At 42.0% G+C, this 60,948-nt stretch overlaps 4 protein-coding genes across 8 annotated transcripts; all 4 read left to right on the top strand.

Moving 5' to 3' along the window:
* Positions 1-6,978: 6,978 nt before the first annotated feature.
* On the top strand, positions 6,979-9,662 carry LOC110522335 (adenosine 5'-monophosphoramidase HINT3). 4 transcript variants are annotated; one of them, XM_090232956.1, is made up of 4 exons: positions 6,979-7,101; positions 8,968-9,037; positions 9,179-9,305; positions 9,420-9,662. In XM_090232956.1, coding segments are annotated over exons 1-4 (246 nt in total). In that variant the 5' UTR covers positions 6,979-7,100; the 3' UTR covers positions 9,468-9,662. The 4 variants fall into 4 exon arrangements, with proteins under 4 accessions (XP_090089082.1, XP_090089084.1, XP_090089083.1 ...); XM_090232958.1 differs by having other exon boundaries at positions 6,987-7,417; XM_090232957.1 differs by lacking the exon at positions 6,979-7,101 and adding an exon at positions 7,695-7,828.
* Positions 9,663-21,770: 12,108 nt separating this feature from the next.
* On the top strand, positions 21,771-26,245 carry LOC149984132 (centromere protein W-like). Its single transcript, XM_090232952.1, has 3 exons — positions 21,771-21,979; positions 22,182-22,295; positions 24,917-26,245. Exons 1-3 carry the CDS (start codon positions 21,893-21,895, stop codon positions 24,941-24,943), a joined length of 228 nt encoding a protein of 75 aa, XP_090089078.1. The 5' UTR covers positions 21,771-21,892; the 3' UTR covers positions 24,944-26,245.
* A 1,318-nt stretch (positions 26,246-27,563) lies between these two features.
* On the top strand, positions 27,564-30,243 carry LOC110522332 (R-spondin-3). The gene is made up of 6 exons (XM_090232953.1): positions 27,564-27,781; positions 28,312-28,503; positions 28,627-28,767; positions 28,993-29,139; positions 29,291-29,470; positions 29,549-30,243. The coding sequence occupies exons 1-6, from the start codon at positions 27,691-27,693 to the stop codon at positions 29,587-29,589; spliced, it is 792 nt and encodes a 263-aa protein (XP_090089079.1). The 5' UTR covers positions 27,564-27,690; the 3' UTR covers positions 29,590-30,243.
* A 926-nt stretch (positions 30,244-31,169) lies between these two features.
* Positions 31,170-34,065, top strand: LOC110522331 (E3 ubiquitin-protein ligase rnf146). Of its 2 annotated transcripts, none has more exons than XM_021600652.3 (3): positions 31,170-31,448; positions 31,779-31,841; positions 32,068-34,065. In XM_021600652.3, exon 3 carries the CDS (start codon positions 32,069-32,071, stop codon positions 33,203-33,205), a length of 1,137 nt encoding a protein of 378 aa, XP_021456327.2. In that variant the 5' UTR covers positions 31,170-31,448; positions 31,779-31,841; position 32,068; the 3' UTR covers positions 33,206-34,065. The 2 variants fall into 2 exon arrangements, with proteins under 2 accessions (XP_021456327.2, XP_036831810.1); XM_036975915.2 differs by having other exon boundaries at positions 31,264-31,448; positions 31,742-31,841.
* The last annotated feature ends 26,883 nt before the right edge of the window (positions 34,066-60,948 follow it).

Below are 60,948 nucleotides of genomic sequence, written 5' to 3'. Positions count from 1 at the left end.
AGGATACAGAATCAATAGACTATTTATTTTGGTATTGCCCACAGGTAGCCTGTTTCTGGTCTCAGGTTCAGGAAGGGCTGAAAATGCATAGCATTGATCTAAAATTGACCCTAGAAATAGTACTGTTAGGATATCTGGAGAGACCGGGTCCATCAATTGCTAATAGACTAATACTCTTAGTAAAAGTATTTTTCTTCAACTCGCAATCTGTGGATTATATTCTATTAGATAGTTAACATACAATTTCAATCTATCACAGCATAGTTGAAAGAAACAGTGGGGCAAAAAAGTATTTAGTCAGCCACCAATTGTGCAGGTTCTCCCACTTAAAAAGATGAGAGGCCTGTAATTTTCATCATAGGTACACTTCAACTATGACTGACAAAATGAGGAAAAAAAATCCAGAAAATCACATTGTAGGATTTTTAATGAATTTATTTGCAAATTGTGGTGGAAAATATTATAACTAACCTGGTGAAAGCTAGCTAGCTGGAGCGATAGTCAGGTAAGTAAGTTAGAGCCTTCAGTAAGCGAAATGTAAATGCCTTCCTTCAGTGCTTGGTAGCTTTACTGACAGACAAGACGGGGAGCTTACATTAAAACCCACAAAGCATCGAGCTCAAGCTAGAGAGCTATCATATCAAACAAGTGTCTGTGTGTGCGTCTGTGTGTACACTGTCCAATAATCATTCAAGTCTAGCCAGCTCCAGCTAACACGGCTTGACATACCAAGTTTTGACCATCACCCTCTCTCTGCCATCAGGTGAGTATGAATTAATTATCAGCAATTGTCTATATGGTTTAGGTAGCTAGATATAGCTGGTCTCTCTGCCATCAGGTGAGTATGAATTAATTATCAGCAATTGTCTATATGGTGAAGGTAGCTAGAAATAGCTGGTCCTTCCCTCCACTTAATAATGGCAGAGATGAAAGGAATTCAAATGGATTGTTCACTTATTCAATTATGCTCATTGGTAATTAGTGAGTAAATGTGAGTATACTCTATATCTGTAGAGCAGTAGGTGGACATATGCATGGCCATCACTACACCTGCGATTGAAGCTGGCGGTGTTGACAGTGACACTACACATATAGCCAGGCATGTGTGTGAGGTAAGGAGGTGTGTGTCTGTGTGTGAGGTAAGGAGGTGTGTGTCTGTGTGTGAGGTAAAGGAGGTGTGTGTCTTTGCGTGAGGTAATGGGGGCAGAGTGTGTGTTTCCCGATGTGCTCTGTTAGAGGGTATGTATCTGAAAGCACTAACCTGTGTGCGTGGACGTGTTTAACTATACTATAATATACTATAATAGTAAATGAACAACAATTTGACCTTTTTGTTAGGACTCTTTGTTAGTCCCCGCAAGGTCAAATGCTATTTCTACTGGGTTTAGGGTTAAGGTTAGAGCTAGGGTTAAGATTTGGTTTTGGGGTTAAGGTTAGGGTAAGGTTTAGTTAGGGAAAATTGGATTTTGAATGGGACTGAATTTTGTGTCACCACAAGATTTTGTGAGATTTTCTGCTTAGACAGTTACTAGAAGCCTCTTTTCAAAAAGTTGCTTCCACCATGTCTCTGTCCCCGGGCCACAGTATCCTCCCATCTCCCTCCCTATAGCCTCGTTTATACCTGCCGCTAACACCTGTCCTTTGTCCTGATCTTGTCCACATTGTGATTGTGCCCACATTTTCCTGATTGTGCCCACACTTCCTGTAGCAAATTATTTGACAGCTATTCTTTCAAAATAATATTTATTTTATGGATGCCCTAAGTCAATGGTGCCACCTGTCAATGATTTCAGAAGGCATGATAGATCCATCCATCCACACAATGTGTGCCTGACTACCTCCGAAGGTGGTCAGGAAGATCACAATCAGACCATAATGCGTCTTTTAAATCGTCCACACATGTCTGGTGGGCACAATCAGAATGTGGACAAATTGTCTCCTTGGGCGTTCTGGGCCACCCTGACCTTCTACCCCACCAAAACAAACTTCTCTGGACTTCTCTGGATTTTGCTCTGGGGAAGCAATGCATCTTTTAAAACGGGAAGAAAAAAACAAAGCAACTTCATACAGCATTGGCACCAACTGATTGTTGAATATGTACACATGGAACAAATCACAATTTCAAAAACCCATCAAACAGCTGCATTCATTAAGGTCTGGAATACATTACTAGCCCATATGAATCTCATCTCCAACTGATTGTTACATTCCCCAGTTTCTGTGTTATAGCTTGTGTATTGGAGTGTGTGTTTCAGGAGATGGCTTCCTGAATTCTCCCCAAGCAGCTGATTGGTCAACTCCATGGCTAATTGGAGAGCTGACCCCGCCCCCTTGTCAAGACGCAGCTGTCTCCAATTACCCATTCCTTCTGAAGCTATATAAAAGCCAGTGTTCTGTTCAGAAGAGAGATCATTGCTGAGAGTGGATTGCAGAAAGATCATTGCTGAGAGTGGAGGCTGATGGCGATATACTGTGTTGGTTGTTCTCAGAGGGAGATGATTAGTGTGTCCTGTATTGGTTGAGTGAGAGAGCTGATTGGTTATGTCTGTGTGTCAATAGGACACAGTGTTTTGGTTATTGAAATTGTTTGTGTTATTCTGTTTCATTTGTTCCCAGGGGGGAAGGCACCTAGGGAGTGCTTAGGCAAGAGGCCCGCGGTCATACATATACCCGTAGTATATTCACTGTCTAGGCACACACTGCTCATCCGGGATCATTAAACCCACTGGACCCTGCTGCTCTGAGCTCTCTGTGGTTAGTAATCGAGGTGTGATGGTAGGTTGTAAGTTTGGATGACTTGTTTAGTTTATGTGTGTCCAGTAGATTGCTGTGTACAAGATGGCTGCCTCAGCCATCCAAGTTTTTTGAAGTGCCCTCTATTGATTGTTTGGTGAGGTTTCGTAAAGTAGACCTTATAGCTGACCATTATGGATTTGTTATCCCTGAGAAAGCCCTAAAGGCTGAGCTTTTGGTGCTAGTCAGGGAGGGTTTAGTGAGATAACGAATTCGCTCATTGCAAGGAGAGGAGACGGGTAGACCTTCCGACGCCAAGTCGGACAGGGCGGAGGAAGGGGTTGCTCGTACCCCCTTTACCTTGCCCAGATTTGACCCTTTATCTTCTGCTTCAGGTCGTTCAGACGGGACCGCTAGGCTGAAGGTGAGGCTGGCGCGTTTAGAAATGGAGCAAAAAGATAGACGGATGAATTTTGAAATTAGGAAAATAGAAGCTAAGGAGGTGAGGAAGGAAGGAGGTGAGGATGCGACAACTAGAGCTAGATGCTGGCTCCAGTTCGACTCCACAAACTGCTTATCATCAAGTCCACTTTGATGTAAGTAGAAATATTGCTTTAGTCCCTCCATTTCGAGAGTCGGAAGTTGATGCCTATTTCTCTGCGTTTGAGCATGTGGCCGCTGCGCTGCATTGGCCACTCAAGGTTTGGCCGCTCCTGTTACAATGTAACTTGTCTGGGAAAGCCCAGGAAGTAGTAGCTGCTCTCTCCCTGGAAGACGGTTTACACTACGATACAGTTAAACTACCGTGTTGCGGGCTTATGAGTTGGTGCCTGAAGCTTATAGGCAGCGCTTCAGGAACCACAAGAAAACATCTCACCGGACGTTTGTTGAGTTTACTAGAGACAAAGAGTCTCTGTTTAATCGCTGGTGTTCAGCCAGCAAAGCTAACACCTTTGCTGATAATTGTGAGTTAATGCTGTCGGAAGACAGGCTTCTCTTTCTCAGAAGTGTACCTATTTGCGTGGCATCTTGTTTGGATGACCCCTCTCCCCCACTGTTGCTTGTGGTTAATGTCATATTAATTGTAGATATTGGTTCTGTAAACTGTCTAAAATGTTATCTTTTCAATGTGTGTAAAAAATAAATAATAAATAAAGATACTGCTGAGCAAAGTGCTGCTCTGTCCTCTTCAGATGAGAAGGGATCAGTCCCAAAGATAGATACCCTAGTCAATAGATAAGTCAGTTAAGAACAAATTCTTATTTTCAGTGACAGCCTAGGAACAGTGGGTAACTGCCTTGTTCAGGGGCAGAACAACAGATTTTTACCTTGTCAGCTTGGGGATTTGATCTTGCAACCTTTCGGTTACTAGTCCAACACTCTAACCACTAGGCTACCTGCTGCTACTGTGGCTCAAGACACCAAGTCCTCCCCAGTCTTTTTTTAGGCATCCATCCTTTACCAGGTTTGTTGGGAATGGTGTGGAAGAACTTGACTGGCCTGCACAGAGCCCTGACCTCAACCCCATTGAACACCTTTGGGATGAATTGGAACGCTGACTGCCTAATCGCCCAAAATCAGTGCTCGACCTCAATAATGCTCGTGGCTGAACGGAAGCAAGTACCCACAGCAATGGTCCAACATCTAGTGGAAAGCCTTCCCAGAAGAGTGGAGGCATTTTGTAAAGCGATGTTTGACGAGCAGGTGTCCACATACTTTTGGTTATGTAGTGTATGTTGTTTGACGGTAGAGCACTTTAACTATGAGGTGATCACTTTCGTTGTTATCACTTACAGCTGATGATGCTGGTAGGTATTGAATTCCATAACTGGCGGCTGATCATCTGTCGCTGGGTCCTTGAATAGGCCTTGTATCAGACTCTCTGTGCCTTCCTGAACAGACACTCTTTTGGTGCTGCTGGCTTCCGGGTTGGATGCGCGCTGTGGTAAGAAGCAGTGCGGCTTGGTTGGGTTGTGTTTCGGAGGACGCATGGCTTTCAACCTTCGTCTCTCCCGAGCCCGTACGGGAGTTGTAGAGACAAGATAGTAACTACTAACAATTGGATATCATGAACTTGGGGAGAAAAGGGGGTCAAATTTAATTTAAAAAAGACATCCAAATCTTTCCACAACATTGGCACTTCTTTTATATTTGAGTAGGAGATTGCAACAGGAGCCACATACTGCTTTTGAAAACTCATCAAACAGTGTGACAGGTCCCGTTATCTCTTCTAAAGTCAGTGTATAGTCCGGTCGCAATAAAGACGATTTACCTTTCAAAAGGTTATGTTTGTTCCTCTTACAGTCGTACGGCAAACATCAACATAATATTAAATCGGTAATTTCAGGGCCATCGTCACGCACTGTTGCACCTACGACACTAATCTAGTGAACACTAGTGATTACTCTTTTTGAACTGTTCTAGCTATCTGGCCGGAAGGCAGGACATACCTATCGGGCCGGTCCACCAGACGGACTTTCTGTTCTATGTTCGCTATTTCTTTGACGTTTTTGCGTCTAACTTTTGGTTTTGTACACCAGCTTCAAACAGCTGAAAATACAATATTTTTGCTTATGGAAAATATATATTGCAGTGGTATAGATGGTACAATGACACTATACTTGCTTGTTTTGTCACATGAACTGAAATTTGGCAAACTATTTTAATTTTTGCAACCGGGAAATGGCAGAGCAATTTATATATAGTGCATGTTGAACCACACTGCTAACCTTATGCCCAACCTTAAACTACTCAAAGAGAAAATGTTTGTAGCCAATTTTGACTTTGAGGCTGTGGAATATGACTTTGTGGCTGTGTTTTCTAGTGCAAACCCAAGGTCTGTGTGTACTGTACACCACACCCACTGAAATTACATACACTTGTTGAAAATACACCAGCAAATTCTTCTGACTGTATTCGGCTTCGCCAGAGATACTTTTAGGAGATGGGAAACTCTTCGCCATAGATACAATCGCATTAACGCCCACTGTATCCGTCCATTGTCGATGTGCCGCGCTGTGCATTCTGGTTACACTCACAAGGCGCTCTCTCCTTCAATGAGTCTATGGGAGTCAATTGGGCGCGAACACAAAAGGCCAACATTAGCATGAATTACGTAAACAAGAAGCTCAACATTACAAATATTTTCCAGGATTTGAGATAACGAACTTGTCCTCTGTTATATCGTATAGATTTCAAATCGTGACAGTGCGTACTTTCAAGGAGAATAGGCAGGTTTCTCGACTCATACCCTGATTTACAAAATTGATTTCGTTACGAATAGCTAAGCAACCACATTACGCAGCATGATAACGTGAACGCGATTGGTCGACAGTCGACAGGGCGAAGCGTTAAATTCTCTATACATTTCGTGCTGGGACTCTTTTTTCAAACATTATTTTATTTTTTTGTAAAGCTTTTTTTATTTAGGAAAATACAACCATGAAGATTCAGAATGCTTAAACAAAAAAAAATCTAATACAAAACCAATCTGATGCTATGACGAGAACAGTTGTTAAATCACTCCATTTGTACCCTCATAAAAAGTAGGTTTGTTGAAAACAGCTCATAAGTAGTAGTTACCTTTAAGAACTAGCCCGCTTCACATTAATTCACCGCTGTGTACTCAACTGTCATATGACAGTTCCTTATTCAAAATGTGCAGCTAATAAAATAAAAAAACATTCTCAGTAGAAACCAAAATAAATTAGACAAGATAGGTAGGTCAGTCAAACAACAGATCAGTGATCCAGAAAACAATTGAGTAGGCCCTCTTCATTTACCAGAACCCACAGCGATCCTAAAAAGCCCAGTGGACTAGAGAACATTTAGAGAACGTCTCCACCATCCCTCCCTCTGTCAGGTAGAACAGTGGAAACATGATGGTGGTGATGGAAGGTTTCAGACCTTTGTGTACATTTCCCTCATTCAGACTCATCACCATTAATGGGTGGCAAAGCAGTCACAATCAAATCAACCAAAATAAGTGCAAGCATTTTCGTACTTTTGTTACAGAGCAGAGCTTTGAAACTACAACTGCATTACCATTCTCTATCCAAGATACATTCCCTGTCTTTCAGGTTGTGCACAGCCCAAAGTGAGGCAAAGGCCTACAGCACATGAGCCTTGCTCTTTCGAGCTCCCCACAAAAACTGTAAATGTAAAATTTTGTTCATTTTCAATAACAAATAAGGAGGATCAGAAAGTAAAAAACAAAAAAAACTTGGAACAGACAGGTGGTGGGTGGCTCGGAGTGCCCGTTTAAATACATTTTTACCTGGATAAATTATTCACCTACAAAAATGAATTTTCTTTAAACACACTGCAAAAATGAGCGTGGACCAGAATGACAGCTTTCTTGTTTCTGCAGTGAGTATTCACCCTCTTTAGACAATTATTTTGTAACGTATCTGCAGGTAATTATTGTCTTGAGACAAAAAAACAACAACAGTGTACTTGTATGTAAATCAGGGAGCCTAATGAATGGCTCTTTCACTCATGCGATTCGGTTCATAAAAAAAAAAGAGCAGCTAGGTCGCGAACGACCCATCACAGTGAAATGGCAACTTATGAAAGCACTAATGAAGCAAAGGACACCACATCTCCAAACAAGAATGACAAAACTTGCTGTTTCTGTAATATTGCCAAGGAACAGTCGGGATCGGACACAGAAATGCAGCTTTTTGTAAGTTTCGTCATTTGACAGAATCGAACAAAATAGCTAGCCAATGAGGTGAAAGTCTAATGCTGCGTTCAAGTACTAGCTGGAACTTGGAAACTCAAATGTCCAATTTACTAACTTGTGGGTATACACGTGCCGCGTTCAACCGGTTAGCCAGTCGAACATTTCAGTGTTTCCTAGTTTCAACTAGTACGCAAACGCAGCATAAAACGTGCTAGATAGTAGGCTACTACTACTAGCTACTGATATTGTGTGTCTTACATCATGCCAACATAAAAAGCCAAATGTTTATTATTGTCAAATGCGTAAGGATGATGAACTAGTCTGCTTTCGTGACCTGAACCCCGGGGCACGGCATCATTACCTGGTTGTACCTAGGACACACTCCGGAAGGAGCACATACCTTTGGGTAAGGTAAAGTATTTACTTCTGGGGTGCTGACCTGTTGCACCCTCTACAACCACTTTTTTATTACTACTACTTGACCCTGTTGGTCATCTATGAACGCTTGAACATCTTGGCCATGTACTGTTATCTCAACCCGGTATAGCCAGAAGAGGACTGGCCACCCTTCAGAGCCTGGTTCCTCTAGGTTTTCCCTTGCCCCTGTGCTACTACATCAAATCAAATGTATTTATATATCCCTTTGTACATCAGCTGATATCTCAAAGTGCTGTACAGAAACACAGCCTAAAACCCCAAACAGCAAGCAATGCAGGTGTAGAAGCACGGTGGCTAGGAAAAACTCCCTAGAAAGGCCAAAACCTAGGAAGAAACCTAGAGAGGAACCAGGCTATGTGGTGGCCAGTTGTCTTCTGGCTGTGCCGGGTGGAGATTATAACAGAACATGGCCAAGATGTTCAAATGTTCATAAATGACCAGCATGGTCCAATAATAATAAGGCAGAACAGTTGAAACTGGAGCAGCAGCACGTCCATGTGGACTGGGGACAGCAAGGAGTCATCATGTCAGGTAGTCCTGAGGCATGGTCTTAGGGCTCAGGTCCTCTGAGAGAGAGAAAGAAAGAGAGAATTAGAGAGAGCACACTTAAATTCACACAGGACACCGAATAGGACAGGAGAAGTACTCCAGATATATCAAACTGACCCTAGCCCCCCGACACAAACTACTGCAGCATAAATAGTGGAGGCTGAGAGATCTGCATTGCTTGCTGTTTGGGGTTGTAAGGCTGGGTTTCTGTATAGCACTTTGTGACATCGGCTGATGTAAAAAGGGCTTTGTAAATACATTTGATTGTATGTATAAGGAGTCGTGCTGTCTGTCAAATTGTAGCTTCCTGTGTTAGACCAATAAGTAAGCTGGTCTTGGACACTTTCATTAGTTTTATATTTGTATTGAAAATGTTTTCTACTTATTATATTGTTGTCATTTTTGTATTTTTAAAAATTGACAAATGTATAAAATACAAATAGAGCAGCACAAATTAATTGGAAATAGACAGGCCTAGCCCATATATTATCCTCTGAAATGTTGTGTACATAATCACATGGTGTCTGAATGGAGAGTATTGATAGGCTCTTTAATTTCTGCAGTGGAGAAGATGGAGGAGATGGGAAGGAGTGTACTGCAGAAGAAAAAGGTGACTGACCTGGATGACATAAGGTAAAGGTCTACATTATGATTAGCCATGTCATTGAGACAGATCACATTGACCTCAGCCTTAATACTACATTAGAGTACAGGCCCATCTGTGTTGCAATTTCTGAGGATCCTAACTTGTTCCCTTGTTTTTGTCTTCCATAGGATGGGGTTCCACATGCCCCCTTTCTCCTCTGTCCCTCACCTCCATCTCCACGTCATTGCTCCTGCCAGTCAGATGAGCATCAGGTCACTCAGGAACTATGGGCCACAATCCTATTGGTTCATCACTGTGAGTGGAGCAGCAACCTATACCATTTCACTATGGGTGGTCCTTCATGTTTGTGTCATGTTTACAATATTCAGATCTCTGTGTGTGAAATAATTTGTCTGTGCTCTATTGTAGGTAGACAAAGTGCTCCAGCAGTTAAGGACCCAGAACCAGGTCAAATAAGAACACACCTGGTTTAGCAGGAAACAACAGCACTGGTCAACAACTCTTACATGGTTGACTGCATTCCCTCCCTATACTTAACATCCACTAACGTGAAGGACTGGCCTGCAAAAATATTTGTTTTGTTTTTGGTTAAAAAACACAGTAAAATCACCAGGAATTCTGCAAAAAATAAAAGATGTGACCGTGTCTCAATGTAATTCAAGGTATGAAATTATTGCTTAGAGATAAATGGGAGGCTATTCTCAACAAGTGTTCTTTTGACCTAATGCTACTTCTAATAGAAGAATCTAAAGAGGACAGACAAGTAGTCCAAACAGAAATTGAAGAAGTAAAAAGGAAAATCAGAGCACAGTGACAATTCTCACAAAGCACAATGTGGTGAGATCTTGAAAGAGAAAGTAGACACATTCACTCTGATATTGAAACAAGACAAGCTAAGAAGATTTAGAAGAGATGAAGTAGACCATATAGATGGCAAGGTCTTTGCCTGGAGAAAATCAACACGCAATAGTTCAGAATCACTGCTGCAGAGAAGGAAGCCTAGATCTGTTTCTTTCAACTTTACAAGCAGTGACGACGAGGATCACCCCAGACGCTCAGAGGCCAGCTCCTCCCAAGATTTTTTAGATCAGGTAGAGTCGTCACACAGGTTCCACAACAGGAGAGGACGCGGAAGAGGCCAACATGGAGGGGGAGGAAGAAATCGAGACTATCCAACCACACGGAGCAGGACCAGAACAAGGCTGTGATCAACATTTCTGGAGAACCCCTTTCCAATGATTGCATAAGGGTATTGTCTAAAGGACTGTCCTTTGCCCCCACATATTCAACTAATGAATTTAATACAAAGATTGACCTATTTAGTTTCTACAGGAATCTACATCTGAAGGCCTGGTACAAGCAAAACATCTCTACAACTACAGATGCCAGTGTCTCAGGTCAGGCAGTTTCTGTTCCCTCTAAATCACCTTTTAAGCCCAAGTCCACTTTTTGTCCCATCGTCCAGAATGCCACACTAAATACATTTGCTAAGAAAGTTAATTTTGATGTGGAGAATCTGTTTAAGGGTCAAATTGACTCCAACCAAACACAACATAATATTTCTAAGACAGAGCAGGATGCAGTTGAATCATTGTCCAAAAATGAACAGATTGTGGTTAAAAAAGCAGACAAAGGTGGTGCTACAGTAGTGTGGAGTAAAGACATATGTGACAGAAGCCTACCGTCAATTAGACAATGATGAATTCTACCAATCTCTTACCTTCAACCCTACTGAGGACCTAAAAACTGAATTGAAAGGGATCCTCACAGAAGCTAAGGAGAATGGCTACATTTCAGACAATGAGTTCAAATGCCTTTTCAATGGCAGTATGGCTTCTTTTAACCTTCTTCCAAAGATCCACAAAAATCTTTAAAATCCCCCGGCAGACCAGTCATTAGTGGTAATGAAGTCTGACAGAACCCATCTCTAAGTACATTGATTACTTTATTAAGCCTGTTCTGACATCACTCCCAGCCTATCTTCAAGATACCACAGACGTGTTGAACAACATGAAGGAATTGAACAATATAGGTACAGCTTCCTTTTTAGTCCCCATGGATGTGGAGTCTCTATACACCACCATTGAGCATGAACAAGGTTTGGCAGCTATGCACCATTTCTTGAGTACCAGACCTGAAACTGAGGTGCCTCCTACAGAATTCATTGTCTCACTGACTGAATGGACTCTTAATCATAACATCTTTATCTTTCAGGACCGTATCTTTAAACAGGTTAAAGGATGTGCCATGGGAGCTACAGCCCTTCCTACGCTGGTTTGTACTTGGGTAAATGGGTAAATGACTTCATTTTGGATCCTTCTAATAACCATTTCTTTGACCGGATTATATGGTGGGGACGCTATATTGATGATGCTTGTCTGTTTTGGTCCGGCTCAGAAGATGAACTTATTTCCTTCCACCAATACCTTAATCCTTACATCAAACTAACTATGGAGTACGGATATCATTCATTTTTTTGGACCTCGACATTAGTAAAAATGACAAAGGTTGTTTGCACACATCAATCTTTAGGAAGCCTACAGATGGGAATACCATTCTGAGGGCAGACAGCCTTCACTCCAAAAGGCTGAAAGAAAACATTCAATATGGCCAATTCCAAAGAGTCCGCAGAATTTGCGATCAGGAAACAGACTACAGTGTCAAATCTGCTGAATTGGAGAATCGCTTCTTGAATCGGGGCTACAGCGTTCAGGTCCTGAAAGATTCCGGTATAAGGGCTGGATTACTTGACAGAGAGAACTTGTTGCGAAGGGGAGAGCCTCGTGATACATCGGAGAGAGTATATTTTGTCACAAAATACAGCACTGAAGCAGAGAGCATTAAAAGAACCATTAAAAATAATTGGGGAATCATCCAAAGTGATACGCTACTACGCCAAGTCTTTCCTGAGCCACCAGTCATAAGCTTTAAGAAATGTCCTACCCTAAATGACAAATTAGTCCACAGTTATCTTCCGGGTGACTCTCAAAACATTTGGCTTGACCACAAACCCAAGGGCTCTTTTAAATGTAACTATTGCAGAAATATTGCACATAAGAAGTATTTTGTTGACACAGCTTCCAAAATGGAGTATTACGTCAAGCATTTCATTAACTATAAAACCACTCATGTCATCTATAGATTGGAATGTCCACAGTGCAAGGTGTTCTACATTGGACGGACAAAGAGACGCCTTCAAGACCGCTTAGCGGAACACAAGTATGCCATACGGATAGGTAATGACGACTACCCCATGGCTAAGCACTACAAGTCCCTACACCATGGCAACCCTGCCTCTCTACAAGCAATGGGTATTGATCATATTCCGGCCTCTATTAGAAAAGGAGACCGTCTTAAACAGTTAAACCAAAGGGAAAGTTTTTGGATTTACAAACTACAGGCCACTAAATACCCTGGTTTAAATGAAGATATGGATTTCTCACCCTTCCTGTAGGGTCGTGATGGGTCCATTTGCTGTCATCTAGTGGACATTTTGCTCTATTGCCCTCAGCTATGGTTAGACTGTTGTTCATGTTTGCTGTGTTCTAGTGTACTATGGAATATATAGCTTTCTTATTCTTGACACCTCTCCCAGTCATATTTAAGGTTAGAACTACCTTTTAGTGTTCTGATACTTCTAGTTTGGAGTTGTATTTTTATGATAACATTGCTACAGTATTTCACCTTTTAATGTGTATAGTATTGCTTACTAGGTGTGTCCAATCAATTGTGTAACCACTCCTTCTTTCCAATTAGGGCTAATTGTAAAGCTGTTAAAAAGGGGACCTTGTATTCTTTTTTTTGTACTCCCTGACGAAGGCCATGCAGCTGAAACGTGTCAGTTTAAAAATAAAAAAACGTTTGTATTGAACATGCCATACTAATAAAGGCATTTTAATCAATTATATGAAGAGTGCCTTGGTCCTCCTTTCTTTTTGATGACATGATTGCTATTTCAAAATGCACTGGTCCTGGGTCCTGGACTGGCATGGCTACATGTGGTCTGCAGTTGTGAGGCCGGTTGGATGTACTGCCAAATTCTCTAAAACAACGGAAGCGGCTTATGGTAAAGAAATGAACATTCAATTCTCAGGCAACAGCTTTGGTGGACATTAGTGCAGACAGCATGCCAATTGCACGCTCCCTCAAAACTAGAGACATCTATGGCATTGGGTTGTGTGACAAAACGGCACATTTTAGTGGCCTTTTATTGTCCCCAGTACAAGGTGCACCTGTGTAAGGATCATGTTTAATCAGCTTCTTGATATTTCACGCCTTTCAGGTGGATGGATTATCTTGGCAAAGGAGAAATGCTCACTACAGGGAAGTAAACAAATTTGTGCACCAAATTGAAGAGAAATGTGTGTGGCCCACTGACACAAACTCACTCTTTAATGTGGAACAGCACTGTTTCTCTCTTCTCAGAGAGCAACAAAGGAAATAACATTAAAGGGCCTTTTGTGCTCAGATTTGATCGTTTTTCTAGGTGGAGAAAACTTCTTGTTGCCTATCCCTGCACTAGTAGGGTATATTACTTTGGGGTTATTTCTATGCCTTGTTACATATTATTACCAATGTGTGTATCATTGCAGACAGACAGTCTAATGATGAACAATAGTTTTGATGATAATCCTCGGCATTTTGTTCTTACTTTTTTTTCATTATCATGTACACTGTAAGTAAGCCAGTGTCTGCCGTCCTTGTGCGTTGACTCCAATTATTTTGGCCACATGGGGGCGTCATAGCCCTATGATTACCAAAGAATGGCCTTGTAGATGTCAGAACATTGGAAATGCATAATACATTGTGCCGCATCAAGAAGTCAATATGGCATTGATTATGCCAAAGATATTCATAACTAACCCAAGATTGTAAACGACAGAGATTAACTGTGGGAGCAAATTAAGCAGAGTGGGCAGAACAAGCAACGAGGTAGGAAAGCCAAGTACGACCTAAGCAGATCCAATAGCATGTATTTGCATATTTCCGTTAGGAACCCCTCTGAAGTGCGCGTGTGCACAAACTCAATTTGGTCTTGCACTTCTTAAAAACCACTTAAGAAAAAGTCAAGTTTATACAACTTAATACACTGTTCGCAACAGATTCTAGTTTTGGGAACAGAAATGTATTGAGATCAGATGTTTCATCGATTTAGAAAATGAGCAGGATGTCGGCCCAGTTTCACCGAGTTCCATCCTTTTCCAATACCCACGACAGGACTTCATCTCACTACCATATATGGTGGTGAGCAAACGTTCTAAACGGATGCTTCAGTTTTATAGCCCCTGTGACGTGTCTGGATTACACCTTTGTCTGATTATGCTACTGTAAAATGGACACAATGGGCTTGTTTGACTGCTATATCTGAACCAACCGACTAAAGGCGAAAGTCGAGGAGTGAAGTCGGGGGAGGTGGATCTGCTACAGCCAAAAGTCGGACACTGATGTGGTTTTCCGAATGCATGGCTCAGTGCAATATTTATTTAATTTTAATGTTTTTATTTTAAATTTTTACCAGGTAAATTGACTGAGAACACATTCTCATTTACAGCAAAGACCTGGGGAAGATTTGTTTTTATTAACCCCTCCACCATCCCTCTTCAGAGGACAAATATCTTTTGGGTTTTTTTTTTACAGCTTTTTTGCTACACATACATACACGTTACATATATGTTACATACATGGTACTTTTATATAAAGCAATCACATAACAATACATTACCAAACAAACTCTTTAAACCCAACCCTCAGCCACTCTCAGCCAATCCCACCTATCACCATAGGTCACCCTGGTTTGGTTTTCATGTGCCATGTATTTTTTAAATTGTGCTGTTTTACAAAATGTTTGAACCTTTCTAATCTTATTTTATCCACAGATTGTGAGTTAAGATAACCTTTCCTATGAGTATTATGTATTGACTGACCAATGCTTTCCAAATAGCCCAACACTGTTACTTGTAAGGTTAATTTGAATTGCAGGTTGTGATTTTTGAACCATTCCTGAACCTGTGACCAGAAACAAGCTACATCGGGGCAATGCCAGAATAAATTATCTATTGATTCTGTCTCTTCACAGCAAAATCTACAGAGCTGAGATTGTTGTGTGTGTATATATATATATATATATATATATATATATATATATATATATATATATATATATATATATATAGCATTCTGTTGTTGGCAAGAATTGTATATAATTTAAATTGAAAAACTCTAAGTGTTGAATCAAGTGCAGTTTTTTTGTACCAGTTCATAAACCATATGCCATGGAATTGGTACATCAAAAATCTCCTCCCATTTATTTTGCACCTTGTATGGCACAGCTGTCAACATTTTGTCCTCAGATGAAACTGGTATATTTTTCTATTTATACCAGTTCCTTTCAGCCAATTTGTATCTTTAATATCGGGCTGGCAAACAAGTTCTCTACCTCCTCCCTTTTCCACTTGCCCCCTCCATTTTTGTGGTAGTGCCGCAATCAGTTGGTTGTAAATTTGGATTGAGCAGATATTCCCAAATATATTCGATAACTACTCCGTTTCTATTCATAATATCAGTAACAAATATAATAAATGTTTTTTTATTAATCAGTATACTTGAATTTAACCATAACATTTGTTCTATCTTTTCTGGAGGATAAAGCTGAAATTGTAACCAGCTTTGTTTGGCTTGTTTAAGAAAGGGCGATACTTGAAACAAAATGTAATTTCCAATTAGTCAGAAATGAGAAGTTGTAATATGTATTAAGGCAAAAAGGCAATTTTTGAACAAAGAATGAGCCTTTCTTAAGAATCTACTAGAGAACCATTTTGGGGTTAAGTATACTTTATGTATGAGGGAAGCTTTTAATGAGAGGTTTATAGCTTCAATATTGAATAATTTAAGAACCCCAAACTCATTATATAAATAGGTATGTTTAGTTGTCTGGCTTACTATTTCAAATTAAATATTTTTTGCTCATATGATTTAAAAAGTCATCTGGAGTAGGCAGTGCCATTAGTAAGTAAGTAAACTGTGATAGGACCAAAGAGTGTGATTTTTTTCCATAAATAGACAAGTATTTACCTCATGGTTGCAGAATCTTATCTATTTTTGCTAACTTTCTATTGAAATTAATTACGTTTTTTGAGATGTAAATACCAAGTATGTCTACTTCACCATCCGCCCATTTTATCGGTAAACTACACGGTAATGTAAACACTGTATTTGTTAACGATCCAATACGTAATATGGTACACTTGTCATAATTAGGTTTTAATCCAGAGGCTAGAAAAGTGACCAAGATCTTCAATGAGACAGGGATCCAGACTGCAGATTTAAGAAAAAACTAGAATCATCGGCATACAATGACACTTTTGTTTTTATCCCCTGGATTTCTAACCCCTTGATGTTCTTGTTCGATCTAATATTAATAGCTAGCAATAATAAATAGATATGGAGACAACGGACAGCCTTGTTTGACTCCTCTTAATCTCAATACTTTCTGAGAAGTAACCATTATTTATTATTTTACATTTGGGGTTGCTGTACATAACTTTAACCCATTGTATAAGAGATTCACCAAAATGTAAGTAATCCAGGCATTTATATCAATTAAAGTCATACTTCATCAAACGCCTTTTCAAAATCTGCTATGAAGACCAGGCCTGGTATCTTTGTTTCATAATATTCAATTGTTTCAATTAATTCTCATATCTCCAATATGTCGTTCATGTAAAAAAACCTGTCTGATCAGGATGAACAACATCTGGTAAAAACCTTTTTTATTCTATGTGCTATGCATTTCACCAGCATTTTCACATTGCAACATTGAAGTGTTAGAGGCCTCTAGTTTTTTAATGGACTGGATCTTTATACTTACCACCTGGGTCCTGTTTTAGTAGTAATGAAATCAGACCATTTTTATTAGAGTAATTAAAACATGCTAATAATGGATATTTGAGTACATCAAAAAAAGGTCTGATATACCGTCAAGCCCTGGTGTTTTTTCACACGGATAGTACTTTATTGCCTCAAAAAGATCCTCTGCTGTAAATTGGCCTTCACGCAGATCTTTCTGTAAATCTGTTAATTTTACATTATTATTAGGAAAGAAATCCTTACAGTTAACATCATTCAGTGGAAATGGAGGAGACAAAAAAAAACATATGCTTAAAATATTTTGCTTCCTCGTTCAAAATATAATTTGATAATTTGATGCATCATTTGTAATGAGTTTCTGTAAATTATTAGAATTTCTGTTGAAGATTCAAGATTTTTTGTTGCATTTTACACAATTTTCTGTCAATTCGTATTATTTTGGTAATAAATTACACCTGATCATTCTTGAATAAGTACCTCCAATTCTTTTTGTTTTCCTCTAACCTATGTTGTGCCTCTATAGTACAGTTTCCATTACTACCTGCGCTGTTGCTTCCTCTATTTCCTTTATTAGTGTAATCTCTTTTGACCTAAACTGCTTTAGTTTTAATGATGATTATTGTATTGAATGGCCTCAAAGAACATTTGAAAGTGTCCCATACAATAAGAAGATTGGCTGTACTTATGTTGTACAAAAAAAGTTAATTATTAATTATTTTGTCTTTGTTAAGAACAAATTGTCATCCATTGTCATGCCAGCAAGAACGAGACTAGGAAGTAGTCTCCTATGTAGATATCACGAGGTCATGGTTTTTCAACCTCCGTTTATCCAGTAGTTCTAATGTATCCATGACCTTTGATCTCCTTAAGTGCTTGAGGGTGATAGAGGGATTTCCTTTATGATCCATTGAGGTAATTAAAACTGTATTATAATCTCCAACCATAATGATAGATTTTCATTGCTTGTGAGCTCAATATATATATATATATATATATATATATATATATATATATATATATATATATATATATATATATATATATACACGCACACAGTTGAAGTCAGAAGTTTACATACACTTAGGTTTAAGTCATTAAAACTAGTTTTCCAACCACTCCACAAATTTCTTGTTAACAAACTATAGTTTTGGCAAGTCAGTTAGGACATCTACTTTGTGCATGACACAAGTAATTTTTCCAACAATTGTTTACAGACAGATTCTTTCACTTATAATTCACTTTATGACAATTCCAGTGGGTCAGAAGTTTAAATACACTAAGTTGACTGTGCCTTTCTCAGCTTGGAAAATTCCAGAAAATGATGTCATGGCTTTAGAAGCTTCTGATAGGCTAATTGACATCATTTGAGTCAATTGGAGATGAACCTGTGGATGTATTTCAACCTGTTTGTAGGTGACCAAGTACTTATTTTCCACCATCATTTGCAAATAAATTCATTCAAAATCATACAATGTGATTTTCTGGATTTTTAAAAAATGTTGTCTGTCATAGTTGAAGTGTACCTATGATGAAAATTACAGGCCTCTCTCATCTTTTAAGTGGGAGAACTTGCACAATTGGTGGCTGACTAAATACTTTTTTGCCCCACTGTGTGTGTGTGTGTGTATATATATATATATATATATATATATATATATATATATATATTCAAAAAAGTGTGGATCATCATTATTTGGCCCATATAGATTTAATAGGCCAAATCTGTTTTTGGTCCAATAGCATATTTGAAATGTTCCATCTTCCTTGCAGATCTGTTTGCACAATCGGATCAAAATTTGTATTAATTAGTATAATCACCCCTTTTGAGTTTCTTTGCCCATGACAAAAAATATATTTCTCCTTCCCAGTCCTTTTTCCACCCAACCTCATCTATATTTGTAGAAAGAGTTTCCTGTAAACAATAGATATTATATTCTTTCTCTTTTAGTTGTGTAAAAATGTATCGTCTTTTTTTATGATCTGCTAAGCCATTACAATTATAACTTGCTATACTTATTTCCACACTTACCAAGTTTCAGTTATACTTACCACAACCAATGTTTGTAAACTTACCATTAAAAAGCACCATGATGGTTAAGTGTCCATATAAACTCAGCAAAAAAGAAACATCCCTTTTTCAGGACCTTGTCTTTCAAAGATAATTAGTTAAAATTCAAATAACTTCACAGATCTTCATTGTAAAGGGTCTGTTTCGGGGCCTCCCGGGTGGCGCAGTGGCCACCAGAGACTCTGGGTTTGCGCCCAGGCTCTGTTGCAGCCGGCTGCGCCCGGGAGGTCCGTGGGGCGACGCACAATTGGCCAAGCGTCGTCCGGGTTAGGGAGGGTTTGGCCGGTAGGGATATCCTTGTCTCATCGCGCCGACTCCTGTGGCGGGCCGGGCGCAGTGCACACTAACCAAGGTCGCCAGGTGCACGGTGTTTCCTCTGACACATTGGTGCGGCTGGCTTCCGGGTTGGATGCGCGCTGTTTTAAGAAGCAGTGTGGCTTGGTTGGGTTGTGTTTCGGAGGACGCATGGCACTAGAGACAACAAACCTGTTGACAATACCTAATAAATACCTTATCCATGTCAACAGGTTTGCTGTCTCTAGTGTGTGGCGGGCTGGCTAACACTGGGGATAAAGGGATTCAAGTTAACGGTAGAATTAACACCATCCCAACCGTGAAGCATGGAGGTGGAAACATCATTCTTTGGGGATGTTTTTCTGCAAAGGGGACAGGACGACTGCACCGTATTGAGGGGAGGATGGATGGGGCCATGTATCGCGAGATCTTGGCCAACAACCTCCTTCCCTCAGTGAGAGCATTGAAGATGGGTCGTGGCTGGGTCATCCAGCATGACAACGACCCAAAACACACAGCCAGGGCAACTAAGGATTGGCTCCGTAAGAAGCATCTCAAGGTCCTGGAGTGGCCTAGCCAGTCTCCAGACCTGAACCCAATAGAAAATCTTTGGAGGAATTGAAAGTCCGTATTGCCCAGCGACAGCCCGAAACCTGAAGGATCTGGAGAAGGTCTGTATGGAGGAGTGGGCCAAAATCCCTGCTGCAGTGTGTGCAAACCTGGTCAAGAACTACAGGAAACGTATGATCTCTGTAATTGCAAACAAAGGTTTCTGTACCAAATATTAAGTTCTGCTTTTCTGATGTATCAAATACTTATGTCATGCAATAAAATGCAACTTAAATACTTAAAAATCATACAATGTGATTTTCTGGATCTTTGTTTTAGATTCCGTCTCTCACAGATGAAGTGTACCTATGATAAAAAAAATTACAGACCTCTACATGCTTTGTAAGTAAGGAAACCTGCAAAATCGGCAGTGTATCAAATACTTGTTCTCCCCACTGTATATCCAATTTTTTTTTTATCTGCTCGCTCATGCTTGTAAAAAAAGCTCTGTCTTCTGGAGACATAGTCATAAAAACGTTCCACTCCAATGTTAAATTCGTAATTTTAGACGGTGGCTTTCCTCCTGTTTCGCTCGCAGAACTCGAGGAAAGGTATTCTCTTGTTTGCTTCGATGTATCAGTTTCTTTTCCGAACATATCAAAATGCTGATCAATAAATTGGTAGAGATTCTCTTTATTTTCCACAATGTTTGTTTGTTTCATTATCAGCTAATCCTAAATTTTTGTGATTAATTAATGGGACAAGCTGTGCCTGCCACGCTATCACCCTCTTTCCATGTGTTTTTAAGGATATATTCCTGGGGAATAGTTACAGGGGAGAGGAGGGGGGATGAATGAGCCAATTGTGAACTGGGGATGATTAGGTGGCCATGATGGTATGAAAGCCAGATTGGGAATTTAGCCAGGACACCAGGGTTAACACCCCTACTCTCACAAGTGCCATGGGATCTTTAGTGACCACAGAGTCAGTCCCATCCAAAAGACAGCACCCTACACAGGGCAATGTCCCCAATCACTGCCCTGGGGCAATGGGATATTTTTTTAGAACAGAGGAAAGGATGCCTTCTACTTGCCCTCCAACACCAATTCCAGCAGCATCTGGTCTCCCATCCAGGGACTGACCAGGACCAACACTGCTTAACTTCAGAAGCAAGCCAGCAGTGGGATGCAGGGTGGTATGCTGCTGGCAAAACATGGTAATGTTGCCATTGTTTATGAAAGTTTTTCGAAATAAACATGTCTCCAAGTCCCATATCACACACTCAAACTTTAAATATGTGTGTACATTGTCCTATCAATCTGGGAGGAGCGCCTCATATCACATTAATTTGTACATGTCCACCATATACAAGTAAATCGCGGCAAAGTTCTTCTTTGTGGGTTTCATGGCAGACTACAAGCCAAAAAGGTGTATTACCTCCACTAACTGGACAGTGGTGAAAAAAACAAGGTAAAAATCAAATCCATATGTGACAGGGAAACTAACTCAATCCACCCAAAATAAACCAATAAAAAAAACAAATTGACAAAACCAAGCCCCCAAAACAACCACTTCTACCCAGTGGTGGAAAAAGTACCCAATTGTCATACTTGAGTAAAAGTAAAGATACCTTAATAGAAAATTACAAGTACAAATGGTCAAAGGCACTGCATCTCAGTGCTTGAGGCGTCACCCTGGTTCGATTCCAGGCTGTATTACATCAGGCCGTGACTGTGCACCACCCTATGGGACTCCCAATGGGCCCAGCGTCGTCCGGGTTTGGACGGGGTAGGCGGTCATTGTAAACAATATTGTTTTCTTAACTGACTTGCCAAGTTAAATAAAAAACATCAGAACACAGAAAAGATAACAAAAGCCCTTCGATGGTCATCAACTCAACGCAATAAATATGAATCATTTTCTAAATCGAGAGAAACAATGAGTGTTGAAATATATTTTACTATAAAGCAAACATGGAAAACACTGACGTCACATTATGCGCACGTAGTGAGCGACGCGGGGGGATTGAAAAACGTAAACAACCACCGATTTGTTTGTTCTGTGAAACAAATGTCGCTGTTTTGAGGATAAGTAATTTAGCAATATGTTGAAAAGGGTACCCAAGACAACATTAAAGTCTCTAATGAAGAAGAAAGCCCACATTCGTGTAGGCACAGCCGCAGATGTAATGGTATGTTTGAAAATGCCATCGTAGCTAACTGTCGTTACTAACAATTCTAGCCAGCGAGGCTAACGTTAAAATATTGTTTTCAAACGAATAGTGTTAAGGTACATGCAAACATAGCTAACGTTAGTTTTGTAACTTAGCTTAACCAGCTACTGTAGTAGGATAGTTAACCATCGGTGTCTGAAACGGAATGTTCCTCTCCTAGGTCGAGCTGAACGTTCTGCTGTTTCTGCATAGCCTCGCAGAAGAGGCGAGGACCAAAGCTTTTGAGGAGAAATCTGCGACTATCAAAGCACACCACGTCAAAGCAGTATCCAAGGTATTGGTTACTGAACAACATTGGGTGGTAGGACACACAGGGTGCATTTCAATGGTCTAAAGCACAGGTGTCAAACTCATTCCATGGAGTAGTGCCTGCGGGTAGTCAGTCCTCCCTTGCACTTGTTTGATCAATAAGGTCATTGATTAGTTAGGAACTCCCCTCATGTGGTTGTTTAGGTCTTAATTAGACACACATTGAAAGTAACAAAAACCAGCAGACCAGCCCTCCATGGAATGAGTTTGACAACCCTGTTGTAAAGCGCCTCCTCTCCTTCATTAACACTGATCTGAAATAGCCTGGACAGCCCAATATTAGACCTCTGATTTAATTAAGGTGGGAGTGGTTGCTGAGTTTGAATTAAGCAGCGCGTCGAGTAAATTTGGTCTAGAGGAATGTTCTGAATGGACAACAGTAGTATTGAAAACTGGAACAAAAGGAAACTGGAGTAGGGGACACGTGTGTAAAATATAATGAATCGTGTTCGTTGAGGTAGGATGCGTATGTGGGAAACCCGATTGAGGTGTCAAAGGGTAGGTCTGTCAGAGTGACCAGGAGTGGTGTAATTTTGATGAATTGTATTTCTGAAGAACAGAGGAAGACTGCAGTGGGCCTCAGAAGAATCCGAACAACAGAAGTTTTGAACCTTGGAGTAGAGCACCCGTCAAAGGAGTCATCTCAAGGGTGACGTCGGATGTTCAGGTTAAATACCTGAAGAGAATTCCTGGTGTGGTTGGTGCCCAGCGTCTGACCCACTGGGTGAATGGAGAAAGATAGTCTGTTGGTCCTGTTTTTTGATAAAGAGCAAATACCTATGCATGTGAAGCTTGGTTATGTAAGGTATGCTGTAAGAGCTTTTGTATTGTAGTGTAAGAATTGTAAAGGATTGGGCCATGTTTCAAGTGTGTGCAGACAGAGTATAGTGAAGAAAGGTGTGTAAAAGGATGATGGTGTTGCAATTGTGGTGGGATCCTGAGTGCCCTGTAAGGGTGAAGAAATTGAGGTGGCAAAAGTTAGCGGTCAATCGAAACTCCTATGTGGCAGCGATTTTTAAAAGAATTGAGAAAACAAGTGGTGCTAGTGAAGAGATGGTATTGGATACAACACAGCCTGTAGTCAATGTTTACTGCCAGACGAAAGGTGGATTTTGTTGCATTCATTGCCACAGAAGTTGAAGAAACTAGACATTGTGGCTGCAGCAGGAAAGATTTTGAGACAAAGATTTTACATCGAAAGACTTGCAAGGGGTACTGGCGCCGGAAGACACGCCCTCCCAGGTTCCCCTTGAGCCTATGTAGGGATCTGTTTGATTTATTTTTAACAAAGTTGGCTGATGTATTTATTATTTGGTAGTTCAGTTTTTTGGTGGAATCCTGTTTCCATCCTGCATAGTAGGTGGCGGGATCCACATACAATTGTGTGATCGCCAATATACCAATAAGAATGAGGTCTAAGGGCTTTCCATAGTGACTGTTGCCAGGTTTAGTTAAAATGTCTAGCCCAATGACAACTGAACTAGGCCCAAAATATGTTGCTCCAGCAAGAGTTGCCACATGTATCCAATATGTGGCTCCATATTAGCTAGCTAGTACTGTCTTTCTTACTTGCCATGATGTGTGCGCGTGCTGCTCTCCTCTCACTTGTGACTCAGCTGCATGCTGCAGCCCTCTCTCCAAGCACACAGACCCCCCCCCCCCCACCTCAGAAAGAGATATGCCATGGTCTAATTTAAAAGTAGCAAAATAAAAAAAACTGTGACCAAAACATTTTCATAACATCGTTTTCAAAATAGCCCAATTGCGGAAAACTGTGGACATGGCAACCCTGGTCAGATAACTTATGGTCCAATGACTACCTGCTAGCAGTATATGTCCCGCGTTTGAAGCTACATCCATAATCGGTAGACGGTTCTGATTGTAGAATCGCAGTTTGCATTGCCGAGCAGTGTACAAGAAAGTATTAAATCCAGCTTTTAGGATGCTACCCCCTCCCCAAATCAAAATGTAATATGGATGCCAATGTCTAGCTTTGCGTGCACGCATTTCCTTTATTTCTCATGTGGGGCAGCACCTGCCTGTTTTGCCGGACTTATTAGATAACAGACCGGTGTGCGCAAAGCGAAAAACTAACATTAGCATCCATATTAGATTTTGGAGCGTAGCATCTAAAAACTGAATTTAATAGAACCGTCTACCGATTATGGAATCTAGCTTTGGACCGGGGACACATGCTGCTAGCAGGTACGGTCATTGGACCATGAGTTATGTCGAATGCAGTCGCTATGGAATGCCCTTAGACCTAGTCTCATTAAATAATGAAATCATTAATCAAACATCTAATATTGGGCTACCTAGGGTTTTCATATCAGAACGATGTAAATGAGGTTATTGAAATGTTGCCTTTTTCTTGAATCCTTTATAGACAGAGGGGTAAATTCCTGTGGTTGCTGTATAGACATGACAGATATCATCATAGTGAGTCATGTAGGATATCCTACATTTGTAGATGTCCTATTCCTTAAGTTAATTTGTCAGTTATGTTTCATGACTTTGAATGTGAAAAATAGCATCTTATCATGCTACTTTTAAAATGTCAATGATGTTTTGATCGTCTTTCCTTAGAAACTTCTAAAACGAGCCAGAGGGTGAAGTGGAGACACCTTTCTACAACATGATTCAACAACCCGATTTACAAGGCTTTTTTAAAGTCAAATTTGTCTGAGTTATAAATTTAACCTGTATTTTGTTTTATTTTCTTTAGTTTGAATCTTTAGTCTTTACTTTCAGACTGTTCACTAAGCATTGGCCTGCCGCCAAGACTTCTCCCAAATTCCTCACCTCTTCACGCTACATACATTATCTGCGTGTCGAGATGTTATCTCACTCATCTTTTATCACAGGGTTTTCTGAAGCCATGGCATTTGACATGTGTGGTATGTGTTCACTTTCCTATCAAATTGCTCAAGAAGACACTTATCTGGTAGTAATCTTATAGAGCCCTGTAGGTGGTCTGCTGTAGGGATGTTAAGTTTCTACATTGTTATAATCAGGTTTATTATGAGAATAACATTGAGGAAAAAATGCGCTGTAATTATACTAATGGACAGATGCCTCAAGTTTCTGTTTTTAGTGCTCTGCCTGCGCTCATCCTCATGCATAATCATATTTTGGTGGTTGTTAAACCAACAACCTAAGCCAGTGCAGAAAACCAACAATCTAAGCCCCCCCCCCCCTGCTTATCTCTCTTGCTTTTCCCCCCAGAGATGAAAGGATGGGTGACATCTCACTCATTTGTTCTAGTCAATGAACTAAGTAGACCAGACCCGGCGGCTATCATGTTGGTGTCTTTGGGAGAGCCACCCCTTAAGTAGACCGGAACTGACAATTGTTTTCAATGGTTAACTGCCTGTGTAAGACATCTTCATTTATCCAGGACCCCCCCCCCCCCCCCCACACAGCTGGGTTGATTTGCCGCCTCCTCTAGCGATTTGTTTTCCTCTGAATCTGATCTGGCGTTCCAGTGATGTAGGGGGGTTTCTGGGTGTGGAACCCCACCCCTCTGACCCCGACAGTCCCATTGTCTGCCCGTGACAGCCCACCCACCCGCGTGCTACCTAGCCTTACTGTCACTGACCCACAGATTCACATGGCTCCCCTTACTGTCATCAGCTCCTGCATGCTGCTCCAGTAAGACACTTACAGCAGAGCAGCTCATGTTCAGGGTCCAGATGCAGATGTAGGGTAAAAAAACAAAACAGATGTGATGTTCAGTGGGAACTGGAAAGGCAAAAACATGATTTTCCCAACACTGCATGAAAGCATATTTATACAGCTAGAAGAGGGTTCTGTTTGGTCTTAATATCAGTGTTATCTTGTCTTTGAGGGAACAACGTGAACATTTCTGTAATTTCACTGGGGAAATAAAGTAGTAATTTTCTTTTAATGTAAAAATGTGTGTGTGTGTGTATAGGAGAACCTGTTTTCAATTTGGTCTTCGACTCATCCAGCTCCAGTCTAGCAGCGTCTTTGGCTTTTGTCTCAACAGATAAATCCGCTGCAACGTCAACCCCATGAATGCTCCCTCTGATACCATTTTTTTACATTTTTTCCAGAAACCAGAAGTAGAACTTTAGATGAGATGTTATTAATCTCCATCCTCCCCTGCTGAAAAGCACATTCAAAAAAAGCACTATGGTGTCCATCTAGCTACCAACAGACAATAAATACATTGTGTTGTTCAGATGAGCTCTAGGTGAAGTAAACAGGATATTAGCTGATAGTCATAAAAAAATTAAGAGTTTCTGAGAGAGAGAGAGAGAGAGAACACTTCTTCTATGTAAAAGACACAAAGGCAAGTCTGTCGGGTGGTTTTTGCATCGGTTTGTGGTTCCCAGGCCATAATGTAAACTGGGATTCCAAACAATTATCCCTTTGGAAGTGTGTGTGGCTTTTGCCTGTTACCTATAGCGAACAGAAGTGGCAATGGTTGATGCTTTCTGACACCTTCCTGTCTATCTTTGTTTTGTTTTCTTGTCGGACGTTAGAAAGTCGCTCTGTATTTGAGAGTTTGGTTTTAGTTTTCTGGTAACATTCACTTCTGAGTTAATCTGAAACACAGTCTCAGCATAGTTTTGGGGCATAAACTTCAGGGAAAAGTCGTCAAGCTTTCAGTCAGCAATGTATTGTCGGAAATGTAGATACAAGGGGAATCCGGCTTCTTTTTGAAGTTTATATTTTTTCACTCAATCCAAGCTGCCAGGGTGACATTGACAGAGTGCCCGGTGTAAAATCTGTGAGGTGACTCACAAGTGCACTTATGCTCCTCTGTTTTAAATGAAACCAAATGCACTGACATATTTCTTACACATAGTCACCCAGTCATCCTCTTTTCATTAGAATGGGGGAAGACATGTGGCTGTGGAATGATGAAGGTATCTATGCAGATGAGGAGAATCCCAAGTAGGTGAAGCAGACTCAACAGGACAATACAAGTTAATAGGTCTACTTGAAGTGCTTACTTTAATGACAACTTTTGCATTGAGAACAGGTGTATGTGTGTGAGAAAATGAGTTTGTGAGTGAGACAGAGAGGGGGAGAAAGCAAACTCGCTGCTAACCCAAAACCTTGCATTAGGTTTGAGGTGCGACTATCATGATGTTCTGAGATGTTTTCATTCCTTATGGATTCTGACGGCATGGGTGATTTCATGGAATTTTTCTTGGATTTTTCTTCTGGAAAACAGATTTGTTCTCTAGCGTGCATACTGGGGTTGGGACCATTGTGGATGATGTTCTTTTAACACAATTCTGGGGGGAAAATATTTTTCAGTTATTTTATTTACATCAAAAGGTGACTTAGCTGTTGGACAAAGAACCTTAATTCCAAAGAGGGTAAAAATGCTAATTTGGGTACCATTTCTGATTTGGATTCTGCACTTCATGGATCTTATTAACGGACAATATTTCTCAAGACATCCACGACACAGACGTAAGTAGTCAACCGACACATTTTGATGTGACCGGATTGAAATGCGGACACCTGTTCTGCGTAATTATACGCACATTCAACTCCTCTTCATACATGTGTAAAAGCATGGACATTACTATGTGGGTGCAGTAAATTATACTTTCGGGGAACAATGCGGTCATATATTTTCATGGTTTATACGCGTTGGCTTACTATGTGAACCATACAACACATTGTAAAGTTTGGCTGAGGGTTTGATAAACCTCCTGTTTCTATTCTTGGAACATTAATGTGCCAGGGATAGTAAGTCACTACTCAGGTTTATGAGATTGGCTGTATACATTGAGTAGAGAGCATAATGATTTGTGATAATGTAGTTCTTCCAAAAAAGACTGAAGTTGTATGGGATTCAAGTTTGACCAAATTTCACATGCACGTGCTCAAGACATGTAACTGAATCCTCTCTTATCAAGGAACACATACACACGTGTGTGAGTGAAAGAACGAGAGAGACAGACACACACAGCCATAACACCAGCTCTTCTCTCCAGGTAGCTTAGTGGTGAGCAGGTTGTGTCATGCTGGCTGCCTGACATGCTCAGCGTTAAACGGCTGCCTGTCCTGTAAGCCCCGCCTCTTCTTCCATTTGAAGCATGATGGGATGCGGGAGAGGGGGACCTGTCTGCTATCCTGCCCCAGAGGTCACTATGGGACACGCTCCCCACATGTCAACACCTGCACCAGTGAGTCATGTGATGGATGAACAACACCGACACTCTTATGGAGTGTTGTGATAATAATGTCATACACAGTGTAATGCCCTGATCATGTATCCACTCTAACCATGGTCCCTGTCTGTGTCTCAGAGTGCAGGGAGGACTGTGTTTCCTGCTTCAACAGGAACTTCTGCACTCACTGTCACCAGGGCCACTACCTGTACAGAGGGAGGTGTGAGAACAGCTGCCCCGAGGGCCTGACCCCAAACACTGCACTAAGAGAGTGCAATGGTAAGTCTATAACACTACAGCTGAACTGTGATCTTCCTTCATAGTCATAATGTGTTCAAAGTCTGGCTAAAACTAATAAGATCCAGTATTGGTCGGCCAAGAATCTGGGCTTGGATGCATCAAAATCACACATTGTGGAAGAAGACATATAAAGTACATATTTACAGTAGGGAGAGAGATCTATATAGAAATGCGTCTCTTAACGTCTATGTCCCTCCGTCCCAGATTGTCTAGTGGGCTGTGAGGTGTGTGTGACAAGGAACACCTGCACCAGCTGTAGAGCAGGACTGTACCTCCTGCATGGCCAGTGCCATCATACCTGCCCAGGGGGGTTTGAGCCTGATGGACAGCTCATGGAGTGCATTTCTCAAGGTTAGTGACTCTTTGTGTTCCCCCATCTCTGTACATGCCATTCCAGCCATCCCAATAGATCATTGATCGATCACTCTACAATACAAATTTGAGTGTACATTTTGTGTATCTATCTACCCTACAATGTCATGCCCCCATCTCTCTCTCTCAGTACACTGTAAGGTGGGAGAATGGGGAGACTGGAGCCTCTGCTTTCGGAGAGGGAGGGACTACAGGAATTTTGTGGAGGTACGAAGACGAGAGGTCCTACGGCACCCCACCCTGTACGGCGACCCCTGCCCCAAAGTCAAAGAGTGGAGGAAATGTGTCATCAAAAGGAGACTGAGTCCAGGTATACTGGTGATCAAAGTGAAATGTTTGACTTATTTCAGTTTTCACACATCTTGCATTGTCCTCTCCCTTTCCACAGGAAGATCAAATGGCAAAGGCATTAGGCCAACAGAACATTGATGCAAGATCATTGGTGGGAGCAAAATAATAGCAAGTGGCAGATGTGATCCAAAACAGGATGGAAGGACAGGAGGACTGGATTAACTGGTTTGAAAGAGAGACCTCCATTGCCTGAACCTCAGTCGTTTCTGTAGTCAGGAACAGTGTGCAACAATTTATTCCTCTATGTTTGTGACCAGCTGTTGACCTGCCTTGGTTGAGAGACCTTGGAGAAGATAACATTATCATCTGCTCTAGAATTTTGTGTTCAATTTTTTTTTTGCTCATTACGACATGTCACCCACACGATCCATTCCAGGAAAAGGTAATTAACTTGATATGGACTGAATTGAGCAGTGTTCAAAAAGCAAAGTGTGTTATTCTAATTCGTTTTTTTTGTTTCTATTATGATGGTGGCTAGCCCACTTGTTCTACATGTGTAGCATTTCTCTGTATAGCAAGTCAAATTGAAACTATTGATTCCTTTTCATGATTGCAATCATTGTTATAGACCTACATAAAATGTTTGTGTAGGAGATTTTATAGTAAATTACAGTATATTGTCTTCACAAACATGAAAAATGAAAATGAATGAAAAATGAACCAAAAAACGTTATTAGGTGGAAAGCCTACTCCAAAGATGTCTATAGCTAGCTAAATAAAACACATTCTATACAATATGTTCTATACATGTTCTCCTACATTAAGACGGCAGGTAGCCTAGCGGTTGGAGCGTTCAAATCCCTAAACCGACAAAGTGAAAAATCTGTCGATGTGCCCTAGCCCTTGATCATGACTCAGTTCCATTCCATTACACATAAGAGTCATTTGACGAAGGCGTGTTCTGTACAGGGATGCTCAATCTGAACAGTAACAAGCGTCGCTTGCTGTAAATTATTGGCATCATAAGGACCTTATCTTCCATAGCAGAAAAAAATACAAGGTTAAATTGATACACACATTGGTACAGTTAGGGTTAGTGTTCTCATACCGCCATATCTCCATGTTACAGCGCTTGTTTATGGAAAACAGACAGCTATCTAGCATCCTCCGAACACCTGTGTGTAATGTACATGTGCAACTCGGGAAGTGTAGTTTTTTCGGTTGGAGACACTCATAGCTGTATGGATCTGTGCAAAACTGCTACTGTAAGTGTAACTTTTTTAGTTGAAGGATACTTTCTTGCTTATGAAAGCTAAGGGCCATATGTTTCAAAAGCGGTATTGCAAGCGATGAAAACGTTAAAACACAGTGTCGGGATTGTAGTTCACACGAGGCAGTCGTGGGCAAAGCTAATGCCTGAGAAATGTAAGGAGAACGCATAATGCTGCCTAGAGTTTTCAATAGCTAGATGTGCCCTTGAGCAAGGCACTTAAACTTGATTGATCCATGTTCGTTTCTGATAATGGCTGGCCGTGACCCTATTCTCCGAGGGTGTCTCAGGGAGTTGGGATATCAAAAAACACATTTCCATTTCACACATGCATATAATAGCTGACACACTTGTACATGTATGAAACAGGACAAATATAAGCACCCACATGTTATACGCAAGCAATAAAACATGAGGCCATGTGTTAATGCCAATGTATCATGGTTGTGATGTGGTCATAGCCACGAGGAGAAGCAGGCAAATAAAACCACCCACACGTAATGCTGTATGATCTACCTCCTCCGACGCTTGAGGTGGCAGACAGACCACGCAACGTCATCCCGTTACGTGTATGAATACACGGAAGGAGCAGGAACGTCAGTATTTTGCTTTGTTTTGGTAGAAGATATTTTAGTGATTACCTAGCGTTTATAGGTCGAAAACGATCAATAATTTGCGAATGATCTAAAAACATCACTGAGCGATGGTCAAACGGTATTCATGACAGGTGAGTGTGGAGGAAATTCGCTCGAGGTAGAAGACAGTCAAGCGGTGTGTCACTGACAACTGTGGCCTCCGAAGCTAACAGTAATTTGAAAGCAAAGCTTGTCAACAAGAAATGGCTACTGTACAGAAGCTAACTAGTTTGATGGCGACATCATACTATTGATGTGTGTATTTAGTAGCTAGCTATGTTCTTTATGGTGATTGTCCTTTTCGCTTTAGATTAGCAAAATGGCTAACGTTATAGCAACATCTCTCTAATTATAGCTAACCCGTGTTTTTATCTCTCTGGGAAAGAGTCCTGTCTCTTTTCAACAATATTTTTTTTCCATAGAGAGGAACTTTGAGAGAATACAGAATTTACCCTGATGTCATCCCAGTAACTGCGCTTGAGAGAGTAAGTAAAAAAAAATTCCATCATAGTAATTAGGGAAATATGATTGACACAAAATATTCTGAAATTCACATTTGAGATATTTAGGCATATTGCTAATTGAGTCTCTCGTGACAGCTTGTATGTGATTTTGTTCAACTGGGAGCTGAGAATATTGCTTAAAATTAGTCCGCAGGACTGTCTTTTTCTGTGTCTCAGCATTAGCTTAATGATCTGTCTCCCCCCTCAGCATGGCGAGCTGTGGTGAGGTAGACCACACTGTGGACTCTGTGTCCTCTAAGGTGGAAGATGGAGGGGACGCCTGTACTGGTGACTCCCCCACCTCCCCTAAACCTTCGGCCAACCCCTTGCCGGAGTGTGCCATCTGCCTCCAGACTTGTGTCTACCCGGTTCGCCTGCCCTGCTGCCACGTCTTCTGCTTCCTGTGCGTTAAAGGAGCCTCCTGGCACAGCAAGCGCTGTGCTCTCTGCAGACAGGAAGTACCTGAGGACTTCCTGGAGCATCCCACCCTGCTGTCCCCAGAGGAGCTGAAGGCAGCAGCTGCAGGGGGGCGAGGAGGAGCCGGGCCGAGGAACGCTGGGGGAGACAATGCCTGGTACTACGAGGGGAGGAATGGATGGTGGCAGTATGACGAGAGGACCAGCCGTGAGCTGGAGGACGCCTTGGCCAAGGGCAGGAAGCGTGCCGAGATGCTGATTGCTGGCTTCCTGTACGTGGCTGACCTGGAGAACATGGTGCAGTACCGCCGCAACGAGCACGGTCGCCGCCGCCGCATGAAGCGTGACATGGTGGACATTCCCAAAAAGGGTGTAGCCGGACTCAGACTGGACCCTGACCCCGCCCCGCCAGTAGTTGCCATGGCAGCTGTTCTGGTCACAACAGCGACAGTGGAGCGGTCAAGCTCTGCTGACGGGGAGGATGTGACTGGACGGTCACAGGCAGGTCGCTCAGGGGTTCTCATCCCAGCTCCTCCTGTCAGACCCCCTACAGTCCTGGGGGCCCACCCTGCCACCCCAGCCTTCATCTCCCTGGAAGACTCTCTGTCCCAGCTCCTCATCAGCCAACCAGAGGGGGAAGAAGAGGAGGATGAAGAGGAGGTAGCTTCAAGCATGAGCCAGGCGTACGAGTCAGCATCTGGTAGCAGTGAGGATGAGGATGGTGGTGGTGATGAGGTAGGCCAGGGGTGGGACAGGGAGAGGAGGGGACGAGAAGTAGGAGTTCGACGGAGGACCAGATACAGACTCTTACAGCGGTGGCTCAGGGAGGTCCAGCCTGACAGACTGCCACCTGGTGGTGGGTCATCCAGCGGAGGCCTTACTGTGCGCTCACGCAGCCCTGACGGTCAGTGCAGTGTCACTGAGGTGTGACCACAACTGGACCACTGTCTCTGCACTCATCCCGGCTCAGCAAAAAAATGCATTCACTTCATGCCCATGGTGGTAGTGAAGAACCCAGGGGAAGATAGCAGATCAGCCATTTCCATTACATATACAGTTCAGTCAGGCACATATGCTAATCAATAGTTTATAATAATATGTCAGCCAGCAAGATTATGCAACATTGCACACAATGAAATAGCCCATACTGCTCCACTGTCTGCCACTGTAGCCATTTGAGCCCAAGTTAACCATGCGTTGGTACTAAATATTTGAAGAGAAATGGTGAAAGGATAAAGGTTTGAGATTTGGAGGGGACTTAACCTTTTAAATGTAGCATCCCATCTCTAACCGGAGGCAAAAAATAAATATCTTGTTTTGTTGTACATTGTTTTTTGCTGTAAGAAATGTATTTTCTCATCTCTATTGAGTGTGTGTGTGCGTGCTCTTTTGTCTGTGTATTGAGGTCATATTCCATTTTAATATAAAAAGTGTGTGCTTGTGTTGTTCTTTTGTCTGTGTATTGAGGTCATATTCCATCTTAATATAAAAAGTGTGTGCTTGTGTTGTGTGTGAAAGGTGATGAGAGCCTACTGGTCGAGAGGTCTTGAGAGTAGAGACGAGTGACGATTTCTATTACTTGTTCTAGTATTCTATGGAAACAGTGTGGATGGGAGATGTATTGTGAGTGCTAATGAGTCTGTTTTGAAGTTTGAACCTATTATTTGAACTCTTCTGTCAACAAAAAAGTATTTTTGACTTATTTAATATGATTTAACATGTGTGTGGTCTCTTTGTTTAACTGTGTTTTTGCAAAAACAATAAAGTTTGTCTTTGACATTAATTGAAAAGTCATGAGTTCAATGTTATTGGTAACTTAATGGGAATATGACAATTATTGGAAGGTGATAGCTATTACATATGCATATGACTTTGGATGATACAATATGCTCAGTGTGCATGAGCGTTGTGACTCAGCATTGTGAATTTACACCCGCAAGGTTTTTTTTATTCAACATTTTTGACCAGGCAGGTCAATTAAGACCAAATTCTAAAATCAGCTCAGTAGGTGGAAATGATGGGAAATTCTATATCAGGAGACTTCCTCACTCAGATGAAAAATGACAAATTGAAACGGATGTTGATGGAAAAAGATGGTTAACCTGTGGTTACTTGGAGGCATGAGACAAACGTAATGACTCGTCTTTTCAAGTATAAAGCAGAAACCTTTGCATGACAAAGACACTACTTGTTTGGATTGAAACATGTGAGTTGCTCTATTCCTCCTGCCTCTGACCATACAGAATGACTAAGCAGCAGGAAAATGAGGGAATTGTTTTGCAAACAAACTGATTGGATGAAAATTGTGTAGATGTTTCCCTGGATTCACTTGGTGTGTGGATCTTGATGAGCCTGTGGATAAGCTTTTTATGGCGGTTTTGGAGCAGTGGCTACTTCTTTGCTTTGGCCTTTCCGGTTATCTCGATATAGGACTCGTTTTATGGGGATATGGATACTTTTGTACCTGTTTCCTCCAGCATCTTCACAAGGTCCTTTGCTGTTGTTCTGCGATTGATTTACACTTTTCGCACCAAAGTATGTTCATCTCTAGGAGACAGAACGCGTCTCCTTCCTGAGCGGTATGATGGCTGCGTGGTCCCATGGTGTTAATACTTGCATATTATTCTTTGTACGTACTGGTGAAAGAGGTATTTTCAGGCGTTTGGAAATTGCTCCCAAGGATGAAACAGACTTGTGGAGGTCTACAATTTTTTGCCTGGTTTCTTTTGATATTCCCATGATGTCAAGCAAAGAGGCACTGGGTTTGAAGGTAGGCCTTGAAATACATCCACATGTACACCTCCAATTGTCTCAAATGATGTCAATTAGCCTATCAGAAGCTTCTAAAGCCATGACATCATTTTCTGGAATTTTTTAAGCTGTTTAAAGGCACAGTCAACTTAGTGTATGTAAACTTCTGATCCACTGGAATTGTGATACAGTGAATTATAAGTGAAATAATCTGTCTGTAAACAATTGTTGGGAAAATGACTTGTGTCATGCACGAAGTAGATGTCCTAACCGACTTGCCAAAACTATAATTTGTTAACAAGAAATCTGTGGATTGGTTGAAAAACTAGTTTTAATGACTCCAACCTAAGTGTATGTAAACTTCCGATTTCAACTGTACATAGTCATTGAACACTGGTCACTTTAATAGGGTTTTATGTATATACTGTGTTCCAGTCATGTCTAATCCTATATAACTTATTTAATATTTATTTATGGATGATGTGTGTATTGTTTTTTATTTTATTGCTTGGTATTACTGCACTGTTGGCGCTAGAAACACAAGCATTTCGCTGCACCTGCAATAACATCTGCAAATCTGTGTATGTGATGTCTAACTCCACCCACACGGTGTGCTCCTGCAGTCTTCTCAGCAGCTTTGCCCTGCTCAAAGATAACCACCAGAGTCTGTGGTGATGTAGGTGGGTGCTTCCGTGGCTATGGCCTGTGTGGTCAAATCGCTATTCGTGACAGCTGCGTAATGATAGACGCCTCCAGCAACAGAACATACAGTAATTTCGGAAAGTATTCAGACCCCTTGCCCTTTTCCACATTCTGTTATGTTACAACCTTATTCTAAAATGTATTCAATTAAACATGTTCCTCATCAATCTACACACAATACCCCATCATATTTTTCAAATGTATATATAAAAAAACTGAAATACCTTATTTGCATAAGTATTCAGACTTTTTGCTATGAAACTTGAAATTGAGCTCAGGTGCCTCCTGTTTCCATTGATCATCCTTGGGATGTTTCCAGCTGTGGTAAATGCAATTGATTGGACATGATTTGGAAAGGCACACACCTGTCTATATAAGGTCCCACAGTTAACAGTGCATGTCAGAGCAAAAACAAAGCCATGAGTTCGAAGGAATAGTCTGTTAAGTTCAGACATAGGATTGTGTTGAGTCACAGATCTGGGGAAGGGTAACCAAAAATGTTTGCAGCATTGAAGGTCCCAAAAAACACAGTGGCCTCCATCATTCTTAAATGGAAGAAGTTTGGAACCACCAAGACTCTTCCTAGAGCTGTCCGCCCGGCCAAACTGAGCAATCGGGGGAGAAGGGCCTTGGTCAGGGAGGTGACCAAGAGCCCGATGGTCCCTCTGACAGAGCTCCAAAATACCTCCGTGCAGATGGGAGAATTTTCCAGAAGCACAACCATCTCTGCAGCACACCACCAATCAGGCCTTTATGGTAGAGTGGCCACACGGAAGCCACTTCTCAGTAAAAGGCACATGACAGCCCACTTGGAGTTTCACAAAAGGCACCTAAAGACTCTCAGAATCTCTGGTCTGATGAAACCAAGATTGAACCCTTTGGCCTGAAAGCCAAGCGTCACGTCTGAAAGAAACCTGGCACCATTCCTACGGTGAAGCATGGTGGTGGCAGCATCATGCTGTGGGGATGTTTTTCAGCAGCAGGGACAATGAGACTTGTCAGGATTGAGGGAAAGATGAACGGAGCAAAGTACAGAGAGATCCTTGATGAAAACCTGCTCCAGAGCGCCCAGGACCTCGGACTTTGGCGAAGGCTCACCATCCAACAGGAAAACAACCCTGAGCACAGAGCCAAGACAATGCAGGAGTGGCTTCAGGACAAGTCTCTGAATGTCTTTGAGTGGCCCAGCCAGAACCTGGACTTGAACCCAATCGAACATCTCTGGAGACCTGAAAATAGCTGTACCGCGACGCTCCACATCCAACCTGACAGAGCTTGAGAGGATCTGCAGAGAAGAATAGAATAATCTCCCCAAATACAGAGGTACCAAGCTTGTAGCGTCATACCCAAGAACACTCAATGCTGTAATCTCTGCCAAAGGTGCTTCAACAAAGTACTGAGTAAACGGTCTGAATAATAATGTAATGTAACAAAATGTGGAAAAAGTCAAGTGGTCTGAATAGTTTCCGTGTGCTCTGTATATGCCATTATGTAATAAATCCTCAGTACACCTGTACAAATCACACACCATGATGTACTTTGTGTTCAAATCAAAGTTTATTTGTCACGTGTGCCGAATACAACAGGTGTATTCTTACTTACAGGCTCTAACCAATAGTGCGGAGGGAAAAAGTGTGTGTGTGTGTGTGTGTGTGTGTGTAGGTAAGTAAAGAAATAAAACAACAGTAAAAAGACATTTGAAAATAAGAGTAGGAAGGCTATATACAGACACCGGGTAGTCAGGCTTATTGAGGTGGTATGTACATGTGTGTATGGTTAAAGTGACTATGCATATATGATGAACAGAGAGTAGCAGTAGCGTAAAAAGAGGGGTTGGTGGGTGGTGGGACACAATGCAGATAGCCCGGTTAGCCAATGTGTGGGAGCACTGGTTGGTCGGGCCAATTGAGGTAGTATGTACATGAATGTATAGTTAAAGTGACTATGCATATAAGATGAACAGAGAGTAGCAGCAGCGTAAAATAGTGTTTGGGGGGGGGCACACAATGCAAATAGTCCGGGTAACCGTTGGTTACCTGTTCAGGAGTCTTATGGCTTGGGGGTAAAAACTGTTGAGAAGCCTTTTTGTCCTAGACTTGGCACTCCGGCACCGCTTGCCATGCGATAGTAGAGAGTACAGTGTATGCAACCGGTCAGGATGCTCTCGATGTTGCAGCTGTAGAACCTTTTGAGGATCTCAGGACCCATGCCAAATCTTTTTAGTTTCCTGAGGGGGAATAGGCTTTGTTGTGCCCTCTTCACGACTGTCTTGGTGTGTTTGGACCATTCTAGTTTGTTGTTGATGTGGACACCAAGGAATTTGAAGCTCTCAACCTGCTCCACTACAGCCCCGTCGATGAGAATGGGGACGTGCTCGGTGGTCCTTTTCCTGTAGTCCACAATCATCTCCTTGGTCCTGGTTACGTTGAGGGATAGGTTGTTATTCTGGCACCACCCGGCCATGTCTCTGACCTCCTCCCTATAGGCTGTTTCATCGTTGTCGGTGATCAGGCCTACCACTGTTGTGTCGTCAGCAAACTTAATGATGGTGTTGGAGTTGTGCTTGGCCATGCACTCATGGGTGAACAGGGAGTACAGGAGGGCACTGAGCACGCACCCCTGAGGAGCTCCAGTGTTGAGGATCAGTGTGGCAGATGTGTTGCTACCTACCCCACCACCTGGGGGCGGCCCGTCAGGAAGTCCAGGATCCAGTTGCAGAGGGAGATGTTTAGTCCCAGGTTCCTTAGCTTAGTGATGAGCTTTGAGGGTACTATGGTGTTGAATGCTGAGCTTGTAGTCAATGAATAGCATTCTCACATAGTGTGTTCTCAGACATTCAGTTTGTACTTGTATTTATTTAGCTTTCATTTATGATAGACACTGTCATTGTTGTAGTTATTGTTGTTCTCATATGCCAACAATTGTTTTTTAGGGCAAGTAAGAGGCAACTCTGACCTCTAATGGCTGAACATATTAAGCATTATTTTTTCAAGATTTTATTAAAAAATAATGCATTTCCAGCCGTGGTATGTAATGCAATTAGACATTTTAGATGAGAGCCATGTGAAAGACATACTGTATATAGATGTTATTATTATCTAAAATAAATTTGATATTATGGTCACCGGGTGATAAATATAGAAATTCAACACACTTATGATGCCAATGTGAAAGATACATGGGGAGAGAAAAAGAGAGAGTGATGATGGAGGAGGAAAGAGGAAGGTGGTTGGAGTGGGAGGGAGTAAAAGAAGGAGACAGGAAGATGAGAAAGTGAGAGAGAGCAATGAGAGATAGGAAGAAGAGAGGGGGGGTGGAGAAAGAGGTAGAGTGAAAGAATGATGATGGAATAAGAACGTGAGTGAGCAATCAGTGGGAGAGAGGAAGGGATGGAAAAAAATAGGGATGATGAAAGAGAACCGGGTAAAATAATTAATCTTAGGTACGTATGCACTAGGCCAGACATAGCCCTGAATAAATACGGACGGACGGACGGACGGACGGACATCTTCAAATAATATTTTTGCAGGAATCTCCTTGCGAATGATTTTGCCGAAGATTGTATCACCGCCGGGCTGGGCAACCTGAGCTTTTGCTATCTCATCCGCCATGGCGCTAGACGATGGAGAAGATGGACAGACGGAGAGACAGGGAAAATGGACAGACAGACAGGCAGACAGAGGGGAGACAGAGAGAGAGGGAAGACAGGCAAAAGTAATTTAACTCTCCCATAACCCATGTATGTAGTCTACACCCTATCATGTCCCCCCCTCTCTCTGCATGCAATATACCGGGATACAACCCCCAGTTCTACAGGAATAGTTGGATTGTTCTTGTCTATCTGACTCCCACCACCCTGTAGTTCAAGAGCACAATTGTTTTTGTGTGTGTTATTCTTTGCAACCTTGTTTTGCTTGGGATGGGACTGTTATTTCTTGTTTAATGCTTAGAGGCTGTGTATTACTTACATTGTGAGTTATGTTCTGTTGATACGTTGAGACATGTTTGAGCTAATCCATTCTATTTTGGTCGATTTATCTATTAAAACCACATTTCCATTAGGTAAGAGTTAAGTTTGCATGTCTGTAAGTTTGCGTACGTATGTGTGCATGCATGCATTCGTTTGTGTGTGTGCATGTGTGTGTGTGGTTGTTGGGTAGTCTATTTCCAGTGGTAGAACAGACATGGATGCGGTCAGATTCACAGACGTGTCTGTAGTCTCGGCCCAATAGGAACCAGCATGACCTCATTCTACTGTAACCATCATCTGCTTTAAACCATTAATACTCCGATGGCATCCCACTGTGAAAACAGTGCCACTACGAACATTAAAAACTCTCAGATGTCACCCACCGGCTATGATTTTATTTTAGGAATAAGGCCTGTTTTTCTTTTGAAGCCAGGAGGCTAGTATCAGCTACATTTATGCCTTTACTAGACTATGGGGATATTTTATTTTTATGCTTCCACTCAGTGTTTGAGATCAATTGACACCCTTTACCATGGCGCATTGAGATTTATTTTAAACTGCAAAACCCTTACGCACCACTGCACTTTGTATACCAGGTTGGGCTAGCCTCAGTCACTGGTATACTTTAATTTACAAAGCCATTTTGGGTTTACTACCATTTTATTTTGGCATTTTTATTGTTCAGAAATGTAGTGGGTACTCTCTTCGTTCGCAGGACTTTATCCTGCTAACTGTTCCAAATGTCCGAACTGAATTTGGTAAAAGGGCTTTTATGTACTCTGTGCCATCGGCTTGGAATGCCTTACAAAATACTTTTAAACTGGAAGAACTTGTCCCGATTGGTGATTTTAAATCACTGATGAAGGATTTTGAGACTGATTCCCTGACCTGTCAATGTTTTTAATTGGCTGTTTTATGATTTTGTTATACTCTTGTGAATTTTATGTTTTTTACTAGATTACTAGAATAGTTTTTCATGTTGTCTGTCTGTAGTTGTGTAATGAGTTGGCGCTGCCTATCCAGGATGCTCTTGAAAAAGTGATTTCAAACCTAAATGAGCTCTTCCTGGTTAAATTAAAGGTTAAATTAAAAAAATTAAAAAATGATCACCTTCCTATGCTCATAAATATCTCGACCTATGACACAGTTCTGGACATCATATAATTATTTCTAGTTTATCGTCCACCATGCATGTTACATTAACCAAGGAACTGTAGCAGTGGTAACATGCAAGCACAAACAGAGAAAAAAATGACAGAATGGATTAATAGAGATTTGAGTGTGTGATTGAGTATGACAGAAATAAATGGAGCTAGTCTGATGAAGGATAGAAGAGAGGACAGAGAGAAAGTGTGAGGGAGAAACAGGTAACTGGCCAAAAGAAAGGAAACACCAACATAAAGTGTCTTAATAAGGTGTTGGGCCACCACAACCAATCTGTTGTCAGGCCTCCTGCTGGTTGTAGGGGTCTCATCTTCCTACGTGGTAATTGCTTGAACAGGGTCAGCTGTCCCTTCAGCCTGTTGCACACAGACTGACAGGGTCAGATTCAAACCCTGCAGCTCTACTCAGAATCCTACAGGTCAGGAAGCCAACAAGACAGCCTGTCTGAACACATTACCTCATAACTCACTTAGCATCATACTGTACACCGCACATGCTGCATTGGGACTGTTGCTAGCTCACTGTGAGAGAGTTAGCTTCTCGCTTGGCCAAAGTCAAGTTCACTTGTTTTTTTTACATTTAAATAGTTGCATGTTCACTTCTCTCAACTCTAAGTATTTTTTTTAATAGCCACCAGATACAGTACTATGAATATTCCCTAATGGTACATACTGTATAGTTTAAATTGACTTTGCCATGGGCAGGGGTGTCACCAAAGCTCAGTAGTTGTCTGTGCAAAAACCATTAGCTTACTGTTGCTATGGCTGCTATTTCCATATAGGTTTTATTATGTGATACAGTTGAAGTCGGAAGTTTACATATACTTAGGTTGAAGTCATTAAAACTTGTTTTTCTACCACTCCACAAATTTCTTGTTAACAAACTATAGTTTTGGCAAGTCGGTTAGGACATCTACTTTGTGCATGACACAAGTCATTTTTCCAACAATTGTTTACAGACAGATTATTTCACTTATAATTCCCTGTATCACAATTCCAGGGGGTCAGAAGTTTACATACACTAAGTTGACTGTGCCTTTAAACAGCTTGGAAAATTCCAGAAAATTATGTCATGGCTTTAGAAGCTTCTGATAGGCTAATTGACATCATTTGAGTCAATTGGAGGTGTACCTGTGGATGTATTTCAAGGCCTACCTTCAAACTCAGTGCCTCTTTGCTTGACATCATGGGAATATCAAAAGAAATCAGCCAAGACCTCAGAAAAAAAATTGTAGACCTCCACAAGTCTGGTTCCTCCTTGGGAGCAATTTCCAAACGCCTGAAGGTACCACGTTCATCTGTACAAACAACAGTACGCAAGTATAAACACCATGGGACCACGCAGCCGTCATACCGCTCAGGAAGGAAACGCGTTCTGTCTCCTAGAGATGAACGTACTTTGTTGCGAAAAGTGCAAATCAATCCCAGAACAACAGCAAAGGACTTTGTGAAGATGCTGAAGGAAACAGGTACAAAAGTATCTATATCCACAGTGAAACGAGTCCTATGTCGACATAACCTGAAAGGCCGCTCAGCAAGGAAGAAGCCACTGCTCCAAAACAATCATAAAAAAGCCAGACTACGGTTCGCAACTGCATATGGGGACAAAGATCGTACTTCTTGGATAAATGTCCTCTGGTCTGATGAAACAAAAATGGAAATGTTTGACCATAATGACCATTGTTATGTTTGGAGGAAAAAGGGGGAGGCTTGCAAGCCGAAGAACACCATCCCAACCGTAAAGCACGGGGGTGGCAGCATCATGTTGTGGGGGTGCTTTGCTGCAGGAGGGACTGGTGCACGTCACAAAATAGATGGCATCATGAGGGTGGAAAATTATGTGGATATATTGAAGCAACATCTCAAGACATCAGTCAGGAAGTTAAAGCTTAGTTGCAAATGGGTCTTTCAAAGGGACAATCACCCCAAGCATACTTCCAAAGTTGTGGCAAAATGGCTTAAGGACAACAAAGTCAAGGTATTGGAGAGCCATCACAAAGCCCTGACCTCAATCCCATAGAAAATTTGTGGGCAGAACTGAAAAAGCGTGTGCGAGCAAGGAGGCCTACAAACCTGACTTAGTTACACCATCTCTGTCAGGAGGAATGGGCCAAAATTCACCCAACATATTGTTGGAAGCTTGTGAAAGGCTACCCGAAACATTTCACCCAAGTTAAACAATTTAAAGGCAATGCTACCAAATACTAATTGAGTGTATGTAAACTTCTGACCCACTGGGAATGTGATGAAAGAAATAAAGGCTGAATAAATCATTCTCTCTACTATTATTCTGACATTTCACCTCCTTAAAATAAAGTGGTGATCCTAACTGACCTTAGACAGCGAATTTTTATGAGGATGAAATGTCTGGAATTGTGAAAAACTGAGTTAAATGTATTTGGCGAAGGTGTATGTAAACTTCTGACTTCAACTATATATGTTAGATGTGTAAATTATATATCTCAGAGGTGTGATATATGCTAGATGTGTTGATATATGTCAGATGTGTATAGTCAGACAGTAGTGAATGATTTTGCCACCTCAGCTAAGCCTTCTCAGGTTGACCTGTCTCTGGGGAACATTCAGATTGATCTCTGGCTCTGGGCCAATGGCATAATATCTGGTGCCCTCCCTGGTTCTACCATAGTAAGCCTGTACTACAAATTGGGATATATACAGCATGTGGTGGTCACAAAACTATGCTGATATTATATACACTGAGTGTAGAAAACATTAGGAACACCTGCTCTTTCCATGACATCGTCTGACCAGGTGAATCCAGCTGACAGCTGATCTCTTATTGATGTCACCTGTTAAAACCACTTCAATCAGTGTAGATGAAGGGGAGGAGACATGTTAAATAAGGATTTTTAAGCCTGGAGACAATTGAGACATGGATTGTGTATCTGTGCCATTTAGAGGGTGAATGGGCAAGACAAAAGATTTAAGTGCCTTTGAACGAGGTTTGGTAGTAAGTGCCAGGTGCACCGTTTGGAGGGTGTCAAGAACTGCAATGGTGGTTGGATTATCACGCTCAACAGTTTCCTGTGTGTATAAAGAATGGTCCACCACCCAAAGGACATCCAGCCAAGTTGACACAACTGTTAGAATCAACATGGGCCAATATCCCTGTGGAACGCTTTCAAATCCTTGAAGAGTCCATGCCCCGACGAATTGAGTATGTTCTGAGGGTGAAAGGGGTGCAACTCAAAACAAAAGTTTATTTGTCACATGCGCTGAATACAACAGGTGAAGTAGACCTTACAGTAAAATGCTTACTCACAGGCTCTAGCCAATAGTGCAAAACAGGTATTAGGTGAACAATAGGTAGGTAAAGAAATAAAACAACAGTAAAAATACAGGCTATATACAGTAGCGAGGCTTTAAAAGTAGCGAGGCTACATACAGACACCGGTTAGTCAGGCTGATTGAAGTAGTATGTATAGTGGGGCAAAAAAGTATTTAGTCAGCCACCAATTGTGCAAGTTCTCCCACTTAAAAAGATGAGAGAGGCCTGTCATTTTCATCATAGGTACACTTCAACTATGACAGACAAAATGAGAAAAAAAATCCAGAAAATCACATTGTAGGATTTTTAATGAATTTATTTGCAAATTATGGTGGAAAATAAGTATTTGGTCAATAACAAAAGTTTATCAATACTTTGTTATACACCCTTTGTTGGCAATGACAGAGGTCAAACGTTTCTGTAAGTCTTCACAAGGTTTTCACACACTGTTGCTGGTATTTTGGCCCATTCCTCCATGCAGATCTCCTCTAGAGCAGTGATGTTTTGGGGCTGTTGCTGGGCAACACGGACTTTCAACTCCCTCCAAAGATTTTCTATGGGGTTGAGATCTGGAGACTGGCTAGGCCACTCCAGAACCTTGAAATGCTTCTTACGAAGCCACTCCTTCGTTGCCCGGGCAGTGTGTTTGGGACCATTGTCATGCTGAAAGACCCAGCCACGTTTCATCTTCAATGCCCTTGCTGATGGTAGGCTTTGTTACTTTGGTCCCAGCTCTCTGCAGGTCATTCACTAGGTACCCCCGTGTGGTTCTGGGATTTTTGCTCACCGCTCTTGTGATCATTTTGACCCCACGGGGTGAGATCTTGCGTGGAGCCCCAGATCGAGGGAGATTATCAGTGGTCTTGTATGTCTTCCATTTCCTAATAATTGCTCCCACAGTTGATTTCTTCAAACCAAGCTGCTTACCTATTGCAGATTCAGTCTTCCCAGCCTGGTGCAGGTCTACAGTTTTGTTTCTGGTGTCCTTTGACAGCTCTTTGGTCTTGGCCATAGTGGAATTTGGAGTGTGACTGTTTGAGGTTGTGGACAGGTGTATTTTATACTGATAACAAGTTCAAACAGGTGCCATTAATACAGGTAACGAGTGGAGGACAAAGGAGCCTCTTAAGGAAGAAGTTACAGGTCTGTGAGAGCCAGAAATCTTGCTTGTTTGTAGGTGACCAAATACTTATTTTCCACCATAATTTGCAAATAAATTCATTAAAAATCCTACAATGTGATTTTCTGGATTTTTTTTTCTCATTTTGTCTGTCATAGTTGAAGTGTACCTATGATAAATTACAGGCCTCTCTCATCTTTTTAAGTGGGAGAACTTGCACAATTGGTCGCTGACTTACTTACTTTTTTGCCCCACTACAAGTAGATATGGTTAAAGTGACTATGCATATATGATGAACAGAGAGTAGTAGTAGCGTAAAAGAGAGGTTGGCGGGTGGTGGGTGGGACACAATGCAGATAGCCCGGTTAGCCAATGTGTGGGAGCACTGGTTGGTCGGCCTAATTGAGGTAGTATGTACATGAATGTATAGTTAAAGTGACTATGCATATATGATAGACAGAGAGTAGCAGCAGCGTAAAAGAGGGGTTGGGGGGTGCACACAATGCAAATAGTCCGGGTAGCCATTTGATTACCTGTTCAGGAGTTTTATGGCTTGGGGGTAAAAACTGTTGAGAAGCCTTTTTGTCCTAGACTTGGCACTCTGGTACCGCTTGCTATGCGGTAGTAGAGAGAACAGTCTATGACTGGGGTGGCTGGGGTCTTTGACAATATATAGGGCCTTCCTCTGACACTGCCTGGTGTAGAGGTCCTGGATGGCAGGCAGCTTAACCCCAGTGATGTACTGGACCGTACGCACTACCTCTGTAGTGCCTTGCGGTCAGAGGCTGAGCAATTGCCGTACCAGGTAGTGATGCTCTCGATGTTGGAGCTCAATATTAGGAAGGTGTTCCTAATGTTTAGTACACTCAGTGTACTTATATTCTGTGTCCACTTTGTTTTGTATTCAAGGCTCATTTCAGACTGTTCCATATTTGCAAAATAAATTAAATATTTAGTGTATCAAAGGCCTTTGACTTCGACAGATAAACACCTCCAATGGTCATTTATACAGTACTCTGTAGTCTACTATGAATCAAGTGCCATGAAGTTAGAATGTTTTAATCTATAGATATACTGACAGGATTAGAGAAGTTTGTTACTAAGATTTAGAATTTAGAGCAAGTTTATCTCATAGTAAAAGCCCATTTAGTACCTTATACATACTAAGAGCCCAGATTCAGTGAAAGGATGAGTTGATTCAGTTTCAGGTCTCAGTTTTGAACCCTAAAAGACTGAAGCGCTGACATCATATCTGCCTTTATCCCATAGCCTAGAGAATCCAACTCTTTCTGTAATCCAGCTCTCACTCATTCTAGCTACCCCCCTCTTCATCCCCCCATCACTCACTCGTAATGGACACGACAAGATGAGCCAGTCACAGCAGGGAGCTTGTGTGTGTGTGTGTGTGTGTGTGTGTGTGTGTGTGTGTGTGTGTGTGTGTGTGTGTGAGTGTGAGAGTCGGTGTGTGTGAGAGTCGGTGTGTGTGTGTGTGAGTCGGTGTGTGTGAGTGCGTGTGCGTGAGTGTGCTTGTGTGTGTGTGTGTGTGTGTGTGCCACAGGAGGCTGCTGAAGGGAGAATGGCTCATAATAATGTCTGTAATGGAGTGAATGGAATGTTATCAAACACATGGAGATTTGGTGTCTGATTCAGCCATTACTATGAGCCCGTCCTCCCCAGTTAAGGTGCCACCGGCTGCCTGTGGTGTGCTCCACTTTGGACAACCGGGCACGATGACACACCCAGACCCCCTCCACAGAAACCAAATTGGATCGTCATTCATCACGCGTAAAGTGGTCGATTATAGTCCCCTCTGCCAGGCAACACACTCACTAATCCCACGAGAGCTCCCATTGCTTGTTTTGAAAGCCGAGCCCCTAGCCCGGATCTCCTTCAAAGGGATGTTTTTGGGCCCCTTTCTATTTTCATGGGGTGGCTGAGATTCTGAAAGACCCTTAGTGGTCCTCCCAGTTTTCCTTGATCGGGTATTTGAGCTGGACACCTCAATTGGGCCGACGTGGGCACTGACAACTTGGACAGACTGACGGTGATAAGAAAGAGTTAGACCGTGATATTGGTCTTCTTTGGCGGCTGGGACCAGGTGTCAACGACAGAAAGTGGGTTAAACAAGGAGGTTTGGAGTGGTGGCTTTGTACACCGTAGTTTATTATGCCTAAATCAGAGTAGATTTGAAAATGTCAATTTTTTTAATTTCTAAGATACTGTAGATGTCCTACAGGAGGGAATAGTGTTTGTGGGATTGGACAAAATACCTTTTGGGTCGTTCCACCATTTTGGTGCCTTTGGGGAGGTGTAACTTGCTCAATAAAACTTTGATTTCACTTAATTGGAACATTCTGTCACTGTAGCGGTGCGTGGGTAAAATCACTTGGGAAACAAAGCCATATTGCATACATTGTTTGCTCTATAACTTGTTTGTTCATATGCCTTGCGACCATGATATATATGCCTAAGGCAGAGACAAAAAAGAATACACAGTGGCAGAATAAATTAAACCACACCTTTGTTTCATCACAAAACTGGCGAGCTGCCTCTGTCCAGTGAGGTCCACAAAGAATATTACATGTAACAAACAGTTACGTGGTCAAGCAAGTTAACGTTTCTGACATTTTCGGACTACTAAACAACTATTGATATAGAATCACAGAGTTACCGCAAGTCACAAAGAAAAATGGGCTGCCTCCACTGTTCCAGCATCACTTCAATTTCAACATTTCAACATCATCAAATCACCAATGCTTAGTCTAATACAATGACAACAATTTAGTCGAATCAACGCAAGCTAAATATGATGTGGCTGTCCATGGTTCTGATTTCTGTGTGTGTGTGTGTGTGTGTGTGTGTGTGTGTGTGTGTGTGTGTGTGTGTGTGTGTGTGTCTGTGTCTGTGTTTTGTGCTTTGTGCAAGTAGAAAAAACATGTTGACTCACCGTACTTGTAGAGAAACGCCAATGCCATCCTCCTCTGTTTCATGTTTACGAAACGGTCTATAACTCTGTCATACAGTACACACTTTTAGTTTTTGTTGTTCTAAGCTACCTGGCTAAAATGCTTGCACTCTAACCCAACTTTCTTTCATGGACAACAATGAGCCAGCTAGTTAACATTAGCCTACTACATCCAGCTACATAGAATCGCCGTCATAATCATTGACCGGTACGGAGAATTAAGTAAAACCACAAGTCCAAATCCCTATCTCCATCCATGGCTAATTTAGAAAAGGGCCAATTTTTGCTAGCTAGCTAGCCACCGGAGGACAACAACACAACGAGATGCATGTTTTTCATGTCAATGGCTTTTTGCTCTCGATGTGATCAAATCAAATCTAAAGTCATGCCCTGATCTGTTTCACCTGTCCTTGTGATTGTCTCCACCCCCTCCAGGTGTCTCTTATTTTCCCCAATGTATTTATCCCTGTGTTTACTGTCTCTCTATGCCAGTTCGTCTTGTACGTTTCCAAGTCAACCAGCGTTTTCCCCGTTCTCCTGCTTTTTGCAGTCTCCTTTTTCTCGTCCTCCCGGTTTTGACCCTTGCCTGTTTCTGTACTTTGTACCCGCCTGCCTGACCATTCTGCCTGCCTTGACCACGAGCCTGTCTGCCACTCTTTATCTCCTGGACTCTGATCTGGTTTTGACATTTTTGACTTTCCTCTGCCATTCTCTTGCCTACCCCTTTGGATTAATAAACATTGTAGGACTCCATCCATCTTCCTCCTGTGTCTGCATTTGGGTCTCGCCTTGTGCCTTGATATCTAATTTTATTAGTCATATGCGTCGAATACAACCTTACAGTGAAATGCTTACTTGCGAGCCCTTAACCAACAATGCAGTTTAAAAAAAATTAATAAGAAATAAAAGTAACAAGTAATTAAAGACGAGCAGTAAAATAACAATAGCGAGACTATATACAGGGGGGTACCGGTACACAGTCAATGTGCGGGGTCACCAGTTAGTTGAGGTAATATGTACATGTAGGTAGAGTTTTTAAAGTGACTATGCATAGATGATAACAACAGAGAGTAGCAGTGGTATAAAGGGGGAGGGGGCAATGCAAATAGTCTGGGTGGCCGTTTGATTAAATGTTTAGGAGTTTTATGGCTTGGGGGTAGAAGCTGTTTAGAAGCCTCTTGGACCTAGACTTGGCGCTCCAGTACCTCTTGCCATGCGGTAGCAGAGAAAACAGTCTATGGTTAGGGTGCCTGGAGTCTTTGACAATTTTTAGGGCCTTCCTCTGACACTGCCTGGTATAGAGGTCCTGGATGGCAGGAAGCTTGGTCCCAGTGATGTACTGGGCCGTATGCACTACCCTCTGTAGTGACCTGTGGTCGGAGGCCGAGCAGTTGCCATACCAGGCAGTGATGCAACCAGTCAGGATGCTCTCGATGTTGCAGTTGTAGAACCTTTGGAGGATCTGAGGACCCATGACAAATCTTTTCAGTCTCCTGAGGGGGAATAGGCTTTGTCGTGCCCTCTTCACGACTGCTTTGGTGTGCTTGGACCATGTTAGTTTGTTGGTGATGTGGACACCAAGTAGCTATCAACCTGCTCCACTACAGCCCCGTCGATGAGAATGGGGGTGTGCTCGGTCCTCTTTTTCCTGTAGTCTACAATCATCTCCTTTGTCTTGATCACTTTGCGGAGTGGTTGTTGTCCTGACACCACAAGGCCAAGTCTCTGATCTCCTCCCTATAGGCTGTTTCGTCGTTGTCGGTGATCAGGCCTACTACTGTTGTGTCATCGGCAAACGTAATGATGGTGTTGGAGTCGTGCATGGCCGTGTAGTCATGAGTAAAAAGGGAGTACAGGAGGGGACTGAGCACGCACCCCTGAGGGGCCCCTGTGTTGAGGATCAGCGTGGCGGATGTGTTGTTACCTACCCTTATCACCTGGGGGTGGCCCGTCAGGAAGTCCAAGATCCAGTTGCAGAAGGAGGTGTTTAGTCCCAGGGTCCTTAGCTCATTGATGAGCTTTTAGGGCACTATGGTGTTGAACGCTGAGCTGTAGTCAATGAATAGCATTCTCACATAGTTGTTCCTTTTAGTCCAGTCCTTTTAGGGCAGTGTGCAGTGTGATGGCGATTGCATCGTCTGTGGACCTATTGGGGCGGTAAGCAAATTGAAGTGCATCTAGGGTAACAGGTAGGGTGGAGGTGATATGATCCTTGACTAGTCTCTCAAAGCACTTCATTATGACAGAAGTGAGTGAAACGGGGCGATAGTCATTTAGTTCACTTACCTTTACTTTCTTGGTTACAGGAACAGTGGTGGCCATCTTGAAGCATGTTGGGACAACAGATTGGGATAGGGATTGATTGAATATGTCCGTAAACACACAGTCAGCTGGTCTGCGTATGCTCTCAGGACGCGGCTAGGTATGCCGTCTGGGCCTTGCGATAACTTCTTTGGGATAGGGGGCAGCATTTTCACTTTTGGATGAATAGCGTGCCCACGGTGAACTGCCTCCTACTCAGTCCCAGATGCTAATATATGCATATCATTATAAGTATTGAATAGAAAACATTCTGAAGTTTCTAAAACTGTTTGAATGATGTCTGTGAGTATAACAGAACTCACATGGCAGGCAAAAACCTGAGAAAATATCCAAACAGGAAGTGGGAAATCTGAGGTTTGTCATTTTTGAACTCCCCCCTATCGAATACACAGTGGGATATGGGTTATTTTGCAATTCCTAAGGCTTCCACTAGATGTCAACCATCTATAGAACTTTGTTTCAGGCTTCTCATGTGAAGTGGGGCCGGATGGGAGCTGTTTGACTAAGGGGTCTGCCTGCAGCCTCATTCTCAGTCACGCGCTTTCACATGAGAGGTATCTCTCGTTCCATTGCTTTTCTACAGACAATGGAATCCTCCGGTTGGAACATTATTGAGCATTTATGATAAAAACATCCATACTTAGTTTCTTCGACCTGTAATATAACCTTTTGAACTTTTCGTCCGACTGGACCAGATCGCGCTTTTGGATTTGTTTACCAAACGCCCTAACAAAAGAAGCTATTGGACATAAATGAACATAAATGATGGAGATTATCGAACAAAACAAGCATTTATTGTGGAATTGCGATTCCTGGGAGAGCATTCTGATGAAGATCATCAAAGGTAAGTGAATATTTATAATGCTATTTATGAATAATGTTGAATACCCAACATGGTGGATATTTCTCTGGCTGGTTTGGGCTCTGAGCGCCGTTCTCAGATTATGCATTTACGTAACGTTTTTTTTAAATCTGACACAGCGGTGGCATTAAGGAGAAGTGTATCTAAAGTTCCATGCATAATACTAGAATTTTCATCAACATTTAGAATGAGTATTTCTGTGAATTCATGTGGCTCTCGGCACAATCACTGCATGTTTTAGAACTACTGAACGTAATACGCCAATGTAAAATAAGATTTTTTGATATAAATATGCACTTTATCGAACAAAACATACATGTATTGTGTAACATGAAGTCCTATGAGTGTCATCTGATGAAGATCATCAAAGGTTAGTGATTCATTTAATCTCCATTTGTGGCTTTTGTGACTGGAAAAATGGCTGGGTTTTTCTGTGGCTTGGTGGTGACCTAACATAATCATTTGTGGAGCTTTCGCTGTAAAGCATTTTTGAAATCAGACACTGTGGCTGGATTAACAAGAATTGTATCATTATCATCAATTGTATCATCACCATTTAAAATGGTGCCTAATACTTGTATGTTTGAGAAATTTGATTTATGAGATTTCTGTTGATTTGTATTTGGCGCCCTGCAATTTCATTGGCTGTTGGCGAGGGGTTCCGCTAGCGGAACGGGGTTGAAGACGTTGATGTCCGCGATGGTTTTCTTTTTGGAATCCGTGATTGTGTGTAGACTCTGCCACATACGTCTCGTGTTTGAGCCATTGAATTGCAACTACACTCTTGTTTTCCTTTTTAGGATGTCGGTGGGTGGAGCCAGGAGGGTCGTCAGCGAAATGGGACACACCTGGGCCCGGGTGTGTCCTGGGGATAAATACGCCTTTCTCCCATTTATTGGGGAGACTCTGCATGCAGATGTAACTGATGTGAAATGGCTAGCTAGTTAGCGGGGTGCGCGCTAATAGCTTTTCAATCGGTGACTTCACTCGCTCTGAGACCTTGAAGTAGTTGTTCCCCTTGCTCTACAAGGGCTGCGGCTTTTGTGGAGCGATGGGTAACGATGCTTCGAGTGTGGCTGTTGTCCATGTGTGCAGAGGGTCCCTGGTTCGAGCCCAGGTAGTGGTGAGGAGAGGGACGTAAGCTATACTGTTACACAGACACACTGTTGGATTTTGGTTGTGGCATTTTTGTGACTGTTTTGTTGGTTTGCTTTGCACCTTTCAACACCCCTCATTATCACATCTATGCATGCAACCACTTACTTACACTACTGACTACACACACCAGTGTTTATAGTTTACTTTAGTTAATAAATATATTTTTGTTATTCCTTGATCTCCATGTTGTCTCCCTTTTTGTTAAGGGCTACGAGCCTGTTCGTGACACTATGATTAGCTATTAGATGTTCAATTTTCTTTTGAAGATAATATTTTAAAAGGAATAGTTTCACCATATTAAAATGAGAGTTCACGTAACAGGGTTGACCTTAAAATGAAGGACAGATGTAAATGAATCACTAATCACATAAAATACATAATAATCTTCAGAAATTACTTTGTCAAAGCAACAAAATAACGAGGGCTTTTACAATGATGATGAAGACTTTGAGGTTTTTGTGCTTAAATGGGTTAAAATCTTCCTGGAAGTCAGAGGGTGCAAGGAAGGACATGTCAAAATGCTGTATTTTGGAACTTTAGCAAGTCTTTATTCATACAAATGAATCTGATGTATTGAATTCTCTATGTGCTTTATGTTAAAGCTCACCTTATTTTATATAACAGGTTTTTAAAAGTCAATATTTGTGCACAATTTCTATTTCCAAAAAAGGGACTCTTTTCATGGAATGACCCCTTTACATTGACATTTTATCCATTTAGCAGATGCTCTTATCCAGGGTGACTTACAATTAGTGCGTTCATCTTAAGATCGCAAGGTGAGACAACCACATCACAGTCGTAGTATCACAGTTGCAGTAATAACCTAATGTGGTCTGCCTTCAACCCTTATGACATGTTGATCAACTTCAAGCATAATGTAATTCAATGACAGTACGTGTCCTGCATAAGTATGGATGCCAACAAGGGACATCTTACCGAGAATTGCAAACACTGTATAACTGAAAGTGTCCCTGACATGCCTGATGTCTTCAACATGCAAACACCCGCAGACTGTTAAACTTTTACAAATGAAAACATTCCCAGTAAAGACTGCACCTGTGAATACCGCAAACCGGTATGAGTTCTCGAGTTCAGTACTTTAGTCTTTACTGTTAACCTATTACCAGGGTGGTCCTATCAATCTCCTATTCACATGTGAACGCACACACGCATGGGCACACACACATACATACACACAAATGTTTAAGTAGCAGTTAAATGTCTATTTCAAGGCTTTCACAGTAGCGGACTGACATGCTGTGGCTGTCACCACGGGCTTCTGCAGAGGTCCTATGAGTGAGGAGAGAGAGGTAGGGAGGGAAGGAGAGAGAGAGAGTGGGAGAGGGGACAGAGAGAGCTAGGGAGCGAGGGAGGGAGGAAGGGAGAGAGAGTGGGAGAGGGGACAGAGCTAGGGAGTGAGAGAGAGAGCTAAGGAGCGAAGGAGGGAGAGAGTGGGGGAGGGTTACAGAGAGAGCTAGGGAGGGAGGGAGGGAGGGAGAGAGAGAGAGGACAGGGCTGGAGCGTTACACACATGCCCCTCAGACACCACCAGTACCTTCATTGTCACCTCTGTTCCCCCAGGGCTTATCTCTGATGTGCCAAAAACACAGGGTGTCAAAATGCATTCAACCGCAAATTGGAGCATGGGAGTGTAGGAGTATGTTAAATGGAGGATGGAGGGCACTTCTCAAATGCATAATCCATTTGTGTATATTTTGAAGCATGGATCAATGCAAGCTTCGACAGAAAGTATGTAAAAAAAATATGATGCAACCACGTAAAAAACTACGCAAAATGTCTGGAAATCAATGGTGGCCATTATTTCAGCTGAAGCCAGAGAAAATACACTCCAACTTTGGAATGAAATGTTGCCTATTCACATCTTATATGTTGCCTGACTACAATATTTAATCTTCATACGTTAATAAATACATGCTGTGTTAATTTTGGCATGTTTACCTGCCTACGTACTGTAGACAGCAAGCCCGTAATAAGTCAATAGGGCTAACTGGCTAGCTACTAGTACTGTAACCTAGCCAGATAGCCACAAAGAATTGTGAGCTAGCTATCCTCGAAGAATTGACATCTATCTTGCATAGAATTTGTTTTAGGTCATTTTTGACTGTTATATTATCTGGTTAGCTGCATCATTACGATTCACATACAGTGGGGAGAACAAGTATTTGATACGCTGCCGATTTTGCAGGTTTTCCTACTTACAAAGCATGTAGAGTTCTGTAATATTTATCATAGGTACACTTCAACTGTGAGAGACGGAATCTAAAACAAAAATCCAGAAAATCACCTTGTATGATTTTTAAGTAATTAATTAGCACTTTATTGCATGACATAAGTATTTGATACATCAGAAAAGCAGAACGTAATATTTGATACAGAAACCTTTGTTTGCAATTACAGAGATCATACATTTCCTGTAGTTCTTGACCAGGTTTGCACACACTGCAGCAGGGATTTTGGCACACTCCTCCATACAGACCTTCTCCAGATCCTTCAGGTTTCGGGGCTGTCGCTGGGCAATACGGACTTTCAATTCCTCCAAAGATTTTCTATTGGGTTCAGGCCTGGAGACTGGGCCACTCCAGGACCTTGAGATGCTTCTTACGGAGCCAATCCTTAGTTGCCGTGGCTGTGTGTTTTGGGTCGTTGTCATGCTGGAAGACCCAGCCACCCAGCCAAGATGGGATATCTTCAATGCTCTTACTGAGGGAAGGAAGTTGTTGGCCAAGATCTTGCGATACATGGCCCCATCCATCCATCCTCAACACGGTGCAGTTGTCCTGTCCCCTTTGCAGAAAAGCATCCCCAAAGAATGTTTCCACCTCCATGCTTCACGATTGGGATGGTGTTCTTGGGGTGGTACTCATCCTTCTTTTTCCTCCAAACACGGTGAGTGGAGTTTAGACCAAAAAGCTCTATTTTTGTTTCATCCGACCACATGACCTTATCCCATTCCTCCTCTGGATCATCCAGATGGTCATTGGCAAACTTCAGTCGGGTCTGGACATGCGCTGGCTTGAGCAGGGGGACCTTGCGTGCGCTGCAGGATTTTAATCCATGACGGCGTAGTGTGTTACTAATGGTTTTCTTTGAGACTGTCATCCCAGCTCTCTTCAGGTCATTGACCAGGTCCTGCCGTGTAGTTCTGGGCTGATCACTCACCTTCCTCATGATCATTGATGCCCCACGAGGTGAGATCTTGCATGGAGCCCCAGACCGAGGGTGATTGACCGTCATCTTGAACTTCTTCCATTTTTTTATAATTGTGCCAATAGTTGTTGCCTTCTCACCAAGCTGCTTGCCTATTGTCCTGTAGCCCATCCCAGCCTTGTGCAGGTCTACAATTTTATCCCTGATGTCCTTACACAGCTCCCTGGTCTTGGCCATTGTGGAGAGGTTGGAGTCTGTTTGATTGAGTGTGTGGACTCTTTTATACAGGTAACGAGTTCAAACAGGTGCAGTTAATACAGGTAATGAGTGGAGAACAGGAGAGATTCTTAAAGAAAAACTAACAGGTCTGTGAGAGCCGGAATTCTTACTGGTTGGTAGGTGATTAAATACTTATGTCATGCAATAAAAGGCAAATTAATTACTTAAAAATCAAACAATGTGATTTTCTGGATTTTTGTTTTAGATTCCGTCTCTCACAGTTGAAGTGTACCTATAATAAAATTACAGAACTCTACATGCTTTATAAGTAGGAAAACCTGCAAAATCGTCAGTGTGTCAAATACTTGTTCTCCCCACTGTATCAAGCTGATAGTTATGAAGTAAAACGTTTGCTTTGTGTATATCTTGTTTTGTCTATTGTTGCCATTGTCCTGACTGGGTGGGTGAAACATGAGGTAATAATACAGTAGGGGGAGTGCTAGTTGGAGTCCACACTCGTTCTCACAAGAACGTACCCACAGCCAACTCAATGGTTTCGTAATTCCTCTTGGGATGGCCTAGGTTTGTGTTGTACTGTCTGTTAGGAAATTGGGGATGTTTCAACTTGTGATGCAATGCATGCTGGTTTAACACAGAAAGGTCAACCAATTGAAACCAAAGTGTAATATTTCTCCCACCCACCTTATTTCTCCCCACTTGACCGCACCCCAGCATTGGCAAATTTGTTGTATGGGTTTTGGTTTGAAATCGGCCGAAGAGCTTGATAAAGACACTCCCGTTGTTTAGCTTCTTATATGACTTTGAGGAGTAGAACAGTTACCAGCACAGTAAATCTGTCTGTGCTCATATATCATTACTGTTCCCAAAACAGCAACAGACACACACGCACTTTCCAACTTTAGCTATAACTCAGGAAGGAAAGGACAGAAGGTATATATACTGTATAATGAATCATTATGAACTCTAACCTTAACCCCTGGTGTACTAAGACAAATCATTATGAACTCTAACCTTAACCCCTGGTGTACTAAGACAAATCCTTATGAACTTTAACCTTAACCCCTGGTGTACTAAGACAAATCATTATGAACTTTAACACTAACCCCTGGTGTACAAAGACAAATCATTATGAACTCTAACCTTAACCCCTGGTGTACTAAGACAAATCATTATGAACTTTAACACTAACCCCTGGAGTACTAAGACAAATCATTATGAACTTTAACCTTAACCTCTGGTGTACTAAGACAAATCAAGTGCTTGGCTACGACCTACGTGAGGAGTATAGATGGATCAGTGTTCAGCTGCCCCTTCCCTCTACCCAGTGATATAGATGCATTTTTTTGTTGTTTTGGCACTGTATTCCAGCACTTTACAATGACAATGAGGTTAAACTGCAGACTGACAGTTTTAATTTGAGGGTATTTACAGACGCACAAATGTCATACCCCCCCCCAAAAAAATGCTAAACTCCCCTGTTATTGTAATGGTGAGAGGTTAGCATGTCTTGGGAGTATGATATTTGTGCATCTGTAACTTTCTCACTCATCATTATTCACGATTCATTCAGGACTATCCTTAATGATGGTAACATCCTCATTAATGTAGAAGTGTTTAGAAACATATTATATTCTTATTTATAATAAAAGTGACTCCAAAATGACACACTACATTATTTACATTTCATTTCTATTGGGCACAAAATAATCTAAAACAACCAAATCAAACAGCAAATGCATCCACCAAATTTGTAGAATCACAAGTTTGTTGTAGTCATTGCGTGCTATGAATATGGGACCAAATACTAAACTTCATACTTCTTTTCTACACGACACAGTACATTTGGTTCCCTAAAATGGAGGGACTATTTACAAAACGTGCTGTAATTTATAAACGGTTCACCCGATATGGATAGAAATACCCTCCAATTAAAGCTCACTGTCTGCAGTTAAATCTTGTAGAAATTGTATCATTTCAAATCCAAAGTTCTGGAGTACAGAGGCAAAACAAAAACTCACTGTCCCAATACTTTTGGAGCTCACTGTAGTGTGTGTGTGTGTGTGTGTGTGTGTGTGTGTGTGTGTGTGTGTGTGTGTGTGTGTGTGTGTGTGTGTGTGTGTGTGTGTGTGTGTGTGTGTGTGTGTGTGTGTGTGTGTGTGTGTGTGTGTGTGTGTGTGCCTGCATATCTGCATACCCTTGCTCATTTGCAGGGTTATGTAAAAAGCTTTTATGATGGGGTATACGTACCCAGGGGTTACAGTGTGATAACTTGGTGTGGCCAAAAGGCCTGTGGTGAGGTCAATGTGACCATGGCTACCATAGGCCTTTACTGTGCTTTTCCCCTCTGGGTTGGTCATGTGCCCACCGCTACTCCTCCCGCTCCTCCACACAAATACCCAGCAGGGAACACAGTGTGCCCTCAGCCTGTCTGTTTCTGTCCTTCATTAGGCCATGGGCCAGGAAAGAGGGCGAGAGAGGTAGTCAGGAAGGGAGAGAGAGAGGTAGGAAGAAAGGAAGGAAGGAAGAGAAAGACAGACAGAGAGGAAGAGGGAGATTAAATAGAGAGAATTAGGAAGTGAGGGGGAGACAAAAGGGAGGAATTGTGAGGGGAAGGTAGTGAGGGAAAGAGAAAGGTGTAGAGATAAGAAATAAAGGAGCTCTGATCCAGAGGGGGGCCTAAACAGGACCCAGGATTGATGGCTGGCGGGATGCCTTGTTAAGATATCCCAGTGTGGACCCAGGGAGGTGCCAACCTGTGAGCTTCCCTCTCATTTACACACAGTCAGACACACAGGCAATGTGGGGCAGAGAGAGAGAGAGAAATAAATACCTAGCTGGGACAAGAGAGAGAGTTAGCATGAGGATAGAGATAAAGAAAATGAAAATGGAGAGAAGAGAGAGAAAAAAGGCATACAGGGAACATGAAGAAAATGAAACAAGCTGGGAGAATTGGTACAGAGATGTGAGAGAGGGGTTAAAAAGGGACTGGGAAGTGTACGTATGCAGTCGTGGCCAAAAGTTTTGAGAATTACACAAATATTAATTTTCACAAAGTTTACTGCTTCAGTGTCTTTAGATATTTTTGTCAGATGTTACTATGGAATACGGAAGTATAATTACAATAATTTCATAAGTGTCAAAGGCTTTTATTGACAATTACATGAAGTTGATGCAAAGAGTTAATATTTGCAGTGTTGACCCTTCTTTTTCAAGACCTCTGTAATCCTCCCTGGCATGATGTCAATTAACTTCTGGGCCACATCCTGACTGATGGCAGCCCATTCTTGTATAATCAATGCTTGGAGTTTGTCAGAATTTGTGTTTTTTTTCTTTGTCCACCCGCCTCTTGAGGATTGACCACAAGTTCTCAATGGGATTAAGGTCTGGGGAGTTTCCTGGCCATGGACCCAAAATATCAATGTTTTGTTTCACGAGCCACTTAGTTATCACTTTTGCCTCATGGCAAGGTGCTCCAACATGCTGGAAAAGGTATTGTTCGTCACCAAACTGTTCCTGGATGGTTGGGAGAAGTTGCTCTCGGAGGATGTGTTGGTACCATTCTTTATTCATGGCTGTGTTCTTAGGCAAACTTGTGAGTGAGCCCAATCCCTTGGCTGAGAAGCAACCCCAGACATGAATGGTCTCAGGATGCTTTACTGTTTGCATGACACAGGACTGATGGTAGCGCTCACCTTGTCTTCTTTTTTCTGGATGCCCCAAACAATCGGAAAGGGGATTCATCAGAGAAAATGACTTTACCCCAGTCCTCAGCAGTTTTTTGCAGAATATCAGTCTGTCCCTGATGTTTTTCCTGGAGAGAAGTGGCTTCTTTGCTGCCCTTCTTGACACCAGGCCATCCTCCAAAACTCTTTGCCTCACTGTGCGTGCAGATGCACTCACACCTGCCTGCTGCCATTCCTGAGCAAGCTCTGTACTGGCGGTGCCCCAATCCCGCAGCTGAATCAACTTTAGGAGACAGTCCTGGCGCTTTCTGGACTTTCTTGGGCGCCCTGAAGCCTTCTTCACAACAATTGAACCGCTCTCCTTGAAGTTCTTGATGATTTGATAAATGGTTGATTTAGGTGCAATCGTACTGGCAGCAATATCCTTTCCTGTGAAGCCCTTTCGTGCAAAGCAATGATGACGGCACATGTTTCCTTGCAGGTAACCATGGCTGACAGAGGAAGAACAACGATTCCAAGCACCACCCTCCTTTTGAAGCTTCCAGTCTGTTATTCGAACTCAGAATGACAGAGTGATCTCCAGCCTTGTCCTCGTCAACACTCACACCTGTGTTAACGAGAGAATCACTGACATGATGTCAGCTGGTCCTTTTGTGGCAGGGCTGAAATGCAGTGGAAATGTTTTTTGGGGGATTCAGTTCATTTGCATGGCAAAGAGGGACTTTGCAATTAATTGCAATTCATCTGATCACTCTTCATAACATTATGGAGTATATGCAAATTGCCATCATACAAACTGAGGCAGCAAACTTTGTGAAAATGTATATTTGTGTCATTCTCAAAACTTTTGGCCACGACTGTACAATAGAGAGGGAGGGAAAAGAGAGTGATGAGATAGAGATGAAAGTGCTGAGAAAGGAAGAAAAAGGGAGACAAAAAGGGAGAGAGAGAACCAGCAGCACACACCCCTCTTCTTTATTTATACCTCCATCAGCAGCAGGCTAAGATTTCTGGCACCAAAACAACGTCACGATTGCTATTTCAGTCAGAGGGGCAACATTTCAGAGTGGGGTTGGGTGACGAGGTTGAGGCGTCGTAGGGCCAAGGGACTTCCGTACCCCTACAGCCCTAACATTTCACAGCCCTGACATTTCACACTGTAGCTACCTCCCCTTGCTTTGTGTGTGTGAGAGAGAACCTCTCTCTTGCTCTGTCTGTCTGTCTGTGTGTGTGTGTGTGTGTGTGTGTGTGTGTGTGTGTGTGTGTGTGTGTGTGTGTGT

Source organism: Oncorhynchus mykiss, chromosome 4 (assembly GCF_057628025.1).
Source record: "Oncorhynchus mykiss isolate SJ-2025 chromosome 4, ASM5762802v1, whole genome shotgun sequence".
Classification (NCBI taxonomy): Eukaryota; Metazoa; Chordata; class Actinopteri; order Salmoniformes; family Salmonidae; genus Oncorhynchus; species Oncorhynchus mykiss.
The sequence above is the reverse complement of the archived record's forward strand: the minus strand, read 5'-3'. Positions and strand labels throughout refer to the sequence as shown.

Bases quoted from the DNA above. Each gene is read 5' to 3' on its own strand.
- LOC110522332 (XM_090232953.1), top strand. From the start codon at position 27,691: ATGCTAATTTGGGTACCATTTCTGATTTGGATTCTGCACTTCATGGAT. The intron at 27,782-28,311 runs GTAAGTAGTCAA...TCTTCTCTCCAG, and splicing joins AAGACATCCACGACACAGAC to GTAGCTTAGTGGTGAGCAGG. The intron at 28,504-28,626 runs GTGAGTCATGTG...TCTGTGTCTCAG, and splicing joins ACATGTCAACACCTGCACCA to AGTGCAGGGAGGACTGTGTT.
- LOC110522335 (XM_090232956.1), top strand. The intron at 9,038-9,178 runs GTAAAGGTCTAC...TGTCTTCCATAG, and splicing joins ACTGACCTGGATGACATAAG to GATGGGGTTCCACATGCCCC. The intron at 9,306-9,419 runs GTGAGTGGAGCA...GCTCTATTGTAG, and splicing joins AATCCTATTGGTTCATCACT to GTAGACAAAGTGCTCCAGCA.
- LOC110522331 (XM_021600652.3), top strand. From the start codon at position 32,069: ATGGCGAGCTGTGGTGAGGTAGACCACACTGTGGACTCTGTGTCCTCT.
- LOC149984132 (XM_090232952.1), top strand. From the start codon at position 21,893: ATGTTGAAAAGGGTACCCAAGACAACATTAAAGTCTCTAATGAAGAAG. The intron at 21,980-22,181 runs GTATGTTTGAAA...TTCCTCTCCTAG, and splicing joins GCACAGCCGCAGATGTAATG to GTCGAGCTGAACGTTCTGCT. The intron at 22,296-24,916 runs GTATTGGTTACT...GTCTTTCCTTAG, and splicing joins ACGTCAAAGCAGTATCCAAG to AAACTTCTAAAACGAGCCAG.